Source organism: Myotis daubentonii, chromosome 5 (assembly GCF_963259705.1).
Source record: "Myotis daubentonii chromosome 5, mMyoDau2.1, whole genome shotgun sequence".
NCBI classification, from domain to species: domain Eukaryota; kingdom Metazoa; phylum Chordata; class Mammalia; order Chiroptera; family Vespertilionidae; genus Myotis; species Myotis daubentonii.
Window position 1 is genome coordinate 29,395,107 of NC_081844.1, and position 70,442 is coordinate 29,465,548.

A 70,442-nucleotide genomic window follows, 5' to 3' on the forward strand; every position below is an offset into this window, starting at 1 on the left:
AGCTTGGTGTTGATGAACTCCTCTGGCTGTGTTTTTGACTGGGAAGCTCTTTATTTCACCATCTATTTTCAATGATAGCCTTGCTGGCTATAGTAATCTTGGTTTCAGATCCTTGCTCCCCATTACCTTGAGTACTTCATGTCATTCTTTTCTAGCCTGCACAGTTTCTGAGAATCAGGTGTTAGCCTTCTGGAGATCTTTTGTAGGTAACAGTTTGCTTTTCTCTTGCTTCCTTTAAGATTCTCTCTTTGACTTTAATTTTTTTGGCATTTTAATTATGTTGTGTCTGGGCGTGGGCCTGTTTGGGTTCTTCTTGCTTTGGACTGTCTGTGCCTCCTGAATTGTGTGACTTTTTTCTTTACCAGGTAGGGAAGTTTTCTGCCATTATTTCTTCAAACACGTTCTCTATCCCTTCCTTCCTTTCTGCCTCTTCTGGCACACCTACTATTCAAATATCGTTATGTTTCACATTGCCCCACAGCTCTCTTATGCTGTCCTCCTCTTTTATCATTATTTTTTCTGTTAGGTTCTCTGATTGAGTGATTTTTTTTCAACCCTGTCTTCTAATTCAGTAATTTGATTGTCATCTTCCCCTAATTTGCTGTGTATGACTTCCAATGTGTCCTTTATTTGTGCTATGTCATTCTTTATTTCTGATTTCATAGTTACTATGTCTTCTCTCATGCTGTTGAGCACCTGTACCATTGATATTTGGAACTATCCAGTTCTGTATCAGATAAATTTCTTATGTCCATTTCATTTATCTCTTATTCTAGAGAATTCTCTTGTTCTTTCAATTGGGTTTTGTTCCTTTGTGTCCTCATTTTGGCTGCCTGTTTGGGTTTGTGACTATATATTAGGTAGATTTGCTATGCCTCTCAATCTTTAGTGCAGGACAGTGTCAAAAGCTGTTTCTGGCTAATTAGGCCAAGCAAAGACTCAAAGCCTCCAGACCTATGCCTATAGACTGATTGGATTTAGTCTTGACTAGCCCTCAAGCAATTGTCCACAGGTTTAGTGAGAGTTTTTTCCAGCAGGGTGGGGCAATTGCTTCTTCCAGGAGGATACTTGTTATTATCGTTCTTTTTTTTAAATTAAATCTTTATTGTTCAGATTATTACAGTTGTTCCTCTTTCCCCCCCCCATAGCTCCCCTCCACAAAGTTCCCACTCCACCTTCTTCCCTTACCCTTGCCATTGTCCTCATCCATAGATGTATGATTTTTGTCCAGTCTCTTCCTGCACCCCCCACATCCTTCCCCCCTGAGAATTGTCAGTCCACTCCCTTTCTATGTCCCGGATTCTATTATATTCACCAGTTTATTCTGTTAATCAAATTATTTATCTTCTTAAAGGATACCTTTCAGTATTTCATATAATGCTGGTTTGGTGGTGGTAAACTCCTTTAGCTTTTTCTTATCTGTGAAGCTCTTTATCCGACCTTCAATTCTGAATGATAGCTTTGCTGGATAAAGTAATCTTGGCTGTAGGTTCTTGCTATTCATCATTTTGAATATTTCTTGCCACTCCCTTCTGGCCTGCATAGTTTCTGTTGAGAAATCAGCTGACAGTCATATGGGTACTCCCTTGTAGGTAACTAACTGTATTTCTCTTGCTGCTTTTAAGATTCTCTCTTTGTCTTCTGCTCTTGGCATTTTAATTATGATGTGTCTTGGTGTGGTCCTCTTTGGATTCCTTTTGTTTGGGGTTCTCTGTGCATTCAGGACTTGTAAGTCTATTTCTTTCACCAGGTAGGGGAAGTTTTCTGTCATTATTTCTTCAAATAGGTTTTCAATATCTTGCTCTCTCTCTTGTTCTGGCACCCCTATAATTCAGGTGTTGGTATGCTTGAAATTGTCCCAGAGGCTCCTTACACTATATTCATATTTTTGGATTCTTTTTTCATTTTGCTTTTCTGGTTGGGTGTTTTTTGCTTCTTCGTATTTCAAATCTTTGACTTGATTCTTGCAATCCTCTAGTCTGCTGTTGGATCTGTGTATAATATTCTTTATTTCAGTCAGTGTATGCTTAATTTCTAGTTGGTCCTTTTTCCTATCCTCGAGGGTCTCACTAAATTTATCGGTGGTTTCTAGAAAATTCTTGAAAAACCTTATAAGTGTGGTTTTGAACTCTATATCCATTAGTTTGCTTTCCTCCATTTCTGTCATTTGTGACCTGTTTCTTTGTCTCGGCATTTTTTATGCTTCCCTGAATTGGTAGAGTAGCTTTGTGTGCTAGGTGTCCTATAGGGCCCAGTGGCTCAGCTCCCCCAATTACCTGAGGTGGACACTCTTGGTGCACCCTTTTGTGGGCTTTGTGCACAGTCTTGTTGTAGTTAAGCCTTGATTGTTGTAGGTATCACTGGGAGTAATTGACCTCCAGGCCAATCGGCTGTGAGAATCAGCTGTGGTTATGGTGGGAGATCTTCTGTGCTTGAGACACTCTTATGGGGCAAGACTTGCTTCAGTGGGGCTTTTATGCTCACTGAGTCTGACCCCTGAGTGTGTCCTTATGGATCTGAGGAGTTGTAATCTGGATGGTCCACTCTAATCACTGGGTATACTGGCTCTTGGATCTTTAAGGAGGTGCTAATTTAGCCTCTGCCTGAGGCTACCCAGTAGGAGCTATGGAGAGATCTGCAGATTCCTTTTCTTTGTTTGGAGTTTGGAGGTGTGTAGATGAGGCCCAGCTGTGAAGCAATGCAAGCTGCTGTGGGGCCTTGGGCCTTCTTTTTGGATGTTCTGGGTCTCTCTGACTGAGCTTCAGTTAGTTAGGTAATTTTAGATTGCAAATGGCCAGGGCATTCATATGCAAAAAGCCTCTATGCACAGCTTGGGTGGGGCGGGGTCTCAGGGAATCAACAGAACAGAGCAAACAGCTATAGCTGATCCTCAGCCCTGCCCTAAGAGGCCCCAGGTCTCAGTGTCCCGTGGTAATCACTGCAGGCGCCTCTGAGAAAAAACCGCCCTTGAGTTCTGCCCGATGACAGACAGTCCAGTTTCTCCCCGTATGAGTCTCGGTCCCCAGAGACTTGCCCAGAACTGGCAATCAGAGCAGTCTGGAGCTTGGTCTCCTTCCAGATTGCAAAAGACTGCCGCATCCTCAGTTGCCAGCCCTTTCCGCATGCGCCTCCATACCTCTGCACTTTACTTCCACACTGCACCTCCTCTGAGTCTCAGTGTGCTTTTCTCTTTCCTTCTAGTTGTAGATTTTCCATTCAGCCAGCTTTCCTGTGGTTCTGGATGATGTCCATTTTGTCTTTTAGTTGTTGTTTTTTAGTGGTTGTGTGAGGCAGCAATTTCCGGTTTACCTATGCTGCCATCTTGGTTTTCTCTCTATTATCATTCTTTTAATGAGCCTCAGAAACACCATATTGTGGGGCTAAGTGTTTTCCAATAGTTTTCCCCATGCCAAACCACTGAGATAGCAGTTGTCTGCATGAGAAAGATGACCTCCCTAGCACAAGGTAATTACTCAGCAAAGAAAACTGGGGTATCTGCATTCTGACCTCTAAACCCAGAACTCCCAACCCTGGCTTGTGCTCTTCCAGAGCACAAGGTGAGTAGCTGTACAGGGAATTTGGGGCATTGGCCCTTTAAGAGGGTGCCTGAATTTCTAGCCTTCTCTCCCTGTCAGACAGAAACCCCACTGCTTTTCACAGCCAGATGTTCTGTAGGTACCCTTCTCAGTTGTGGTGCTCTCTGTTGGGTGGCCCAGCTTGGGGATGTAATCCAATCCCCCCCCCCAACAGCCCCCCACCCTCAGCTGAGATATTTCTGCGGAACTTCAGTTGCTGTCTGTGGGAGCCTGGCCAGCCCTTTTGCACCTCTGCCTCCTACCAGTCCCTATGTGGTGTCTACTTTCCATCCTCGGTTATCAGGGTTCTCTCCAGTGAGTCTTTTGTTGATTATTCAGTAAGTTTTCCATATTTTAGTTGCAATTCCAGTTTGATCCTGGGAGCGTGTCAGTGCAGCATCCACTTACTCCACCTCCATTTTTAATCAAAGTGGCAAGAGTAAGGTTTGCAATCTGAGAAAGTCTGTCCATCAGTTGGAGGCCGGTGACATTTACACAGTGTACTGTGAGGCAGTCCTTTTAAGAATAAGTTCTCTGTGCACTACTAATCCACAGTCTCTAGCTGTTTATAAAGAAACAAGGTATGACTCAGGGACACTAGGAAGGACTGTATGTAGAGCATGCCAATATTAGTTCCGACAACATGTAGACATTAGTAAATGCAAATGATATCTGTGGAAAGAAATCATGATCCTTTATTACATGGTCATGTCTGGGACCTGGGTAGGTGGTAACAAGCCCAGGAGAAGATTATGTATCATATATATATATATATTTCAACCTTTTAGGTGTTAAATCATATGAATATATTACCTATTAAAACAAAAAAATAAATATACTTTTTAATAATAATACCTAAGAGGATGCTGATATAAGACAACTACAAAAGTTGCAATGGTCCACAAAAATTGCTTTTTAAATCAGCATAGCTATTCAGGCATCCTGACAAGAGTAGGTGAAGAGAGCTCCAGGCTCCCATTGCCCTATAAAACGTGCTCACCTGGACGGTTAACTCCTATGCACACTTCAAAGCCATGCTGAAATGTCCCCTCCCCCAAGAATCCTTCTCTGACCCTCCAAGAAGCAGAGTTCTTCTTCTCCACTTGAGATCACACTCCAGAGGACTAGGAGTGTCTGTGTTGGATTCCATCCCCCACCCTACCCCAGCATGGAAGACTCTGGAAGTAGGACTTTAACTACCAGTGTGGAGATGGATTGCTAGGAAGCGTTTGGTTAATAAGTGCATGGACAAAACTGGACTGGACCAGGCCCAGATATCTGAGGTGGTGAAGGAAGGTCTCTGGCCCACAGTGTAACTCCACTACCATGTGGGTGTAACAGGGAAAGGTCCCTGTTCACTCACTGGCCTTGCCCCCGAGGAAGCCCAGGGCAGGAGGCACTTATGCCCCTGTTGGAGGAGGACATGCCCTCATGTTATTTACCCAGGACTTGCTGGCCCAGGGAATGAAAAAACTTAGAAAATGTTATTGAGAAATCTGGGGCAGCCCCAGGGAGGGGAGAGGCCATGGGAGCAGAGGGCTGGGTGAGTGGGGGAAAGGGGGGAGCCAGATAAAAGGAGGCCTCCAGCAGCCTCTGCTCAGTCCTCCCTGTCCTCTCCCTCCGACCCTCAGTCCCTCTGTCCCTCTGTCCCTCCACTGTCCCTGTACCATGGGGCCTGCTTCAGGTCCCAGCCTCCTGCTGCTGCTGTGCAGTCTCCCCCTGGCCCTGGGGGACCCCATGTGAGTAGTCATGACCCTGCCCCAAGCAAGGCAACTTCTGAGGTGGAGTTGTCATTTGTGGGTTCAGGTCCTTGTAGAATTCAGGGTGCATTATGCCTGCGGAGGAGGAGTTAGTGGGGTGGAATGCGAATAGATGGGGCTGCCTGTGACTTTGAGAATCTGTGGGTTGGGTGTTTGTGAAATCCAGGCATTGTGTAGAGGGGTGTGTGGATGTTTATGAGGCTGGGGGTCTGTAGGTTCAGAGTGCAGGTGGTGTCTGGGGATTCTGTGGGTGTGGTGGTTTGACTGTACATGATTTGGGAGTTTGCAGTTTCTGGATTTATGGGTTTCAATGTGTGTAGAGCTGTGGCATGGGGTTATGTTGGCTGGGGGTGGGGGTGGATTTAGTTGTGTTTATAGGGCTGGGTGATAAAGGTTTAGGTAGAGGCTTCGGGTTTTCAAGGATTTGGGGTTCAAAGATTTGGTATATGTGAGTTTGGGTATGTATAGTTGGGGTGCCTAAGGGTCTGGGTGTTTAGAGACTTAAGGTGTTTAAAGATTTAGGGATCAGGGTTTCAGGAGTTTGTATGTGGGTTCCCCAACTGTGGGTTTGGAAGTCTAGATAATTGGGGGACTTGTTGGTTCTGGTTTTGAGGTTCAGGGGTTGATGGGACCTGCAGGACCAGGGACTGGGAAGACCCCCATGTGGGCTGGAATGTCGGGTCCCTGGGATGACCCTTCGGACTCCTCCCACAGGTTCTCCATAATCACCCCCAACATCCTGCGGCTGGAGAATGAGGAGACGGTGGTGCTGGAGGCCCACGGTGGGACAGGCAACATTCCTGTCAAGGTTACGGTACACGACTTCCCAGCCAAGAAGCAGGTGCTGTCCAGCAAGGACACCATTCTGAACAGCGCCAATGGCTACCTGAGTACCGTCACCATCAAGGTGGGTGCACACTGGAGCCACCCCGCGGGTGCCCGGCCCCCTATGGGTCTTCTCCCCATTAGATGCCTCACCTATGGGCCCTGCCCCTTCCTCTGCCCTCCAGTAGACACATTGGCTGGGGAATCAAACCCAAAACCCGGGTATGTGCTCGGATCAGGAGCTAAACCTGGGGAACTCTTGGTGCACAGGGCCAAGCTCCAACCAACTGAGCAACACCAGCCCAGCCAGGGCAGCCCTTCCCCTCTTTCATTCTCCTCCCCATTTGGGCCCCTCCTTCTATTGGCCCTGCCCCCTTCTGAGCCCCTCCCTCACTCTGAGCCCCTTCCCTTCCAAACCAGACAATCTCTGTGCCCCTCCTTTCAGAACCCTTTCCCCTCCAAGCCCTCTCTTCCATCAAGCCCCTCTCCTCTCTGAGTCCCCTCCCCTTTCTGGACTCCCTTCCACTACTGAGCCCTCCATCCTCTGAGCCCCCTCTCTGATCCCCTTTCCATTCCTCTCTCTGACCCCTAGCCCGTCTCTTGCCCTTGCCCCTCTCTGAGTACCCTCCTCCCCCCAAACCCGGGCAAACCAGAGAGACCAGGCAGCAGTGAGGGGCAGGCTCTGCTGTGAGGAGGGGCAGATGTGGGCCCAGCCGAAGGCCCAGAGGTTGGACGGTGGGCAAGGGGCCCTGGAGCAGACCCTCCTCACGCCCTCCCCCCTCCATGCCTAGATCCCGGCCAGCAAGGAGTTAAAATCACAGAAGGGGAACAAGTTTGTGAGTGTCCAGGCGGTCTTTGGGAATGCCCCGCCAGTGGAGAAGGTGGTGCTAGTCAGCTTTCAGAGCGGGTATCTCTTCATCCAGACGGACAAGACCATCTACACCCCAGGCTCCACAGGTAAGGGGCTGGTGGGTGGCTCAGAGAGCTGGGGCTGAGTCATTGGGATGGCCAGGGACTCACTGAGCTGTCTCTTTCTCTTCTGCCACCTCCCAGTCCTGTATCGGATCTTCACTGTGGACCACAAGCTGTTGCCTGCGAACCAGAAGGTTATCGTCAGCATTGAGGTACCAGGCAGCCGGGGCCCCAGACACACTTGGGGCAGAGACTCAAGGAGAGACTGCGAGTTTGAGACAGAGAAAGAGATACTAGGAAAGACCTTAAAGCAAAGAACTATATAGAGAGGCACAAACACGGAGGCCTAGAGATGGGTAGGGACCCAGGGAGCCAGCATGGGGCAATGGTTGCACCTGTGAATTCCATCTCCAGATAAACCCCTGGTCCCTGCGACTCTGGCCAGGTCACTCACCTTCCTGAGCCTAAGTTTTCTCATCTGAAGATTGGAGTAGTTACATAATGCTGGTAGTAGTCTGTTCCCCCTACTGAGCCAGGAGGCGCCTGTGAGCACCTGAGTCAGGTCCAGCCTCTCCTCTGCTCACAGCCCTCCAAGACTCCTCCCTCCCTCCAGATAAAAGCTCAAGTCCTTCCCGTGACCTACAAGGCCCTGAGTGGCCTCCCCTGTCCCCTTCCTGCCTTCACCTCCTCCGTCTCTTTCCCTCACTCACTCTGCTCCAGCCACCAGGCCTCCTCTCTGTCCCTCGGACACACGAAGCAGCGTTCTGTCCAGAGCCTTTGCACTGGTTGTTCTTTCTGCCCAGAAAACAATCTTTCTCCAAATATGCACTCTACTGGCCCCTTATCTCCTTCAAGACTTTGCTCAGATGTCACCAATGCCCCAATTTTACAGTGAGGCCTTTCTGAGCTCCTGTAAATTTGCAAGCCTCTCCCATTCACACATGCACTCCACTCTCCCTTCCTGCCATCCTTTTGGCATCCTGTAAATTGGATTTATTCATTTAACTAGAGGCCTAGTTAAATTTGTGCACGGGTAGGGTCCCTAGGCCTGCCTGGTGATCAGGGCCAATCAGGGTCTGTCTACCTTCCCCGGCTGCCAGCCAGGGCCTTCCTTCATTTCATGCTGCCTCCTGGTGGTCAGTGCACGTCATAGCGAGCAGTCAAACTCCCAAGGGGACAATTTGCATATTAGCCTTTATTATATAGGCTAATTGCCCCCTCCACCTACCTCTGTCCAACCTCAATTCCCTACAGGAAGGAGTTTTCATCTGTTTGTTCAGGGCCTTATTCCTGAATTCAAAAAAGTGTTTGGCATATTGTGGGGCCTAATATAAGGTGATGGAAGAAAGGAGTCAGGGAGGGAGAGGGGAAGAAGCCAAATGTCAACTGTGCCAACAGGGGGGCACTCTCCAGCTACCCTGGTTTCCAAGAGAAGCCAGAGAACCAGATTTCTATGTGGTGTCTCCCTATGTTTAACTGTTGAAAAGAAATGAAATGATAAGTGTACACCAGATTGCTATTCTTATAGGATAAAAGGTTCAACAGAGCAATTATGTATGGCTTAGCACAAATCAAAGGCTCAGCCCAAAAGTAAGTAATACATTCTAGTGATTCTTAACATTCAGGGGGACACGCATAATAATGAGCTCCTGCTTACATGAACGATGTCCCAAACTAGAGGGGCTGTATTTATCTCCTGTTTTTAGATGTGCACATTGAGCACAGAGAAGTTAAGTAACTTGCCCAAGGTCACACAGCTTGTAGGTGGCACAGTGGGATTTGAACCCAGGCTGACCAACTCAGGTCCACGTTCTTAGCCGCTGCTGCTGTAGACATGACAGAGACAGTGTCCAGACACAGAGCGGGAGAGAAGGGCCAAGGGGCTAAGCCTGCTCTGAAGAACCACATCCCTCCCTGTCTATCTACAGACGCCCGAAGGCATTCCCATCAAGCGGGACTTCCTCTCTTCTCAAAACAATATTGGCATCTTGCCCTTGTCTTGGAACATCCCAGAGCTGGTCAAGTACGTCAGGCCCTCCAGGAGTGGGTTTGGGGCTCCCCTATCCCAAGAGAAGGAGTGGGGGGCTGCCAGGTCTGACCAGATCACTCACCTGCCTTCCCCACAGCATGGGGCAGTGGAAGATAAAAGCCCACTATGAAGATTTGCCACAGCAGGTCTTCTCGGCTGAGTTTGAGGTGAAGGAATATGGTAAGAGAAGGAGGGAGCCAGGGTGTGGGCCCCATAATGCTGGACTCAGTGCTGGCCCCTCACAGTGCTGTCTCTCTCCCCCAACCCCCCGCCCCCAGTGCTGCCTAGTTTTGAGGTCCAAGTGGAGCCTGCAGAGAAATTCTACTACATTGATGACCCTAAGGGTCTGGAGGTCACCATCACAGCCAGGTGAGGGGCCAGGAGAGGGGTCAGGTGATGGTCAGGTGAGGGGTCAGGTGAAAGACCATATGAGTGGCCGGGTGAGGGCCTGTTGAGGGTGAGGTGAGGGGTTGGTGATTCTGGGTCCTCTCCATGCCAGTGTGACTTTACCCTACATTACTACTCAGCTTTTCAGGAGGGGAGAATCTGAGACTCTCTTCTCTACACAGGTTCTTGTATGGGAAGAATGTGGATGGAACAGCCTTCGTCATCTTTGGGGTTCAGGATGGTGACCAGAGGATTTCACTGTCCCAGTCACTAACTCGTGTTGTGGTACCTACTAGGGGCCCCCAGAGCTTCCTCCACTCTGAACCCTTCCCTCTCACACTTTGAATCCCCTCTCCCCTTCTGAGCCCTCATTTCCTATCCCAGATCGAGGATGGCACTGGAGAGGCTGTGCTGAGCCGAGAGGTCCTGCTGAGTGCGGCTCCGCAGCCCCCGCGAGAAGCTGCCCTCGTGGGAAAGTCTTTGTATGTGTCTGTCACCGTCATTCTACACTCAGGTGAGGCCTGGGCGGAAGGTGGAGGCTCAGTTCCACCATGCAGTCCAGTATGAGAGGGGAGGCCCAACTGAGGGAGGAGGCCCAGAATGAAGGTGGGGTCAGTCTTATGATAGAGGCCCCGTCTGAGGACGGAGGTCCCATCTGAGGAGGGGTTCCAATCTGAAGGGGAAGGTTTGGTCCAGAGGCGTAGCCCAGTAGCCCACACTCACAGCCAGCCTCCTCAGGCAGCGACATGGTGGAGGCAGAGCGCAGCGGGATCCCCATCGTGACCTCCCCCTACCAGATCCACTTCACCAAGACGCCCAGGTTCTTCAAACCTACCATGCCCTTTGACCTCATGGTGAGACCCAGGGCAAGGTTGCACCCCACTCCTGAACACTGGCCTCCTCTCTGGGTCTGCTGAACCCCTTCCACCCTTCCCTGCATCCACAGGTGTATGTGACAAACCCTGATGGCTCCCCAGCCCCCCGCATCCCTGTGGCAATACTGGGCTCCAACCAAGAGATTTCTGTGACCCGGGATGATGGCCTGGCTAAGCTCACCATCAACACACACAAGAGCCTGAAGCCCCTGTTGATCACTGTGAGTCTGCACCAGCAGGTCCCCACCCCAGGGAAACAGAGGACTTTATTTGTACAGCAGCTTCTAATGATTCTACAAAGGGATCTTGTCATGTGCATAGTAGGGGTCCTTTCATTTGCATAAATTGGTCTTGCCATTCACATAGAGATGTTTCATTTGCATAGAGGAGTCTTGTCTGCACATGCGGGTCCTGCCATCTGGATAGAGGGTCCTCCTGCCATTTACACAGGGCCTCCTGTCATCTGCATGGATGTCTTATAAGGACCCTTGTCATGACATTAGCACACCTGGGTAACCTAAAATAGTCTGCCCATGTCCAGATCTTTAATTCCATCTCATCTGCAAAATCCCTCCTGTCACACCAGGTGCCATATTGCCAGGTGCCAGGGGTTAGGACATGGACATCTCAGGTCGGCAGCATGCATCCTTGTCTCCCTGCTCAGGTACGCACAATGAAGGAGGGCCTCCCGGAGGGGCGACAGGCTACCAATCAGATGCAGGCCCTACCCTACAGTACGATGTATAATTCCAACAACTACCTGCACCTGTCAGTGCCCGCTACGGAGCTCAAGCCAGGGGACAAGCTCAATGTCAACTTTGTCCTGCAAATGGACCCCGGCCAGGATGCCAATATCCGATACTTTACCTACCTGGTGCGTGGCTTCCTGCAACCCCCAGGTCTCCCCTCTTCCTCACTTTTCCAGCCCTCAGAGCCCTACCCCATTCCAGATTCCCCCTTCCTCCCTCCGGCCTTCCTGATCCTTCTGCCAACCTGTCTCCCAAGGTCATGAACAAGGGGAAGCTGTTGAAGGTGGGACGCCAGGTGCGAGAGCCCGGCCAGGTCCTGGTGGTGCTGCCTCTGACCATCACGACAGAGTTTATTCCTTCCTTCCGCCTGGTGGCCTATTACACGCTGAACAAAGGAAGCCAGAGGGAGGTGGTGGCTGATTCCGTGTGGGTGGATGTCATGGATTCATGTGTGGGCACGGTAAGCGTTGCTGAGTCTCTGTGCCCATCTTGTGACTCTCAGCCCGGCCATGGCTTCTCTGTCTGCCTCTCTCTGTCCTTCTGAACCCATTTCTCTCTTCTGCTTGTAGACTTCCTGCCTCTCTCTTCTCCTTTTCCATCTTGTTTTCTTCCCTGTTTCAGTCTCAGTATCTCGCTTGCTCCCAATTTTCTCTTTCCTTGACTTTCTACCTGATGCTGGTTTTGTGCGTCTTCCTTCTTCTCTCTTTGTCTCTTTCTCTCCTTTCAGACCAGACCAGGTCCCCTTCTGTCCTCTCCCGACCAAGGCTGGGGCCCTGCTGGGCTGACTTCTCCCTCCTGCCCCTCCCACCTCCTCACAGCTGGTGGTGAAAAGTGCCATGAAGGAGGAAAAGCATCAGCATCTACCTGGACAACAGATATCGCTCAAGATCGAGGGTAACCAGGGGGCTCGAGTGGGGCTGGTGGCCGTGGATAAGGGCGTGTTTGTGCTGAATAAGAAGAACAGGTTGACTCAGAAAAAGGTATGTCCCCATGTCACTGAGTTTGGGTAAACATGGCAGAGGCAAAGAGATGGCGTTGGGTTGAGGTGGGAATGGCGCTGGGCAACCAGTGACGTCAGGTTGAGTGTGAGTTGAGTGCAGAGGTCAAAATGGACAGAGACATGGGGATGGGTTGAAGTTCAAGTTGCAGATGGAAATGTGGATGGACAGGGTCTAAGTTGGGGACAGTCATGGTAAAGGGGACAGCTCTGAGTCCCACAGCAGCACATTCCGATCATCCACTGTGGAGTGTCTGGGCCCGGGATGAGGATGGTAGTGAGGTTGGGTGGATGTGTTGGTGCTGGCCTGGCCTCATCCTTCCCTTGACCCCCTCCCCACCCTGCAGATCTGGGACACAGTGGAGAAGGCAGACATTGGCTGCACACCGGGCAGTGGAAAGAACTATGCAGGTGTCTTTACGGATGCCGGGCTGGCCTTCCAGACCAGCAAAGGCCTGCAGACCGAGCAGCGGTCAGGTGAGGAGTCAACCAGTGGACACCCAGGGAAGGGCAGCACTTCCACCTCCCAGATGGGATCCCCGACCCTGGTGTCAGTCTTGCCTCTACCACCTACTAGTAAATTGCTCTCCTCTCTTAGCCTCAGTGTCTACATCTGTTAAATGGGAGCAGTAACACTCCCACCTCGCAGCTACTGTGAGGAGTAAACCAAGGACAGGCAGTCAGTACTTAACCCATCTTGTTCCTTCCACCTGCCCCTCAGATTTGGCATGCCCGAAACCAGCCACCCGGCGCCGCCGCTCAGTGCAGCTCATGGAGAAGAGGAAGGGCAAAGGTGGGAGCCCTCATCCATCTCCCCTACCCTTACACCCTGTCCATTGAGATCCCAGCAAAGCGGGAGGAGGGGATGGCCTGGACCTGGGCAAGTCCTCCCTGGGATGCCCTGTGGGGACTTGACTGGGAGCTGTTCCCACAGCGGGTGAGTACCCCAGCAAGGAGCTGCGCAAGTGCTGTGAGGACGGTATGCGGGAGAACCCCATGCAGTACCCGTGCCAGCGCAGGGCACAGTTCATCCTCCAGGGCAAGGCCTGTGTGGACGCCTTCCTGGACTGCTGCAACTACATCACCCAGCAGCGGCTGGAGCACAGCCGGGACAGCGACCTGGGCCTGGCCAGGAGTGAGTCCTGTGGCCTGGGGGGCCTGCCTGAAGGCTGGTGGTGGTGGAAGGGGGAGGCGCCCATCACTGGGGACTGGAAATTGTGTGGATCAAATTTGCTTCCAAGAGCAAAGGCAAGTGTGAGCGGCTTGTGAAACTGAGGGAAATTACGTTATCAATTACAGGATGGAAAATAACAGAAAAGAATGCTTCTGCTTAAAACCTAAGGAAGATTGGGCAACTTGCCCAGTGTCTGGCTGGCCAACTAACACAAAAATAATGATCTTTTTTTCTTTAAACAGCCTTTAACTTACAAACTTGTGGGGTTTAACACCTTTCCCCGCTTGAGCTGTTTGATGCCCCCAGAGTTAAGAGTAGTTTAGTGAGGATTTTTTGTCAGCAAAGGTATTCTCCTAAACACCCCAGCACACTGCTCAGCATCAGGACGTTAACGTGGATTCCTTTCCACCATGTAATTCACAGACTCCACTCCAATGTTGCCATTTTTTAAAAAAAATATATAGATATCTTTATTGATTTCAGAGAGGAAGGGAGAGGGAAAGAGAGATAGAAACATTAATGATGAGAGAACATCATTGATTGGCTGCCTCCTGGGGATCAATCCCAAAACCCAGGCATGTGCCCTTCACCAGAATCAAACCTAGGACGCTTCAGTCTACAGGCTGATGCTCTATCCACTGAGCCAAACCAGCTAGGGCAAATGATGCCACTTTTTAAATTCTTTTAGTTCTCTCTAGGAAAAGGACCCAGTTCAGAATCACACCTTGCATTGGTGTGTCTGGTTGTGTCTCTTTAGCCTCCTCCCATCTGCCCAACCCCCAGCGGCTCTTCGGTCTTTCTGTACTCTCATATTCTTCACAAACATGAGGTACACAGGCCAGATCATTTGAAAGTTGTTCAGCAACCTGAGTCTGCCTGGTGTTTCTCCTGCTCACATTCAGGTTTTGCATTTTGGGCGGGGCTGTCCCAGAGGAGATACTGTGCCCTCCCTTGGTGCCTCGCCTGGGATCAGGTGGCAGGTAGCATTTGTTATGGCAAAATTTCCAGGCAGCGGGAAGGCGTAGAACCAGGCACTCAGAAGATTCAGAAAATGCACTTTATTGCAGGAGCACGGGTGCTTTGGCTCAGGGGAATTGGTTCCCAACACTGCGCGCTGATTATAGTGGGCTTTCTCTTTATAAAAGGCATTAAGTTCTTTGTTTCTAGTTCCCCGGCTTTTCACGGGCTTTTTCAGCCCCACTCCCCCTATGACGGTGGTAAGGGGGAGCTGAGAGGCCGTGGCTGGTGTCTGCAGTCAGCCACCCTTGTGGGGGTTGTGTTGGTTTATGGCCCTGCAAGGGAAACAGGCTTTTCAAGGGCATAGCAGGAAGGGGGTTGGGGTACAGGATGCAGCTATGAGCAGGCCTGGGGGTCTGTAGACGTCAGCTATTGTAATCAGTCATCAGGCAATGAGATGATGTTGATGAGATGATGTTTTGACTCCTGATGAGTCTGCCTGACCATACCTATCAGTTCTGCTTGCTGGATTCAGAGCTGGGTCACATCCTCAGTCTCTTAGCAGGCCTTGAAAAGAAAACTTTTAAGAAAAACTTAGCCCCTTATCCATATCTATAAAAGCTTAATATGCTAAGTGTCCCACAATTCAACCATTCAACCAGTCACTATGATGTACAGTGACCACCAGGGGGCAGACGCTCCAACCAGTAGGTTAGCTTGCTATTGGGGTTCAACCGATCAGGACTGGGCGAGATGGGCTGAACACAGTTTGGAACCAACCTCTCACAGTCCCTCCCTGGCCTCTAAAACATTTCTTGTAATTAATTTCCTTTCAATGTGCACAAATCCATGCACTGGTCCTCTAGTTTTCATATAAGAAACTTAACCCCATATGCACATAAGTATATGTGTTCTAAGATTTAAAATAATATAATTACTTTTCAGATTAATTCAGGTACTGGATCTATCAGGTTGTAGGTCTCCTCTATCACATTGACTTGTAACATCATGGATGATGTGAACCTTGATCCTTGATTAAGGTGGTGTCTGCCCTGTTTCTCCATGTAAAGTTCCTCTTTACTCATTTTATGGGTTTTTTTTAACGTCTTTTTAAAATTTAAGTCAAGAGAGATGTTCCCAAAGATCAATATCACTTAGCCTTTAAGATAACAGATATGGATGGACGCCTTATGTGGTAACACGTGATTTTTGTGTACATGTGTACCTTGGGGGGCAGGGCTTAGCAGTCACCTCTCAAAGGCAGCTGTTGTCAAAGTGGAGAAATATTTCTAAATTCTTTTAGCTGGAAAGCTCCCATCCCCTTCACCCCTCCACCCACAAAAGACACAAAGGTTCCCAACACACGTAGGCAAAAGAAAGAGAAAGTGGGTCTGCTCTAAACCCAGATTGCCCCCCACCTGCACAGGTGACCTGGATGAGGAGATCATTCCAGAAGAAGACATCGTTTCCAGAAGCCAGTTCCCTGAGAGCTGGCTGTGGACCATCGAGGAGTTAAAGGACCCAGAGAAAGATGGGTAAGGCTGGGGCACCCCTCATTCCAACCCACCCCAGGCACTTCCTACCAACACTCAGGACCAGAACATTTAGTTTGCATGCACACCTACCTCCTCTGTTTTCTGGAATCTAGTGGAACTCCACAACCCAACATAGAAAAACCTCCACGTGCCCACACCCACACCTCCAACCTGCCCTTGGGGCCTCTCATTACCCACTCTCCCCTCCACCACATCTTCTCCTAAGGCCCCCATTTCTCCTCCATCTAGAGTCTCCTCCAAGACCATAAAGGTGTTTCTGAAAGACTCCATCACCACCTGGGAGATCATGGCTGTGAGCTTGTCTGACAGGAAAGGTGAGGTGGTGGGTTCACAGGCCCCAGGGCCCCAAGCATTTTCTGTTTCTCATTCATCCCAAAGCTCCCCTGCTTCTTGGTGGCTGACACTCTACCCCCTGGTTACTGGGTGGGGCGGGTGTATCAGAGTCCAGATTGTGGGTGTCAGTGCTTTTTATTTTATTTTTTAAAATATGTTCTTATTGACTTTTTAGAGAGAGAGGAAAGGAGTGGGAGAAAGACAGACAGAAACATTGATGAGAAAGAAACAACAGCATCAATTGGCTGCCTCCTGCATGACCTTTGTTGGGCATGGAGCTCAAACCCAGGCATGTGCCCTCACAGGGAATCAAACCAGTGACCTCTCGGTGTATGGGTTGATGCTCAATCACTAAGCCACACTGGCTGGGAAGTTCTTTTTATTTTTTAAATTGATTTTATTTTTAGAGAAGTTTTAGTTTCACAGCAAAATTGAGCATAAAGGGCCTGGCCAGTTTGGCTCAGTTGGTTGGAGTGTCGTCCTGTACACCAAAAGGTGGGGGGTTCAACTCCTGGCCAGGGCACATACCCAGGTTTCAGGCGATTGGGGCCTGTGCTGGAGGCAACCAATCAGTGTGTCTCTCTCACAACAATGTTTCTCTCTCTGTCTCTCCCCCTCCCTTCCATTCTCTCTAAAAATCAATGGGAGAAAAAATATCCTCCAGTGAAGATGAATAAACACAAAAATATTCCTTTAAAAAATTAAGCAAAAAGTACAGAGATTTCCAATATACCCTCTGCCATCCCCCCTCACATGCACAGCCGCCCCCACTGTCAACATCCCCCACCAGAGTGGTGGATTTGTTACAATCAATTGTGAAGACACCAAGTTCATAGATGACAGGAATTCACACTTGATGTTGTACATTCTATGGGTTTGGTCTAATATTTTATGACATGAGTCCACCATTGCAGTATCGTACAGAATAATTTGCAACCACAAAAACTTTTAAGGAGGTGCTGTTGACATGATAGTGGGTAAAGTGATTAAGAAAGAGAAGGAAGCAGGATGAAATGGGGATTGAAACATCGGTGGTCAGATTCTGAAGCGTGACAAAAAAGGTTACCTGTCCCCGGTCACCCACAGCTGGAGTGAGACCTGAGGAGCTCTAGCCAAATGGGGATGGTTTGCAGCAGGGCCGGGAGAGGTGAGGGAAGGAAGGCCCTGACTTTTAGTGCCAAATGTAAGTGGGTGCCAAAAAGTCAGTCATCAAGGTAAGTACTATCCCACTGCAATAGTTTTCAAAATAAAAGTGAGTACAAGGAGAACCAAGATGGCGGCATAGGTTAACGCCGGAGTTTGCTGCTTTGAACAACTACTTCAAAAGTGAACCCAAAAAACGGAAGGGACATCACCCAGAACCACAGGAACGCTGGCTGAGTGGAAGTCCTACAACTAGGAGGAAAGAGAAACGCACACGGACACTCAGAGGAGGCGCAGTGCTGAAGTCAAATTCTGAGGTGCGGAGTGCGCCGAGCGGGCTGGCGGCGGAGGGCGCCATTGGCGTTTTCAATCGGGAGGGAGTCGCAGACTCTGAGCACCAGATCCGGGCGAGTCTTTAGGGACCCAGACTCAAACGGGAGAAGCGGGACTGTCTGGCTTCGGTCAGAGCGAGTGCAGCTTTCTCTCCCAGCTTTGCAGCGGGTGCTGGGACTCAGAGAGGCAGAGCCCCTGGGGACAGGACTGAGAGCCGCCATAACTGCTCTCTCCGGCCCACCCTGTTGATCCTGTGCAACCCGCCCTGCCCAAGCCCTGCACAGAGGCATTTGCCGGATAGCCTCAGGCAAAGGCTAGATTAGCACCTCCCTAGAGGACAGAAGTTCTCTCACTGCTGACACAGCTGATTCTCATAGCCACTTGGCCTGGAGGTCAAACCCTCCCTGGAATTAGCTACAACAATCAAGGTTTAACTATATGACTGCAAACAAAGACCACTAGGGAGTGCACCAAGGAAGCATAACAAAATGCGGAGACAAAGAAACAGGACAAAATTGTCAATGGAAGATATAGAGTTCAGAACCACACTTTTAAGGTCTCTCAAGAACTGTTTAGAAGCTGCCGATAAACTTAATGAGATCTACACGAAAACTAATAAGACCCTCGATCTTATATTGGGGAACCAACTAGAAATTAAGCATACACTGACTGAAATAACGAATATTATACAGACGCCCGACAGCAGACCAGAGGAGCGCAAGAATCAAGTCAATGATTTGAAATGCGAGGAAGCAAAAAACACCCAACCGGAAAAGCAAAATGAAAAAAGAATCCAAAAATGCAAGGATAGTGTAAGGAGCCTCTGGGACAGCTTCAAGCGTACCAACATCAGAATTATAGGGGTGCCAGAAGATGAGAGAGAGCAAGATATTGAAAACCTATTTGAAGAAATAATGACAGAAAACTTCCCCCACCTGGTGAAAGAAATAGACTTACAGGTCCAAGAAGCGCGGAGAACCCCAAACAAAAGGAATCCAAAGAGGACCACACCAAGACACATCATAATTAAAATGCCAAGAGCAAAAGACAAAGAGAGAATCTTAAAAGCAGCAAGAGAAAGAAACTCAGTTACCTACAGGGGAATACCCATACGACTGTCAGCTGATTTCTCAACAGAAACTTTGCAGGCCAGAAGGGAGTGGCAAGAAATATTCAAAGTGATGAATACCAAGAACCTACAACCAAGATTACTTTATCCAGCAAAGCTATCATTCAGAATTGAAGGTCAGATAAAGAGCTTCACAGATAAGGAAAAGCTAAAGGAGTTCATCACCACCAAACCAGGATTATATGAAATGCTGAAAGGTATCCTTTAAGAAGAGGAAGAGGAAGAAAAAGGTAAAGATACAAATTATGAACAACAAATATGCATCTATCAACAAGTGAATCTAAGAATCAAGTGAATAAATAATCTGATGAACAGAATGAACTGTTGATTATAATAGAATCAGGGACATAGAAAGGGAATGGACTGAGTATTCTTGGGGGGGAAAGGGGTGTGGGAGATGTGGGAAGAGACTGGACAAAAATCGTGCACCTATGGATGAGGACAGTGGGTGGGGAGTGAGGGCGGAGGGTGGGGCGGGAACTGGGAGGTGGGGAGTTATGGGGGGGGGAAGAGGAACAAATGTAATAATCTGAACAATAAAGATTTAATTTTAAAAAAAAATAAAAATAAATAAAAATAAAAGTGAGTACAAAAAATCTATGATGAACAAAATATCCCAATTTTAAACAGAGATCAGAGCCATGACAAACTACAAAGGAGTTTGAGGCAAGAGAAAAAAGTGTGTAACCCATATGCATATTTTATGTATACTTTAAAGGTAAAATTTGTCAAACAATATTAAAACCTTAAAAGACAGTGGTATTAAAACTCACAATATTAAGTGTAAATATTTTATTTATACCAGAGCCAGACTTTCTTACGCTGTATTTTCATGTTGTTTATTACACTTTAGTATCATTTTACTTTCCTGACTTCAAGATTTTAAAAATCTGCTTCTTTGCTTATCTCGTTTTAATTGAAGGAATTGAAATTTTCTGCCAATTTCTCTTATTTAAGAAAAATATGTTTTTATTGCTTTTAGAAAGAGGGGGGAGAGAGAGAGATTGAGATTCATAAAAGAAAAACATCTATGGGGATGGAGCTCATAATCTGGGCATGTGCCCTGACCTGGAATGGAATTGCCCTGCTTCGGACAATGCTCCACCATCTGAGCCACACAGGCCAGGGCCATGGCAATTTCTCTTAAACAAGTGATGATCTCAAATGAAATAATTTACACGGGGGCACATACTTTCCTTTTGCCTGGGACTCCATATGACTCAGCAGGAGCCACTGTGTGGCCTTAATCAAGCTACTCAACCTCTCCGTGCTCCTCCATAAAATGGACAGAATAGAATAGCATGTACTCTAAGCACTGTTGGGAGGTTGTTATGAGTTAATACATGTAAAGCCCTTATAATAGTGCCTTTAAAAAAGGAAGGAAGGAAGGAAGGAAGGAAGGAAGGAAGGAAGGAAGGAAGGAAGGAAGGAAGGGAAAAAGGAAGGACGGAACGAATGAACGAACGAAAAGATGTAATGAGGGCTGGTGTGTTATTTTATATTTCTGGTAGTCCCATGAAAAAGGAGTATGATGAAACCGATTTCAGGAATACATTTTATTTCACCCAAATATAGCCAAAATATTATCGTTCCCACATTTTATAAAAGTTTGCAAAACCACTATCACACTAATAATAATTTTAAAACAATAAATTCATTACTATTTAAGTAAAGATGATTTTTAAAAAAAAAATGTTTTTATTGATTTCGGAGAGAGGAAGGAAGAGGGAGGAAGAGTTAGAAACATCCATGAGAGAGAATCATCAATTGGCTGCCTCCTGCACGCCCCATACTGGGGATTGAGCCCGCAACCTGGGCATGTGCCCTGACCTGGAATGAAACCATGATTTCCTAGTTCATGTGTTGATGCTCAACCACTGATCAACATTGGCCGGGAAAGAAATCAAAATTTTTAATGACTTATTTTACTTCTATTTGTAAGCCTTTGAATCTGGTATGCCTTTATACTTAGAGTGCATCTCAATTAGGATGTGAGCTTTTCCTTTCTTTCTTTCTTTTATTTTTAACCTTTATTGTTCAGATTATTACAGATTTTCCTCTTTTCCCCCCCATAGCTTCCCTCCACCTGATTCCCACTCCACCCCTTGCCTTCACACCCCCATTGTCCTCATCCATAGGTGTAAGATTTTGGTCTAATCCAGTGATGGCGAACTTATGACACACGTGTCAGAGGTGACACACGAACTCATTTTTTTGGTTGATTTTTCTTTGCTAAATGGCATTTAAATATATAAAATAAATATAAAAAATATAAGTCTTGCCGAAACCGGTTTGGCTCAGTGGATGGAGCGTCGGCCTGCGGACTGAGGGGTCCCAGGTTCGATCCCAGTCAAGGGCATGTACCTTGGTTGCAGGCATATCCCCAGTAGGAGATGTGCAGGAGGCAGCTGATCGATGTTTCTCTCTCATCGATGTTTCTAACTCTCTATCCCTCTCCCTTCCTCTCTGTAAAAAATCAATAAAATATATTACAAAAATATATATAAGTCTTTGTTTTACTATGGTTGCAAATATCAAAAATTTCTATATGTGACACAGCACAAGAGTTAAATTAGGGTTTTTCAAAATGCTGACACGCAGAGCTCAAAAGGTTCACCATCAATGGTCTAATTTCTTCCCTCACCCCCCACACCACCTTCCCCCCAAGAATTGTCAGTCCGCTCCCTTTTCATGCCCCTGATTCTATTACATTCACCAGATCATTCTGTTCATCAGATTTTTTATTCACTTGATTTTTAGATTCACTTGTATTTGTTGTTCATAATTTTTATCTTTACCTTTTTCTTCTTCCTCCTCTTCTTAAAGAATACCCTTCAGCATTTCATATAATACTGGTTTGGTGGTGGTGAAATCCTTTAGCTTTTTCTTGTCTTGGAAGCTCTTTACCTGTCCTATAAGTCTAAATGATAGCTTTGCTGGGTAGAGTAATCTTGGTTGTAGGTTCTTGCTATTCATCACTTTGAATATTTCTTGCCACTCCCTTCTGGCCTGCATAGTTTCTGTTGAGAAATCAGCTGTAGTCGTGTGGGTACTCCCTTGTAGGTAACTGACTTTTTTTCTCTTGCTGCTTTTAAGATTCTCTCTTGTCTTTTGCCTTTAGCATTTTAAGTATGATGTGTCTTGGTGTGGTCCTCTTTGGATTCCTCTTGTTTAGGATTCTCTGCACTTTCTAGACTTGTAAGTCTATTTATTTTACCAGGTAGGGGAAGTTTTCTGTCATTATTTCTTCAAATAGGTTTTCAATATCTTGCTCTCTCTCTTCTTCTGGCACCCCCATAATTTGGATGTTGGTATGCTTGAAGTTGTCTCAGAGGCTTTTTACACTACCTTCATAATTTTGGATTCTTTTTTCTTCTTTCTCTTCCAGTTGGGTGTTTTTGCTTTCTCATACTTCAAATCTTTGACTAGACTTCTGCTGAATCTCTGTATATTATTCTTTATTTCAGTCAGTATACGCTTAATTTCTGACTGGTCCTTTTCCTTTTTTTTTTTTTTTTTTTTTTTTTTTTTTTTTTTTTTTTTGGCATTCTCACTAAGATCATTGAAGGTTTCACTAAGTTCCTCAGAGGTTTTTAGAAGATTCTTGAGTAACCTTATAACTGTGGTTTTGAACTCTATATCCAGTATTTTGCTTTCTTCCACTTCTTTCATTTGTGACATGTTTCTTTGTCTTCACATTTTGGCTGCTTCCCTGTGTTGATAGAGTGGCTTTCTGTGCTAGGTGTCCTATAGGGCCCAGTGGCTCAGCCTTCCCAATAGCCCAAGGTGGACACTCTTGGTGCACCCCTTGGTGAACTGTGTGCACAGTCTTGTTGTAGTTAAGCCTTGATTGCTGTTGGTATCACTGGGAGGAACTGACCTCCGGCCAATTGGCTATGAGGACCAGCTGTGTCTACAATGGAAGAGCTGCTGTGCAGGAGACACCCTTATAGGGCAGGACTTGCTTCAGTGGGGCTTTGGTGTTCACTGAATCTGCCCCTTGAGTATGTTGCTTATCAATGTGAAGAGTTGTAATCTGGTATGGTCTCACACTGACCACCGGGTACACTGACTCTTGGATCTCCAAGGAGGTGCAAAGTCAGCCACTGCCTGGGGCTGCCCAGCAGGAGCTACAGAAAGATCTGCAGATTCCTCCTCTTTTTATCAGGTTTGGAAGTGCCCAGATGAGGCCTAGCTGTGAAGCAAGGCAGGCTGCTGCTGCCAGGCCTTGGGCTTTCTTTTGGTAGCTTTGGGGCTCCCTGACCCAGCTGCTGCCTGTTTGACAGGTTTTAGGCTGAGAAAGGACAGGCCATTCATATGCAAAAACCGTTGTGCACAGCTTGGATGGGGTTGTAAATTGGGTGAAGCAGGGTCTCAGGGACTCACCAGGGTAGAGCAAACAGCAATGGCTGCCAGTCAGCCCTGCACCAGAGAGGTTCCGGTGCAGGAACAATGGCCGCTGCAAGCACCTTCCTTCTGAAAGATAGCCACCCTCGAGTTCCTGCCCAATGCTAGATATCCCAGTTTCTCCCCATATGTGTCTGGGTCCCCAGAGTCTCACCCGAAACTGGAGTTCAAAGCAATCAGGATCTTGTATCTCTCTCCCAATTAAAAAAAGCAGCACACCCAGTTGCCAGCTCATTCTGTGCGTGCAACTGCACCTCCTACGAGTCTCAATGCTCTTTCTTCTTTACTTCTAGTCATAGAACTTCCACTCAGCCAGCTTTCCCGCAGTTCTGGGTGATAGTTTTTCTGTCTTTTAGTTGTAATTTTGATGTGGTTGTGAGAGGCAGCAAGTACAGGTATTTACCTATGCTGCCATCTTGGTTCTCAGGATGTGAGCTTTTCATTGGAAACACTTTGATCTCTATTTTAGGATTCAGAAAATTTGCAACTGAAAAAGCAGATTGACATATTCAAGTTGTCCCAAACATACTTTTAAAAGTTTTCCAATCACTAAATCAAGCATTATTTTTATTTTTTTTTAAGATTTTTAAAATCAATTTTTAGAGAGAGAGGAAAGGAGAGGGAGAGAAAAGAGTGGGATGTGAGAGTGAAACATCAATTGGCGGTCTCCACATGCCCCCCACCCGGATGGAGGTCCTCAAATGGGCTTGTGTGCTGACCAGAACGGAACCGGCAGCCTTTTGGTGCACAGGACGACGCCCAACCAACTGAGTCACACTGGCCGGTGCCACCCACCATTTTTTCAAAAATGTATCTTCATTGTTGAAAGTATTACAAATGTCCCCTTTGTTTGTTTGTTTGTCTTTTCCACATTGATCTCCTCTATCCCTCACCCTCCCTTCCAGGCCTTTATTGTCAGTGTCCATGGGCATTTTTAAATTGAGATATAATTTACATACCATAAAAGTCACCCTTGGACAGTATATGATTCCAGTATATTCACAAGCACTAGTTTGGAAGTTTAAATCTGAGTTAACTAAACTGAAATAAAAGTATAAATCTAGCTCTTTTGAGCTAGCCACCTTCCAGTCCCCAGTGACCACACGGGGCTGGGGGCTAGCATTTTGGGGAGCACAGATGGACCCTTCAGTGAGGCTGACTCGCTTTCCTCTTCCACCTCTATCTCTGAGTAAAATTCAAAAGACATCGCTAAATCGTGGCAACTCCCCGCTACCACTATCATTTGTAATTCATCACCATTAACATTCTCTAGTCTATGGGCTTATACAAAAACAAGCTGAGCTCCAGACAGCTTCTGTGGTCAGGGATAAGCCTTGAGAGGCAGGAACTTGGAACTGAACTTGAACCCTGTCCACCCTGCCCATCCCCTACCCCTGACACTCATGTTCTGTTCCTCTGAGCAGGGATCTGTGTGGCTGACCCCTATGAGGTGACGGTGGTGCAAGATTTCTTCATCGACCTGCGGCTGCCCTACTCTGTGGTTCGTAACGAACAGGTGGAGATCCGAGCCGTCCTCTACAACTACCGGGAAGCAGATACACTTACGGTGGGTCCTTGGTGCAGGAGAGGCACGAGGGGAGACCTGGAGAGGGGCCCATGGCGCATGCCCCTGACCTGATACTCTCTCCCTGGCAGGTGAGAGTAGAAATGCTCTACAATCCAGCCTTCTGCAGCTTGGCCACTGCCAAGAAGCGTCACCTGCAGACTGTATCCATTCCTCCCAAGTCCTCGCTGGCCGTGCCTTATGTCATTGTGCCTCTGACGGTCGGCTTGCAGGAGGTAGAGGTCAAGGCCACTGTCTATCGGTTCTTCATCACCGACGGTGTAAGGAAGACCCTGAAGGTCGTGGTGAGTCCTTGGGGCCCCTGCTGCCTCTTGTCCTTCAGGAGGGACTCTTGCTCTCCTTGTGCTGTCAACTCAGTTTGGAGCCCCAGGCTCTGAGACACTAATGCTGTTTGTGTTCAGCGTAGGAAAGTCAGGAGTCCCAGCAGTGTGACAGCAGGGCCATGTGAGGCAGGAGAGACATGCTTCTGTGCATAAAATTCTAAGAGGGGTGCCCAAACCTCAGCAGTAAAGATAAAAACAATTTTCCTTAAAATATATTTTAATATCAAATATGATATTTTATAACACATTTCAGTATGAGTTTTGTCTTGACTTTTAAAATTATTTTTATTTTATTTTTTTTATTGCTTAAAGTATTACAAAGGGTATTACATATGTGTCCATTTTATCCCCCCGCCCTAGACAGTCCCCTAGCCTCCCCTATCCCCCAGTGTCTTATGTCCATTGGTTATGCTTATATGCATGCATACAAGTCCTTTAGTTGATCTCTTACCCCCCTACCTCCTGCCCCCGATCCCTCCCTGGCCTTCCCGCTGCAGTTTGACAATCTGTTTGAGGCAGCTCTGCCTCTGTATCTATTATTGTTCAAAAGTTTATAATGGTCTCTATTGTCCATGAATGAGTGAGATCATGTGGTATTTTTCCTTTATTGACTGGTTTATTTCACTTAGCATAATGCTCTCCAGTTCCATCCATGACGTTGCAAATGGTAAGAGTTCCTTCCTTTTTAGAGCAGCATAGTATTCCATCGTGTAGATGTACCACAGTTTTCTAATCCATTCATCTACTGATGGGCACTTAGGCTGTTTCCAGATCTTAGCTATGGTGAATTGTGCTGCTATGAACATAGGGGTGCATATATCCTTTCTGATTGGTGTTTCTGGTTTCTTGGGATATATTCTTAGAAGTGGGATCACAGGGTCAAATGGGAGTTCCATTTTCAGTTTTTTAAGGAAACTCCATACTGTCTTCCATAGTGGCTGCACCAGTCTGCATTCCTACCAGCAGTGCACAAGTGTTCCTTTTTCTCCACATCCTCTCCATTTTTATTTTATTTTTTAAAAATATTTATTGTTGCCGAAACCGGTTTGGCTCAGTGGATAGAGCGTCGGCCTGCGGACTGAAGGGTCCCGGGTTCGATTCCGGTCAAGGGCATGTGCCTGGGTTGCGGGCACATCCCCAGTGGGAGGTGTGCAGGAGGCAGCTGATCGATGTTTCTCTCTCATCGATGTTTCTGACTCTCTATCTCTCTCCCTTCCTCTCTGTGGAAAATCAATAAAATATATTTTTTAAAAAAAATCTTTATTGTTGCCCTGACTGGTTTGGCTCAGTAGATAGAGCATCAGCCTGCGGACTCAAGGGTCCCGGGTTCGATTCCAGTCAAGGGCATGTACCTTGGTTGCGGGCACATCCCCAGTAGGGGGTGTGCAGGAGGCAGCTGATTGATGTTTCTCTCACTGATATTTCTGACTCGCTACCCCTCTCCCTTCCTCTCTGTAAAAAAATCAATAAAATATATTTTTTTAAAAATCTTTATTATTGAAAGTATTACATATGTCCCGTTTTTCCCCCATCGACCCATTCAAGACCTTCCCAACCCCTCCCACTGTCTGAGTCCATGGGTTATGCATATATGCATACAAGGTCTTTGATTACCTCCCAACCTCCCACCCTCCCCTCTTTCCTTCAAAGATTCTGCACTTTTTCCATGCTTCTTTGTCTCTGAATCCACTCCTTTCATCAGTTTATTTTGTTAATTAGATTCCAAATATGAGTGAGATCATATGATACTTGTCTTTCTCTGATTGCTGAATTCACTTAGCATCACGCTCTCCAAGTCCCTCCATGCTGTCTCAAAGGATAAGAGACTCTTCTTTTTTACTGTTGCATAGTATTCCATGGTATAAATCTACCCCAGCTTTTATTTATTTTTATTTTTTAAATATATTTTATTGATTTTTTTACAGAGAGGAAGGGAGAGGGATAGAGAGTTAGAAACATTGATGAGAGAGAAACATCGATCAGCTGCCTCCTGCACACTCCCCAGTGGGTATGTGCCTGCAACCAAGGTACATGCCCTTGACCAGAATCAAATCTGGGACCCTTCAGTCCGTAGGCTGATGCTCAATCCACTGAGCCAAACTGGTTAGGGCACCCCAGCTTTTTAAAAAATAATTCCTTATTGTTGAAAATATTACATATGTCTTCTTTTTTCACCCATTGACTACATCCAGCCCGCCCCCATCCCCTGCCCCAGGACCTCACTGCCCCACTGTCTGTGTCCATGGGCCACGCATATATGCATACAAGGTCTTTGATAGGTTACCTCCCACCCACCCACCCTCCCACAACTTTTCTCCAAGATTCCACATTCTCTTCCATGCTTCCAGTCTTTGGATCCCCTCTGTTCATCAGTTTATTTTGTTACTTAGATTCCACATATGAGTGAGATCATGTGATACTTGTCTTTCTCTGACTGGTTTATTTCACTTAGCATGATACTCTGCAGGTCCCTCCATGCTGTCTCAAAGGGTAAAAGATTCTTCTTTTTAATTTCTGCCTAGTATTCCATGGAATAAATGCACCACCCCTCTACTGAGGGGCACTTGGGCTGTTTCCAGATCTTAGCTATTGTAAATTGTGCTGCTATGAACATAGGGGTGCATACATTCTTTCTGATTTTGGTTTTCTTAGGATATATTCCTACAAGTGGGATCATTGGGTCAAATGGCAGTCCATATTTAATTTTTTGAGGAGAATCCACAGTTTTCCATAATAGGTGCACCAGTCTGCATTCCCACCAGCAGTGCACTAGGGTTCCCTTTCCTCCTCATCCTCGCCAGCACCTGATATTGGTTGATTTGTTGATGGTAGCCATTCTGACAGGTGTGAGGATAAACCTCATAGTTGTTTTAATTTGCATCTCTCTGATCAGTGACTTTGAGCAGGTTTTCATATGTCTCTGGCCGTCTGTATGTCCACTTTGGAAAAGTGTCTATTTAGATAAGTTGCCCATTTTTTAATTGGATTGTTTTTCTTCCTTTTTTTAAGTACTATGAGTTCCTTATATATTTTGAATATTAACCCTTTACCAGATGTATCATTGCCAAATATGTTCTCCCATGCAATGGGCTCCTTTTACATTTTGTTGATGGTCTCTTTTGCTATACAGAAGTTTTTTATTTTGATGTAGTCCCATTTGTCTATTTTCTCCTTAGTTTCCTTTGCCCTAACAGATGTATCCATAGACATATTGTTCTAAGAGATCTCTGAGATTTTGCTGCCTATGGTTTCTCCTAGGATATTTATGGTTTTCCAACTTACACTTAAGTCCTTTATCCATTTTGAGTTTATTCTTGTGTATGGTATAAGTTGGTGGTCTAGTTTCATTTTATTGCATGTATCTGTCCAATTTCCCCAGCACCATTTATTAAAGAGACTGTCTTGACTCCATTGTATGCTCTTGCCTCCTTTGTCAAATATTAATTGAGCGTAATGGTTTGGGTCCATTTTGGGGGTCTCTGTTCGGTACCATTCTTCTGTACGCCTGTTCTTGTGCCAGTACAGGCTGTTTTGATTAAGTTGACTTTGTAGTATAACTTGAAATCTGGTATTGTGATTCCTCCAACTTTGTTCTTCTTTGTCAAGATTGTTGCAGCTTTTCGGTGTCTTTTTTGGTTCTATATAAATTTCTGTAGTATTTGCTCTAGATCTGTGAATTATACCGTTGGTATTTTAATGGGGAGTGCATTGAATCTGTAGATTCCTTTGGATAGTGTGGACATTTTAATGATGTTGATTCTACCAATCCACGAACACTGAATATTCTTCCATTTGTTTATAACTTCTTCTATCTCTTTTTTTTTTAATGTGCTATAGTTTTCTGAGTACATGTCTTTTACCTCCTTGATTAAGTGTATTCCTAAGTATCTTAAATTTCTTTGTTGCAATGGTAAATGGGATTATTTGCTTAGTTTCTCTCTGAGAATTCATTATTGGTATATAAAAAAGCCACTGATTTTTGAGCTTGTAACCTGTTACATTGCCAAATTTATTCATTAAATCTAGTTGTTTTTTGGTGGAGTCTTTAAGGTTTCCTATGTACAATATCATGTCATCTGCGAATAATGAGTTTTACTTCCTCCTTTTCCTGTTTGGATGCCTTTTATTTCTTCTTCTTGTCTGATCACTGTGGCTAGGACTTTCAGTACTATGTTGAATAAGAGTGGTGAAAACAGACATCCCTGTCTTATTCCTGTTCTTAGGGGAAATGATTTTAGCTTTTGCCCATTGAGTATGATGTAGATTTGTCATACATGGCCTTTTTCATGTTGAGATATGCTCCCTCTGTTCCCACTTTGTTGAGAGTTTTTATCAAAAATGGGTGCTGAATTTTGTCAAGTGCTTTTTCTGCGTCTATTGATAGATCGTGTGATTTTGTCTCTCAATTTGTTTATGTGATGCACCACATTTATTGATTTGCTACTATTGTAACAACATTGCATCCCTGGAATAAATCCCACTTGGTCATGGTGTATGATCTTTTTAATATACTGCTGGATTTGATTTGCTAATATTTTGTTGAGGATTTTGTCATCTATGTTCATTAGAGATATTGGCCTCTAATTCTCTTTTTTTGTAGTGTCTTTATCTGGTTTTGGAATTAGGATAATTCTGGCCTCATAAAAGGAGCTTGGATGTGCTCCTTCCTCTTGGATTTTTTTAATAGTTTGAGGAGTGTAGGTGCTAGTTCTTCTTTGAATGTTTGGTAAAACTCCCCTGTGAAGACATCTGGACACAGGTTTTTGTTTGCTGGGAGTTTTTAAATTAATGCGTCTATTTCTTCAGTAGTTATTGGCCTACTCAGGTTTTCTGATTCATCCTGATTCAGTTTTGGGAGATTGTATTTTTCTAGGTATTTGTCCATTTCATCCACCTTGTCCAGCTTGTTGGCATATAGTTGTTCATAGTATTTTCTTACAATCCTTTGTATTACTGTGGTGTCAGTGGTTACTTCTCTGCATTCATTTCATTTTGTTTGGGTCCTCTATTTTTGTTTCTTGATGAGTCTGGCTAACAATTCATCAATCCTGTTTATCTTTTCAAAGAATCAGCTCTTGGTTTCATTGGGTTTTTTGTATGTTTATTTTTTTAGTCTCTATGTCATTTATTTTTGCTCTAATCTTTATTATTTCCTTCCTTCTACTTACTCTGGGTTTTTCTTGTTATTCTCCTTCTAGTTCTTTAAGTGATAGGGTTAAATGATTTATTATTAACAATATAACAATGCACAAAATCCGTGCACTGGATGAACAGAGTAAACTGGTGAATATAATAGAACCAGGGGCATAGAAAGGGAGTGGACTGACAATTCCTGGGGGGAAAGGGGTGTGGGGGTTCAGGAAGAGACTGGACAAAAATCATACACCTATGGATGAGGACAGTGGGAGGGGTAAGGGCAGAGGGTGGGGTGGGAACTGGGTGGAGGAGAGCTATGGGGGAAAAAAAGAGGAACAACTGTAATAATCTGAACAATAAAGATTTAATTTTAAAAAAATACATTAAAGTATATATTTAGGGGCACACATTTTTTCTTTTGCCTTGGATCCCAATATGGCCCAGCATAGGCACTGGTGGGAAAGAAAAACCAAATAGTGCCGAAACCTGCGTGGCCAGCTCTTCCCAATTCTGTATTCACTAACTCTGGTAGCTTGAAATCCATCACGGTGGGGATATTTACACCAAGGAAATTGGTAGTGCTGCAAGTCTGGATTTGTTCTTCTGTGACAGCTGGATTTAAATATTTATCAGCACACTTTGAGAAGAAACTCAGTCTGCAAAGGAAAATCTGGGATTTATTACCAGGTGAAAGGAGAATGGGTTCTGGAAGGCAAAAAAGGTGTATCCACAGTAAAGACTTACCTGAAGGCATATGAGGACTTGTGTTGGGTCTTTGATGCTAATTCAGATAGCTCCATACACTGCTAAGTACTTAAGTACAGTCTTTTATTTTATTATTTACTTAAATAATTTGTTTAAAAAGTTAATTTTAGCCTTGGCCCATGTAGTTAGAGAGTCATCTCATACACGGAAAGGTTGTGGGTTTGATTCCCGGTCAAGGCAGATACCCAGATTGCAAGTTCTATCCCCAGTCAGGGTATATACTGGAGGCAACCAAAGTTTCTCTCTTGACTCAATATCTCTCTTCCTCTCCTTTCCTATATCTCTAAAAAATCAATAAAAACATCCTCAGGTAAGGATTAAAACAAGTACTAATTAATTAATTAAAATTTTAATTTAACATGTTTACTTTTTTTCACTTATTTTAAATTAATTATTGCAATTTATTTTTTAATTTAATTTAATTTTTAAAATTCCATTTTATTTTTATGTTATTTAACCCATTGAGAGGCATTGGGTTGAAAACAGACTCTAGAGCCAGACTGCCAGGCTCATATTCCAGTTCTGTCCTACTAGCTGAGTGGCTCTGGGCAAGTTACTTCAGCTCTCTATTCTCCAATTTTACCATCATTATAAGTTTATGTGTTTTGTTTTGTTTTAAGAACTTTTATTGAGAGAAAGAGAGAGAACGCAAAGAAGAGGGAGAGAGAGAGAAAAACATTAATGTGAGAGTGATACATCCATCAGCGGCTTCCTGCATGCCCGAAACCTGGGATCAAGCCCGAAACCTAGGCATGTGCCCTGACCTGGAATCAAACCGGCAACCTTTCTGTGTATGGGACAATGGCCAACCAGATGAACCATACTGACCAGGGCCTGATTCCCCATCTTTGAAATGGGAATGATAATAGCAGTACCTTATTATAAAGATTAAATGAGTTAACCAGAATAAAGGAAGCTTCTAGGCACATAGGAAGATTTTAAAGGCTTGGCTATTTTATTGTTATTAATTTATAATGTTGTTATTATATCATACAAGAGTATGAGGTAGATGTTTGTATTGCCTCCCTATAAGGAAGGAAGCTGAGACACAGAGAGGTTAAGAAACTGGCTCCCAGTCACACAGCTAAGACTGGCAGATGCCATCTAGGCTACAGTAATCCCCAGAACAGTGCCCTACTGACCAGCTGTGGCTCTGTCTGTCATTTTATTCACCCAACTCCCCCTTCCCTCAACACTGTCCAGCCTGAAGGAATCAGAATGAACAAGACTGTGGCCGTTAAGACACTGGATCCACAACATCTGGGCCAAAGTGAGTCAGCGCAGGAGTGGGGGTGAGGCCTGGGTGGTGTGCAGGGTCTGGTGAAAGGAGGCTGGTGCCAAGGGTGTCTCCCATTCCACCGACAGACGGTGTGCAGCGAGTGGAGGTCGAGGCTGCAGACCTCAGTGACCAAGTCCCTGACACAGAGTCGGAAACCAGGATCCTCCTGCAGGGTGAGATGGCCTTGGTCCAACCCCATGGGGCCCAGGAAGGTGTGGGAGCCATGACCCCTGGAGAGGGCTCCCAGTTCCATCATTTCCAGGAATATCGAACCATGGCACCTCTCTCCTTCTCCTGTGCTAGAACAGCCTCCTTGATGTGCTCACAGAAGCCTCCAGGCAGTACTTAGCTTCTGCTGATAAAGAAGCTTCAATGAGAACAGAAATTCTGGAATGAATTGCCCAGGATGGAGGACTGGGAGGAGAAGGCACAGGAAGGAGCTAGCAAAGCCCCTTGCAACCTCTGAGCTCTTAGGTTTGGGATAGAGACTCTTGGTTTCCTGATCTGTGATGAAGTCAAATAGTGGTACCTGTTTCGAGGGTTGTTGGGAAAATTAAATGAGATGCTATATTGTGTTCTCTTAGAAGGGAGCTTGGCAAATGGCAAATGGCATTAAGCATGATAGACGTATTCATGACCATTGTTCCTGGAATTATTTTACTACTGGTGGCGCATGAGGACTCAGGGACAACCCCCCTTGCCTCGTTCAGTCACATGCCTCCAGCTGCCAGCTGTCCCTGACTCCCTGACTCTTTGGCACTGGCTGGTTAGAGCCAGGGAAGGCTAGGGGCAGCCCCAACCCTCTTCAGCCCACAGTAGGTCTTACTGCCTGAACGCCATCCTTCCTCCTGGCTGCAGGGACCCCAGTGGCCCAGATGGCAGAGGACGCCATCGATGGGCAGCGTTTGAAACACCTCATTGTGACCCCTGGGGGCTGTGGAGAGCAGAACATGATCCGCATGACGCCCACTGTCATCGCGGTGCACTATCTGGACAACTCTGATCAGTGGGAGAAACTTGGCATTGACAAGCGGCAGAAGTCTGTGGAACTCATCAAGAAGGGTATGTCCCCTTCCCCTATTGGAGGCCCCCACTCTGAGGCCCCTCTCTGAGCTCCTTCCTCCTCTGAGACCCCACCCCCTCTTGAGGCCCCACCCCTTCTCTGAGACATCCTGCTCTCCCCTCTGTGAGACCCTGGTTACTCTGAGTTCCCTCTCCCAATGAACTCCCTTAAGAGCCCTTCTCTCGACCAACTTCTGGGACTGAGAACCAAGATGGCGGCATAGGTTAATGCCGGAGTTTGCTGCTTTGAACAACTACTTCAAAAGTGAAACTAAAAGACGGAAGGGACATCACCCAGAACCACAGGAACGCTGGCTGAGTGGAAGTCCTACAACTAGGAGGAAAGAGAAACGCATACGGACACTCAGAGGAGGCGCAGTGCTGAAGTCAAATTCTGAGGTGCAGAGTGCGCCGAGCGGGCTGGCGGCGGAGGGCGCCGTTGGCGTTTTCAATCGGGAGGGAGTCGCAGACTCTGAGCTTCAGATACAGGCGAGTCTTTAGGGACCCAGACTCAAACGGGAGAAGCGGGACTGTCTGGCTTCGGTCAGAGCGAGTGCAGCTTTCTCTCCCAGCTTTGCAGCGGGTGCTGGGACTCAGAGAGGCAGAGCCCCTGGGGACAGGACTGAGAGCCGCCATAACTGCTCTCTCCGGCCCACCCTGTTGATCCTGTGCGACCCGCCCTGCCCAAGCCCTGCACAGAGGCATTTGCCGGATAGCCTCAGGCAAAGGCTAGATTAGCACCTCCCTAGAGGACAGAAGTTCTCTCACTGCTGACACAGCTGATTCTCATAGCCACTTGGCCTGGAGGTCAAACCCTCCCTGGTATTAGCTACAACAATCAAGGTTTAACTATATGACTGCAAACAAAGACCACTAGGGAGTGCACCAAGGAAGCATAACAAAATGCGGAGACAAAGAAACAGGACAAAATTGTCAATGGAAGATATAGAGTTCAGAACCACACTTTTAAGGTCTCTCAAGAACTGTTTAGAAGCTGCCGATAAACTTAATGAGATCTACAAGAAAACTAATGAGACCCTCGATGTTATGTTGGGGAACCAACTAGAAATTAAGCATACATGGACTGAAATAAAGAATATTATACAGACTCCCGACAGCAGACCAGAGGAGCGCAAGAATCAAGTCAATGATTTGAAATGCGAGGAAGCAAAAAACACCCAACCGGAAAAGCAAAATGAAAAAAGAATCCAAAAATGCGAGGATAGTGTAAGGAGTCTCTGGGACAGCTTCAAGCGTACCAACATCAGAATTATAGGGGTGCCAGAAGATGAGAGAGAGCAAGATATTGGAAACCTATTTGAAGAAATAATGACAGAAAACTTCCCCTACCTGGTGAAAGAAATGGACTTACAGGTCCAAGAAGCGCGGAGAACCCCAAACAAAAGGAATCCAAAGAGGACCACACCAAGACACATCATAATTAAAATGCCAAGAGCAAAAGACAAAGAGAGAATCTTAAAAGCAGCAAGAGAAAGAAACCCAGTTACCTACAAGGGAATACCCATACGACTATCAGCTGATTTCTCAACAGAAACTTTGCAGGCCAGAAGGGAGTGGCAAGAAATATTCAAAGTGATGAATACCAAGAACCTACAACCAAGATTACTTTATCCAGCAAAGCTATCATTCAGAATTGAAGGTCAGATAAAGAGCTTCACAGATAAGGAAAAGCTAAAGGAGTTCATCACCACCAAACCAGGATTATATGAAATGCTGAAAGGTATCCTTTAAGAAGAGGAAGAGGAAGAAAAAGGTAAAGATACAAATTATGAACAATAAATATGCATCTATCAACAAGTGAATCTAAGAATCAAGTGAATAAATAATCTGATGAACAGAATGAACTGGTGATTATAATAGAATCAGGGACATAGAAAGGGAATGGACTGACTATTCTTGGGGGGGAAAGGGGTGTGGGAAATTCAGGAAGAGACTGGACAAAAATCGTGCACCTATGGATGAGGACAGTGGGTGGGGAGTGAGGGCGGAGGGTGGGGTGGGAACTGGGAGGAGGGGAGTTATGGGGGGGAAAAAAGAGGAACAAATGTAATAATCTGAACAATAAAGATTTAATAAAAAAATAAAAATTAAAAAAAATATAAAAAAATATAAAAAATAAATAAATAAATAAATAAATAAATAAATAAAAGAGCCCTTCTCTCTCTGAACCTCCTCTCCTCTGAGAAGCTTTTACTCCTCCTCACTCTGATCCCTGCACCCTTGCAGAGTCCCTCCACCCTATTAGCTCGCCTCCCCTCCAGACATTCCTCCTTTTCCTGAGCCCCCTCTTTCCTCTCTGAACCTCACCTTTCCATTTCACAGAATCCTTGTTCCCTCTCTAAGCCTCCCTCCTTCCTGGCATACCCACACCAGCCACTGCCTCCACTCAGCCCTCGCTCCTCCAGTGACACTTCTCTCTTCCTTGCAGGGTACACAACACAACTGACCTACAGACATCCCAACAAGGCCTTTGCAGCCTACCAGAGTCGGAAGTCCAGCACCTGGTGAGCCTGCCCATCCTTGACCCTGCACGGGCCTGAGCCCTGGCCTGGGGTAATCTAGACTGGCCTCCCACACAGCCCTGTGCCTCTGGACCCCTCCACCTTCAGAGTTAAGGTGCCCAGTAGCTGAGTGAGCTACCATCACTAAGTACTGCCTATAAGCAGCATTGGGTCCTAAGACCTAGCCTGGGAAACTGGGCGCACCTGAGCAGGCCCTGCCCCACTCTGCTCCTTGCTTGGCTGGGATGGCAGTCTCTGGATCCCAGAGCCAATTGGCTCATGCTCTGTGCCCACCCCAGGCTGACAGCTTACGTGGTCAAGGTCTTCTCTCTGGCCACCAACCTCATCGCCATCGACTCCGAAGTCATCTGTGGGGCTGTCAAGTGGCTGATCCTGGAGAAGCAGAGGCCTGATGGAGTCTTCCAGGAGGATTCACCCGTGGGACAACTACAAATGACTGTAAGAGGCCGGGATTCAGGCTAGGGGAGAGGAGTGCCTGAGTGCCCCCGCATGGACAGGAGACAGGCTCTGTCTGCCATTTGCCCAATTCCCAGCGTGGGATGGACAGAGAAATAAAGGAGCCATGAATGTCACTTCTCCTTTGCAAAAACCAGAGACCTCAGGGTCCCGTGAAAAATGAAAGTTCCCTAGCCCCCCATTGCTTTCATTAAATCTGAGAAGTCCTTAAAATTGTGGTTCTCAAACTCTAGTCTCCAGGCCAACAGCATCAGCATCAGCTACAAGTTTGTTAGAAATGGACATTCTTGTGCTGGATCCCAGATGCATGAATGAGAAACTTTGCGGGTGGGGCATAGGAATTGGGGTTTTAATAAGCCCCTGACTCCAGGTAATGCTGACGTGTGCTCAAGTGAGCAAACCACGGCTTCAGCCTGACCTTTGGGCTTCCAGCCTCGCAGCCTTCCCTTTCCACACTCCATCTGTACTGCCTGGAGCCTTGCTCCCGGGCACAGGGCCTTTGCACATGCTGTTCCCACTACCTGGCATGTTACCACTGCCCTCTTTGACAGTTGAGTCCTACTCACTCTTCAGATTGTGGCTCCACTTGTCATCCCTTGGGGACACCTTTCTAATGGCCCTGACCAAGACACACCCCCGCTATCCATTCTCACTGCCACATCCACTTCTGCGCAGCTCTGGTCAGTTTGTAACGATATATCTGTGATGAGCTGGTTGGCTCATGCCTGTCCCTCCTACAAGATGGGGAGCTCCATGAGGGCTGGAGCCATCTTACCCACAACACCAGCAACATTTACAGAATGAGTGAGTGAATGAATGGATACTAGAGTATGGCCCTCCTGTGAGACACTGGGGAGAGACCCACCCTTGCCCTGCCCCACCGATCCTACAGGGGGGTGATTGGCATGAGGGGCACATGGTTGACCCCATCCTTACTCCCTCCTCCACACCCTAGGGTGGCTTGAATGATGCTGAGGAGAAAGATGTGTCCCTCACAGCCTTCGTTCTCATCGCACTGCAGGAGGCTAAAGATATTTGCGAGGGACAGATCAACGTAAGTGTGCCCTGCCCTCCCTTCTCTTACCCAGGCACAGGTAGTGTGGAGGTTCTGTAATCTCGGCATCTGCTTTGTCCTTGGGCAGTGGTTCTCAGCCTTCTGGCCCTTTAAATACAGTTCCTCATGTTGTGACCCAACCATAAAATTATTTTCGTTGCTACTTCATAACTGTAATATTGCTACTGTTATGAATCATAATGTAAATATCTGATATGCAGGATGGTCTTAGGTGACCCCTGTGAAAGGGTTGTTCGACCGCCAAAGGGGTCGACCCACAGGTTGAGAACCGCTGTGCTAGGGTTTTGAGAGTGGGTTGTTTGACCTTCAGCTTTCTAAGAGGGAAACTCCAGGATCCCAACTTCAACAGTTGCTTCTCCCTCCTCAGGACCCCAGAAAAGAGAGGGAGGAGAGAAAGGCTATTACGTTTAAGGCCAGAGGAACCTTGTTTTAATCCTTGCAGATTTGAAATAAAGTATGATAGAAAAGAGACAGCTCTAGGGCAGTGGAGTCAGACAGACCTACATTCAGATCATTACTCTCAGGGGCGGCCCATTACTGGGCCTCAGTGTGTGCATCTGTAAGATGGGTATAATAATTTTTGTATTTTTAGGACTCTCTGAGTTCTAGATGTAACACATGTGTAAGCTACATTATGTAAAAAACAGGGTAAGGCAAATCACTTAAGAAAAAACAACAACAACAAAGGTAGTAAACATTAAAAACTCATCACTTCTTAATTATTTTACTACCTTTTATCATTATCCATGATCTTGAGGTTATTTACGTCTGTTGTACCTATACAGTGGAAATACTTTATAATCTCTTCCCAATTCTACAGTCAGTGACTCCATGCTGGTAGGTTGAAATCAGCCATGGTTGTATTTACACTATAAAAATCAGCAAACACTACAAAGCATATCTGCCTCTGCACCTCATCTCAAGGGTTTCAGTGTTCTCTGTGCAGTAGGGATGGTGATGGAAATAAAACCTACCTCATAGGATTTTGAGATTAAATGAGTGGATATGTGACTAGCACATAGTGAGTGTTAGCTACAATGACGATGATGATTAGACAATAGGTGGACCCAGTGGTGTGCTAACCCTGGGTGCCTATTTGGGGCATCTCTTTCCCACTCTGTTAAGGTATGTCACACTGGTAGCTTGAAATTAGCATGGTGGGAGTATTTACACCACAGTCACTGGCAATCAGTAAACTAGCTCCCCGAACCCTCACCCCCTGCACTGACTAGACAACTGGTTATTAAATATTTACTAGCACACCACTGGTATACAGACTGCACCAGGAACATGATAGGTACTCAGCAACAGAGCAGTGCACAGTGGCTAAACTGCCTGGGGAACCCTTAAAAATAGACACATCCAAGAAAAATATGTACCAAGGCCAGAAACATTATGCCCAGGAAGTGGTGATTGTGTGATCCTTGTCAGCTCTTTGGGGCAGCAGTGCCACCTGAGCAGAGTACCCAATCGTTTTCTCATAGAGCCTTGGGGGCAGCATCAATAAGGCTGGAGACTTCATTCAAGCACACTACATGAACTTGAAGAGACCGTATGCTGTGGCCATTGCTGGCTATGCCCTGGCCCAGTTGGGCAAGCTGGAGGGCCCTCTCCTCAACACATTTCTGAAAGCAGCCACAGGTGAGAGGCAGCCTGGCGGGGTAAGGAGAGATATGTGGCTGGGGGTTGAGGGTGGCCATCTTAAACCGGGCTGCATGGTTCTAAGCTGAGCTGGGAAGAGTGAGTCTGGGTGTGAAAAGTCCTCATTGCAAGCATGACACAAAAGGTCCATTGCATGATTCAACAAGTATTTGTTGAGTACTTGCTATGACACAGGAGCAAGGACATGGGCTCTGACATCAGACAGATTCAAGTTCAAAATCAAATCGCCCTCAGCCACATTCTCACGGTGTGATCTTGGACAATCCACTTAACCTCTATGGACATTGTGTATAAAACGATACCGACATCACAAGAATGATGCGAAGATTAAATGAGTGATGTGGTTAGGAGAATGTCTAGCACATAGTAAGAGATCTATCACTGATGTTGTTATTGCCTTTACTATCTATATAATAAAGAGCAGGATTGTAACAACATTACCACGGAAGGCTCTACCAGACCGGAAGTCAGTGCTGGGTTGCCATGGCGACCCAGCACTGACTGGGGCCACTGCAGGTGCCCTGATCCAGCACTGACTGACTAGGGGGCTGCGGATCAGGCCAGGAGAGAGGCATGCAGAGAGAGAGGCAGGTTCTGATCCATAGCCTCAGTGGCAACCCTTGATCGGAACTTGCCTTTCTTTCTCTCCCCCCCTGGCCAACGGCTGTGCCTCCATTTCACTCCAGGCCTCCACTGGGGCTGCTGATCAGCCCTGCCTTTCTGATCAGGCCCTATTGGTAGGCCCAGATACGCTGGCTGGCATAGAAACTGACCAATCAGAACCAAATCTGGGTCAACTGTGAGGAGCCAATGGCTGCCTAGGCGACGGAGCTTTTGACACTGCCTGACATAGAAACTACCAATCAGAACCAAAATGGACAGCAGAGGAGGGCAGTTGGGGGCAAGATCAGACTGGCAGGGGAGGGCAGTTAGGGGTGATCAGTCAGGCAGAGACAGTTAGGGGTGAACAGGCCAGCAGGAGAGAGCAGTTAGGGCCAAGATCAGGCTGGCAGGGGAGGGCAGTTGGAGGCAATCAGGCAGGCAGGCAGATGAGTGGTTAGGAGCCAGCAGTCCCAGATTGTGACAGGGGTGTTGAACCACCGGTTTAGGCCTGATCCCACGGGCGGTCAGACATCCCCCGAGGGGTCCCCGATTGGAGTGGGTTCAGGCTGAGCTGAGGGAACCCCCTCCCTCCATGCATGAATTTCATGCACCGGACCTCCAGTTATTAATAGCATTCCCATTATTTCAAGGGTTATTAGGATTAGATAAGAGAATGACATCGGAATTTTAGGCCAATAAGTAGCACATTGTGAGCACTTAATCACTGGTTCAAGTGATGACACCTTATCAGGTTTATGCTCACTTCTGTAACATATCTGAATGTATACTAAAGTAGTTTAACACAGAGAAGTTGGTTTCTTGCTGTGTAAGAAACAGCACAGTATGGCTGTCCCAAGTTGGTGGACACCTCTCATCTATACAGTGATGCAGGGACCCAGGCTCTATCTTCTCATGGCTCTGCCACCTTGGGGCCTCAGAATCCCTTCTATTAAAGCAGAAGGAAACAGTCAGGAAGACTGTGCAAGGGAGGTAGACCAGCCATGGAAAGGGCCCAACAATTGCCTTGCACATTCCATTAGCCAGAGCTCAGTTATGTGTCCGTACCTACCTGCAAAGGCCTCTGGCAGATGTAGTCCAACTCTGTGCCCAGGAAGAGGAGGGAATGGTTCTTGGTGACAGTCTCTGTCATGAGTACTTTCTTAGGCACTTGGGACATAACAGTGAATATGGCATAGCCCCTGTCATCATGGCCTCATGTTCCAGTTGAGGAAAGAAATTGAATTAATAGGTTTCTGTAGAGCATCATTGTGCTGGGACAGGAGAAGCACAGGATGTTTCAAGAGACAGAAGGAAAGGTCTCACTCTGTCTTGGGTGCCATTGAAGCCGAATTGTGCGGGGTGGATAAGAATTAACCTGGGGTAGGTGGAGAAAAGGTGCTCCAAGATGGGAGAACAGAACACGCAAAGGCTCAGAGGCGAGAATGAGCATGGCAACCTTAGGGAATCTGCTCCCATAGATCAGAGGGGCTGCGGTTCAGAATTTAAACAGAAGAGTAAAGGTTGATGAGGGAAGAGAGTAAGGCAGGGGCCAGCAGACTGAAAGCCACAAATGTGGGCCAGGACACCTGAACACCGAGGTCTAGTACAAGTCTGTTTCTGAGCTTTCTCTGAACTACCTCCAGGCTGGACAGAGCAGTGAGCTTGGGGGCTGGTGTTCTCTCTTGTAGATAAGAACCGCTGGGAGGAGCCTGGCCAAAGGCTCCACACTATAGAGGCCACATCCTATGCCCTGTTGGCTCTGCTGCTGCTCAAAGACTTTGACTCTGTACCTCCTGTTGTGCGCTGGCTCAACGAACAGAGATACTACGGAGGTGGCTATGGCTCCACCCAGGCAAGTGGTCCCACATCCCCCAGGCAAATGCATCCTTACCTCCTCTGGCCTGACTGGCCACCCAGATAAGATGCTGAGACCAAGAGAGGCAGTTGATTGAAATGAAGTTGAGAAATCAGGTTTTTGTTTTGGTTTGGTTTAGTTGCAAATCTATATATAGATTCTAGACTAAATTCTGGATGCCCAAAGTTGTGTTTTGAGCTCCCTTTCCCTCCTGGTGTCCAGATCACATTCTCAAGGCCCAGGTTCAATGGTGAGCCTCTCTCTGATGGGTTCTAGACCATGTTTCCAGTTCCACCAGGCCTCCCATCTTATTCTGTTTCACTGGTGGGTTCTAGACCAATTCTCAATTATTATAGGGAATCATCAAGTCCATCTCTCCCTCTGGCGGGTTCTAGACCATGTACTCACTTCCACGAGGCTCCCAGTGTTACCTTGTCTTACTATGGGTTCTACATCATGTTCTCAGTTTTCTAGAGTATTGTCAAAGCCTGCTCTCTTCCAGCTGGGTTCTAGACCATGGTTTCAGCAACCTCAAGTCTAGCAAGCTCAGGCTTCAGTTTGATTCCCTTTCTCTCTGGTGGTATTCTCAGATTTTTTTAAAACATCCTCATCCAGTGATGTTTATGGGTTTAGAGAGAGAGGAAGGGAAAGAAAGAAAGAGGAAGAGAGAGACAGAAAACAACATATTGATGTGAGAGAGAACCATCAATGGATAGCTTCCCATATGTGTCCTGACCAGGGATGGAATCTGCAACCTTTTGATGCATGAGACAGTGATCCAACCAACTGAGCCACCTGGCCAGGGCTCAGTGTCACTTTTGGATTCTAGATTATATGCTCAGTTGTCCTCGGGTTCCAATTTTATTATTTATGCACAAATAGGCTCTAGATACATTCTCGGTGTCTGCAAACCCTGTGTTAGACTCTCTTCTCTGGATGGGTCTAGACCACATTCTCAGTGTTACTAGACCTTACATGTTGTTGTTGTGTTGTTGTTGTTGTTTTGGTAGCAGCTGTTGGCATGTTTTTATTTTATTTTTTAAATATATTTTTATTGTTGAAGATATTACAGCTGTCTCTCATCCCCACCCCACCTCACTCCTTCCAGCCCCTCCTCACCCCTCAGGTCTTCACGACCTTATTGCCAGTGTCCATTCGCTAGGCATATTAGACCCTCAGTCTTATGCCGGCACTTTCTCATGTATCTACACATGCTCAGTGTCTCCACACTCTGGTGTAAGCCTCTGTCCCTTGGAGAATTCTAGGAGATGTCCTCAGTGTCTAATGACCCCCAGCCTTACCCTTGTGCCCTCTGGTCCCGTCTAGGTCACAATCTTAGTGTCACCAAGCACTAGACTGAGCCTCTCTCACTGAGAGAGTTCTAGAACATGTCCTCAGAATATCACAACCCCCATTCTTATTCTCACCCCCTCTGGTGCATTGTAGGCCACAGTCTTAGTGGCCCAGCTCTAAGCTGAAACTTTTCATCCCCCAGCAGGTTCTGACTTCTTTCTCAGTCTCTCACATCACCCTCTTTTTCCCTCATGGGTTCTAGGCCACTTTCATGGTGTTCCAAGCCTTGGCCCAATACCAGAGGGATGTCCCTGACCATGAGGATCTGAATCTGGATGTGTCCATTAACCTGCCCAGCCGCAGCTCTGCGGTCACTCACCGCATCCTCTGGGAATCCGCTAGCCTCCTGCGATCAGAAACGGTACAGCTGCTTGGCCAATCCCTCCTCGCTCTCATCCTCCAGCCAGTCAGAGTCTGCAGGAGGCAGGAGGGAGGGCAGGTGACCATTGCAGCCAGGGAAGGCTTGGCTCCTAACACCTTCTTTTCTCTCCCCACTCCCTGCAGACAAAGGAAAATGAGAAGTTCACATTAACAGCTAAAGGGAAAGGACAAGGCACCTTGTCGGTAAGGACCGGAGCCCACACCTGCTTTGCTCACCACCTTCTCTCAGCCCCTCTGCCCCAGAGGGACCATCTCCTTCCCAAGTCAAGTTTGCTGACACCTCATCTCCGCCCCCCCCCCAACTCTCCAGGTGGTGACAATGTACCAGGCCAAGATCAAAGGCAGAGCCTCTTGCAATAAGTTCAGTCTCAAGGTTAACCTGCGACCAGCCCCTGAAGGTAGAAGGAATAAAGACCCTATCTGTCTCCCTTACCCCACTGCCATTCTAGTGTCTGCCCTGCTCCTGAATCAGGACCCAGCCTTGATTCAGCCCTTCTGTCTTCTATGTTTCTAGTGAAGAAGCCTCTGGAAGCCACACGCAGCATGTACCTCGACATCTGTACCAGGTAAGAGATGGGTCACTGGGGTTCATCTCGCTCATCCCTCTGTCTCTAGCAAGACTTCCTGTAAATAATATCCAAGGTACCTACTACTCTCTGGGAATGTATTGTGTGCTTAGTACTGTGCTGAGCACCCTCCAGGAGGTAGACAGCACGGCATGGCCATGACCACATAAGATGAGACTGTGAAAAGTGATGTTGATAATCAACAAAAAGGATTACAACTGTTAAAGGAATTTTACATTATTGTTATTTTTAACTTTTTATTTCTTTCAGAGAGGAAGGGAGAGGGGGAGAGAGGTAGAAGCATCAATGATGAGAATCATTGATTGGCTGTCTCCTGCACACCCCCTACTGGGGATAGAGCCCTCACTGGGGCATGTGCCCTGACCAGGACTAGACCTTTGACCTCCTGGTTCATAGAGGGAAGCTCCACCACTGAGTAAAACCGGCAGGGCTTACATTATTTTTTTATCACAACATCAAATACTCTTGTACTGACAGTTTAAAAAATATAGAGTAAGGAAAAGTGTAGTGATATGAGTATTTGTTTAGTGCACGGTAATTTAAAATGTCAGAACATTGAGATTGAAGTTGGTTTTGGTTTTTTGTGAAGCACTTATCCAAAGCCAGTGATGGCCAACCTTTTGAGCTCGGCGTGTCAGCCTTTTGAAAAACCCTAACTTAACTCTGGTGCCGTGTCACATATAGAAATTTTTTGATATTTTCAACCATAGTAAAACAAAGATTTATACTTTTGATATTTATTTTATACTAGAGGCCCGGTGCACAAAAATTTGTGCACTCAGGGGGGAAGGGGGTGGTCCCTCAGCCCAGCCTGTGCCCTCTCGCAGTCTGGGACCCCTCGGGAGATAATGACCTGCTGGCTTAGTCCTGCTCCCGGGTGGCAGAGGGCAGGCCCAATCCCTAGGTGCAGCCCCTGGTAGGGCTCAGAGCAGGGCTGATAGGGGAGTTGGGGCGCCGCCCCCTGTCATGCACAGAGCAGGGTGATCGGGAGGTTGTGATGCCACCCTCAGTCATGCTCAGGGTAGGGCCGATTGGGGGGTTGGGGCACCGTCCCCTGTCACAGTCAAGGCAGGATCAATGGGGAGGTTGCGGCGACACCCCGTCACCCACAGAGCAGGGCCAATCAGGGGGTTGGGGAGCTCCCCCCTGTCACGCACAGAGCAGGGCCCATCAGGGGGTTGGGGAGCTCCCCCCTATCAGGCACAGAGCAGGGCTGATCAGGGGGTTGGGGTGCCTTCCCCTGTCACAAACAGAGCAGGGTGGATAGGGAGGTTGTGGCCCCGCCCCCTGTCACACACAGAGCCGCAGGGCGATCAGGGGGTTTGGGCGCTGCCCCCTGTCACGCTGATCCCAGTGCTGGGAGGCATATTACCCTTTTACTATATAGGATAGAGGCCTGGTGCACAGGTGGGGGCCGGCTGGTTTGCCCTGAAGGGTGTCCTGGATCAGGGTTGGGGTCCCCACTGGGGTGCCTGGCCAGTCTGGGTGAGGGGATGATGGCTGTTTGCAGCTGGTCACACACCCTTCAGGGTGGGGGTCCCCACTGGGGTGCCTGGCCAGTCTGGGCGAGGGGCTGAGGGCTGTTTTCAGGCTGGGGTGACTGAAGCTCCCAACCGCTCCTTTTCTTCTTTTTTCTTTTTTTATTCTGGGCCAGCTTTAGCTTTGAGGCTTGGCTCCAGCTCTTAGGCCTCTGCTGCTGAAAGTAGGTTTCTGGCCTTTGCTTACAATGTTGCGATCCTGCTGGCTGAAGTCCGGTGGACTAAAGGAGGTTTCTGGGGTTTTGTTTAGCTTCTATATTTGTTACATAGTTGCTTAGAGTTGCAGCTCAGAAGCCTGCAGCAGCAGGTGGGGAACGTTGGAGTCCTCCATCACTGAAGCTAGCAAGCCTCATGTTAGTTTCAAGCTGCCTGGCTGCCAGCCACCATCTTGGCTGGCAGTTAATTTGCATATCTCACTGATTAGCCAATGGGAAAGGTAGCGGTCGTATGCCAATTACCATGTTTCTCTTTTATTAGATAGGATATTTAAATGCCATTTAACAAAGAAAAATCAACCAAAAAAATGAGTTCGCGTGTCACCTCTGACACACATGTCATAAGTTCGCCATCACTGTCCAAAGCCCTGTAGTTTGAACAGAGCCTCCTTTCTTCTCTGTAGCACTTATGATATGGAGCAAGCATCTGTTCTATGACGCTGTGAAGTGTCATGTTCCTTCTAAGTTTAGGTCAACTTCCCACATGTAATCCTCTGAGCTTTCGATGTCACGAGGTATTTAAGAGTTCCTTCACCGGGAAGTGTTCTGCCAGTGTCACCTCCTCTGGGACATCATTTTTGGCCACAACCACTTTCTTCCTTCATGTTGACGCCCTGCCTTCACTAAGTGCCTCTGGCCCCATGCTGGTCTCTCCAAGGGCAGCAGGCCCACATTCCACCACCTGCTGTTTCTTCTCTGACTCCGTTTAGGTGCTGCTGAAATTTCACTCCCAGTGTTACCACTCTCATTTCTGTGCTGCACTTTCATCTTTGCCGGCGATTCCCTTCCAATGATCCATTTTGGTAAAATCTCACATGGTTATTTTTTTACTGAGAGAGAAGGAAGTAGCACAACCACACAACACGTGGCTTGAATGACGGGTGCTCAGTGACCCATCACTGACAGACTTTGAAATAAGTGATGTGATTGGTCATTGATTGTAATGCTCACTTATTTATGTAGTGATGGGTGGACTGAAGAGCTGGCAACTAGATTTGTCCTTTGGGCGTTTGCTCATTAATATATTGTGGTACTGGAATTAGACCGTGTTGCTGAGGGGCTGGTGTTATTGAACTAGACCTTGATAATGGAATCATGCAAAGTGAGACCTGCCTGTACTCTTGTCTTCATTTTCTAGAAGAACTGGGGCCCGAAGAGGTGAAGTGACTCATCCAATGTCACATAGAGCTGGGATGTGAACCCATGTAGTTGGGCTTCAGAGGCTGAGCAGTTAGTTGCCTTAACCATTACACCTTCCCTTTATTCCCCTTGGGGGAGTGTTTCCTAAGATCTGACATCCTCTATGCTGCTGTGTGGCAACCAGAAGCCTCACTCACTGATCAGACCCCCTTGTCCAGGCACTGACCCCTAGGGCTAACCCTATCTCTCTGCCCCATCAAGGTACCTGGGAGACCACGATGCCACTATGTCCATCCTGGATATATCCATGATGACTGGCTTTGCTCCTGACACTGCTGACCTCAAGCAGGTGTGAAAATCCTGGGCTCAGGGGTTAGGATTGGTGGGAAGGAGCCTGGGGCCTGGCAGAGGCTGAGGGAAGGAAGGGATTTTCACAAGCTCTTCCCTTCTCCAGCTGGCCAGTGGCACTGACACGTACATCTCGAAGTTTGAGTTGGAAAACAAGCCCTCCTCCAACAAGAACACCCTCATCATCTACCTGGATGACGTAAGGCTTCCATTGGGACCTTGACCCATATGTCGCTGGCCTTTTCCTTCTCTATTGGTCTTAGAGTCTTCTGCTTGATCCATCCCTTCTAGAAGAAAAGAAGATTGATTGTACATGAGATGGATTTTTTAAAAAATCTTTTCATTTTAATTTTTGTACTTTTAATTTTTTATGTAATTCCAACCTTACAGAGAAATTGTAGAACAGTATAAAAAGTTCCATATACTCTTTACCCAGGTTCATTAATTGTTAGCAATTTCCTCCAAATACACTAGTGCATGTCTATCACATATACATACATGTCTGTCTTTCTTCCTTTCTTTTTTTCTTTCTCATTTACTTTCCCAGATTTATTGAGATATAATTGGCATATAACACTGTGTAAGTTTAAGGTATACAATGCAATGGTTGGATATATGTATATTGGAAAATGATGACCACAGTAAGGTTAGTTAGCACGTGTACCACCTCATAGTGTTAACGTGTGTGTGTGTGTGTGTGTGTGTGTGTGTGTGTGTGTGTATGTGGTGATAACTTTTAAGATTTACTATATTAGCAGCTTTCAAATATGCAGTGCAGTATTGATAACCATGGGATGTTTTTAGGGCACAGATAGCAATCCATTGGCCAGAATTCAATTTCATGGTCAAACCAAATGGAAAGGGAGGCCGAGAAGTGTAATCTAGCCATAAGCCTTGGAGAAAAAGAAAATAGATTTGTGGGCCTGCTCATTAATCTTTGCCACTTCTCACTTCCCCTCCCTCACCACGGACATCCTCTCCACGCAGATCCCTCCTTGGTCCACCATTTCTCCTTATGCTGGACTCCCTCCCACTGACTCACCTCCTGCTTTTCCCAGATCTCACATGATCAAGAGGACTGTATATCCTTCAAAGTTCACCAGTTCTTTAAAGTGGGACTCATCCAGCCAGGGGCAGTCAAGGTGTACTCTTATTACAACCTGGGTGAGCAGCCAACCTCGGGCCTGAGGCCTGAGGGTCCCAAGGTACTATAAGATGGGGGATCCAGAGCTTGGTGATTGGGGACCTGGGAGTCCCAGGGTTCAGGACCTAGCATCCCCAGGTCTGAGGGACTGGAGTTGGGAACCTGAGCCCCACAGGCATGGTGTTGGGTGGAGGCCTTAGCTCTCTGAAGCCTCCCACTCCCTCTACCCACAGATGAGACTTGTACGCAGTTCTACCACCCGGAGAAGGAAGATGGATTGCTGAGCAAACTCTGCCACAATGAAATATGCCGCTGTGCTGAGGGTGGGTGCACAGGAGCCAGGAAGTAGAAGGCCATGCCCACTTAATAAACCACCCCCCTCACACACACACCTTCCATGGTGGTGATGCAAGGGGCCCCAAAAGCCCACACCCAGGGGATACCAAGAGGGATGGGCCTAGGGCCGACCACACCCATGGGTGGCGGGCCCTGGATGGGAAGTGGAGCTTAGGTCATGTCCCCTGTCCACCCACCCTACAGAGAACTGTTTCATGCACCATTCAGAGGACCAGGTCACCCCAGATGACCGGGTGGACAAGGCCTGTGAGCCGGGAGTGGACTATGGTGAGGAGCGGGTGGGGAGACAAACGTGCAAGTGTGATTGTGTGTGAGTGATGGTGTGTGTGGCTGTGGTTGTGTGGGTGAGACTATGTGATGGCAGGTGTGGTCATGGTTGTGTGTGTGTGACTGACTGTGAGTGGCCACAGGTTCATGTGTTTCAGGCTATGGTTGTGGGTGACTAGTGTGTGTGTTATTAGAGGCCATGATTGCTGGGGAACCATGGTTATGACTGGGCTGGGTATGTGCAAGAGTGTGAACAAAGGTGTTTGTGAGTAGATGTGGTTGTGTATGTCTGAGAGTGTGGTTGTAAATAGCCATGATTGTGTGAGATGGTGACAGTGGATAGGCATAGCTGTCCCTGTGTATACCATGAGTTGTGAGTGGCTACAATTGTGTGCATGGCTGTAGGTGACTATGTGTGAGATGGTGTTGTGAGTGACTGTGTGTAAGAGATGGTGGTTGTGGGTGACAGTGGACAGGAGTAACTGTCCTTGTGTACAGGATGAGTTATAGGCGGCTGTAACTGTGCACATGGCTGTGGGTGACTATGTGAGATGGTGGTTGTGTGATTCTATGTGGCTGTATGTGGCTGCTTGGGAAGCCATGTGCCCAGGTGCCCTTACAGGTAGGCTCCCCTGCTGTCAAGCCTGCCCATGACCCATGCCCTCCTTTGCCCCCCTCTCCTCCCCACCCCCTGCAGTGTACAAGACCCTTCTGCTCAGGAAGGAGCTGTCCGATGATTATGACGAGTACATAATGGTCATCAAGCAGATCATCAAATCAGGTCAGCCCTGGGCTGCCTTCTGTCTTTCTGCCTTCCCCTCCCTCCTCCTGCCTCCTCCACCCCAGCTCAGCGTCATTCTCTCCCCTCCAGGCACTGACGAGGTGCAGCCTGAACAGGAGCGCAGATTCATCAGCCCCGTCAAGTGCAGAGCAGCCCTGAAGGTGCAGGAGGGGAAACACTACCTCATATGGGGCCTCTCCTCAGACCTGTGGGGAGAGAAATCCAAGTGAGTGCCCACCCTGCACATGTGTGTGCTCGCCCCACCCACCCTTCCAGGACCCCTCCTGACCTGCCGTGTGTCCCTCCTCCCCAGCATCAAGTACATCATCGGGAAGGACACCTGGGTAGAGCTGTGGCCCGAAGCGGATGAATGCCAAGATGATGAGAACAAGAAGCTGTGCAGGGACCTGGCCAGCTTCAGAGAGAGCATGGTTGTCTTTGGTTGTCCCAACTGAGCCCTCATCAGGCTGCTCCCCCCAAAAAAGCTTCTGTTTGTTAACATAAAAACATTCAAACCTGCCAAAACTGGTTTGGCTCAGAGGATAGAGCGTTGGTCTGCGGACTGAGAGGTCCCAGGTTCGATTCCGGTCAAGGGGCATGTACCTTGGTTGCAGGCATATCCCCAGTGGGAGATGTGCAGGAGGCAGCTGATCGATGTTTCTCTCTCTTCAATGTTTCTAACTCTCTATCTCTCTCCCTTCCTCTCCGTAAAAAATCAATAAAATATATTTTTTAAAAAAATTCAAACCTGCAAAGAATTTTTGTGAGTTTATTTGAACCAAACTGTTAACAATTGCGGGAAAGCAGAATCTTGACAATTGCCAGGAAGCAGAATCTCGTCGTATTGGGTATTGGGATAATGCTCCAGCGAATGGCAGTTTTTCAGCTTGTTTTATACTTTACAGCCAAAGGAGGAGACATAAGTGGGTTACATGACATCCATCGGTAATAGATTAGGGAGGTGGGAGAAAGCAAAGCCGGGAAACCTCTGGGATTGGATAAAAAGTAAAATGATAGACAAACACTTCTTTTACTTAAGTCGGTGCAAGATAGTTAACAATTTTATGTCAACAATGAACTCAATAACAATGTGGGAATTTCTGGACTCTGCAGAGTGGTGCCTGTGCTTTCAGGGGGCCGGGAAAAAGGGAAATTATTTTGACATTCCAACGTTATGTTATCGTAGATGCAAAAAGACAATAAGCTCACTTAAGGTAAAAATTGACCTTTGTCAGGGAAGATACTGACCTAGAACATGACTATTCACTATCAACTGCTTTTAGTTAAAGGCTTAACTTCAGACCATTCTTTGTGGCTACTTTAGGTCTTTGAGTTTGCAAAACTGCCACACAGGTCTTCCCTGAACTAGTCAGGTGAGCATGTGACTTTTTTTTCATCCATAAGTTGTATTCTATGTGATCTCCCAAAGTCTGGAGGTCTGTGCCAGAAGGAAAGTGACAGTTATGGTCCCTAGCTACCTCACCTGCATCTCAGCTCCGTCCTTACTTGAAATCTCCAAGAATTTTGCATTCTTTCCTGTGTACTGATGCCCTCATCATCATCACCTGCAGCTCACTGCCCCCTCACCTGAGTTCTCACCTACTTGTTCTACTTGTTTACTTGCCTTCTTACTGCATCCTGAGTTTTTACCATTCTCAGTGGAATCTGTACCTCTCTTACCTGCATCCTTGACTATATCCACCTGCATTTTTGCATCCTCACCTGGCCCCCCACCTACATATCTGTCCATAAACTTACCTGTATCTCTACTTATACTTTCACCATCTTTCCACCCGCATTCTCATCGGGGACCTCACCTGCATCTCTAAATCCTAATCTGGATCTCTTCCTGACTTCTTATCAGCATCCTTACCTACACTCTACCTACTCAGTTACGTGCCTTCTCACCTGCACCTTCCGCTGCATCTTTAGCTATGTCGTCATCAGCATCATAACCTTACAGTCTCCTCTCCTTTCTCACCTGCATCCTCACCTGCATCCGCACCTGTTCTCATACTTCTCATTCACAGCTCACTATCTCCAAGGCATTCTCACCTGCATTCCCTTTTGTGCTCTAGGCTCATTCTCCCAGTCACCTCTTTCTAGATGGGCCTGAGCAGGCTCCTCCATGCTTCTGTAGGACCCAGTGGGGAGGCTGTGCCCAGGAGGGGGCGGTAAGGAGCAGGCAGGGTGATATTTCCTGTGGGGGAGCCTGATTGAGTGAGGAGAAGGCATGAGTCAGCAGTTGAGGAGAGAGTACCGGGGCTGTTGCGGTCACAGCATCACCAGGGCGGGGGTGGAATGACAGCCACCAGGTTGAGTGGAACTACTGGTTGCAAAGTGAAACTGGAACTCCAAAGGCCTCATCTAGCCTCTAGATCCTCGAAGACTGTTGAGGGTGGGAAACAAGCACAGGGTTCTGGATCCCGTCATCATGGGGGAAAAAAACCTACAGCCTGGAAATCACCCCAGCACATCCCCCTGGCCCTAGAGCCCCTGGTCCTAGAAACCCCCACCTCCCACTTCCAGGATGGTGTGGGAACACATTCACAGCCCACCCCTGCTTCCTCCAGCCCCCACTTGCCAGAGATTTCCGTGGACGGGAGACTCAAAGACCCTCATCACTCACTAGGTGTCCCAGCTGACATCAGTCTGCTGTTCCCTCCCCTGATGTCCGTCTTCTCATTTCTTTTCTTGCCTGTTTCCCCTTTCTCCTGCCCTGGGTCCGTTGTCCTCATTTCTTTAACAACTGGGGTTTGGTGTTGCTTGAGCACCTAAGGTTCTGTGAATATTTTGAAGACAGCAGAGAGTTGATTTCAGACAGCGAGGAAAGGAGAGCAGGGCAACGTGAGAAGGCCTGGCTGTGATGGGGCCACCAGTAAAGGTCCTTTACATGAGGGTGGTTCATGTCCTGTGTGAACTTAGCCAGGCCATGGAGACCAGCCGTTTGGTGAAATACCAGCTAAATGTAGCTAGGAAGGTATTTTAAAAATGGGATTCACATCTATTGTCAGTTGACTTTAAAAGCAGTTTACCTTAGCCCAGCCAGTGTGGCTCAGTGCTTGGGCATTGATCTAAAAAACCAGGAAGTCACAGCTTGGTTCCAGTCAGGGCACATGCAGCTCCATTCCCAGTAGGGGGCATGCAGGAGGCAGCTGATCAGTGATTCTCATCATTGATGTTTCTATTTCTCCTTCTCCTTTCCTCTCTGAAATATATATATACTAGGGGCCCGGTGCACGAAATTCGTGCACTGGGTGTGTGTGGGGAGGGGAGTGTCCCTCAGCCCAGCCTGCCCCCTCTCACATACTGGGAGCCCTCAGGCGTTGACCCCCATCACCCTCCAATCGCAGGATCGGCCCCTTGCCCAGGCCTGATGCCTCGGCCAGAGGCGTAGACCCCCATCACCCTCCGATCGCCTGATCGGCCCCTTGCCCAGGCCTGACGCCTCCGCCAGAGGTGTCAGGCTTGGACAGGGGACCCCCACCTCCCCCTGATCACTGGCTCTGGCCCCCACCCAGGCCTGAGGCCTCTGGCCCAGGAATCATGCCTGGGCAGGGGACCCCCATCTCCCTCTGATCGCTTGCTCCACCCCCCGCCCAAGCCTGACGCCTCTGACCCATGCTTCAGGCCTGGGCAAGGGGACCATCATATCCCCCCAATGCCCGGCTCCGCCCCCCACCCAGGCCTGATGCCTCGGCCAGAGAAGTTGACCCTCATCACCCTCCGATCACCAATCACTGGATCGGCCCCTTGACCAGGCCTGAGGCCACTGGCAGAGGTGTCAGGCCTGGGCAGGGGACCCCCAGCTCCCCGCAGTTGCAGGCTCCGCCCCTGCCCAGGCCTAACGCCTCTGGCCTAGGCGTCCGGCCCAGGCAGCGGGGACCCGCAGCTGCAGCGGCCCCGCGGTCATGGGCTCCACTTTAGGCCCAGGCAAGGGACCCCTAGCTCCCGGGACTGCCAGCTTCGACCGTGCCCAGCTCCCATCGCTGGCTCCACCCCTACTTCCTGCTATCACTGGCCAGGGCGGCAAAGGCGCCTGATTCTCCGATCATGGCTGGGGGGCAGGGCAAAGGCGGCCCCAGGGCCGCCTTTGCCCTGCCCCCCAGCTCTTAGCTCCCCCCTGGGTTTCCGATCACTGTCAGTGGCAGGGGGCTTCTTCCTGCTTTCCTTTTTGCCTCCCTGCATTGTGCCTACATATGCAAATTAGCCGCCATCTTGTTGGCAGTTAACTGCCAATCTTAGTTGGCAGTTAACTGCCAATCATAGTTGGCAGTTAATTTGCATATAGCCCTGATTAGCCAATGAAAAGGGTATCGTCGTACGCCAATTACCATTTTTCTCTTTTATTAGATAGGATATGAAAAAGGAGTTTACCTTTGATAATTTGGGTGTGTCTCATCCAATCAATTGAAGGGATGAAGAGGAAAAAAAAAAAAACAGGTTTCCTGAAGAAAAAGGGATTCAAGACAGCAGTGTAGAAATTCTAGCCTTCAGACTAAAGGCTGCATCAACTCAACTGAATCTCTAGCCCACTGGAGATTTCGAACTTGCTGAGCCACACAATTGTCTGAGCCAACTCCTTAAAGTAAACCTCTGTTTCTCTGTCTTCCCATATACAAATAGATAGATGATCCAGATTAAATATAGATATAATTAGATACAGAAACCCCTGCCTAATGCAGATGGTCAGGGAAATCTCCTATGAAGGTTGCGGTTCTTGAGTCAAGACATAGATGACAAGGAGGAGGTAGAAAAGACTGTTTCGGGCAGAGGGAACAGCACATGCAAAGGCCCTGAGATACCTGTTGCAGGGTGAGCGAGGGTACAAGGGCTTCAAGATAGTGACACCCACTTAGTGTCTAAGCTCAGGGGATGGCAAGCTTTTTCTCTAAAGGGCGAGATAGTCAGTATCTCAGGCTTTGAGGGGTGAGAGATAAAATGGAAGCTATTATTAAGGTACTTCCACCCTGCCACGCCATTTGCTTGGAATGGGCCACTGGAGTGACTTGCGGCCCACTGCTGGAGACATTCTCTAGATGAAGAGTGATCAATCTGAGGCTTGGCAATCTAAGCAGGGGCAGGAGTGGGGGTGACCCCCAAGGCCAGTTTCTCTCTCTGCTCCACTTCTCAGCCAGCCTGTCCCTTCAAGATCCAGTTCTCTCATCTGGATAGCTGGCCAGAGGGCAAGGTGCATGTTGAGTCACCCACGCCCAGAATGAGATTCATCCACTCAGTGCCTTCCAGTCACCAACAGAGGACATTCCAACATGTTGGAGTAGTCAGTGTGACCTCACATAGTGTGGACAGTGGTCAGGTTTGGGCTGCGGGTCAAGGGGGCAGAGTGGGGTTTAGGGGCAGAGGAGAACCCCCAGCTGTGTCTCTACAGCTCACTGAAATCCCATCCCTGAGAACTGCTCCAGTATCTGTACAGAAGCAGGAGGTCCACTGGATTGGCCTGCTTATTTTTGCTAATAAGCTCAATGGGAGGCCATTGAAAGATTTTATATATTTTTTTAATTTTATAAACATATTTTTATAGATTTCAGAGAGGAAGAGAGAGGGATAGAGGGATTAAAATACCAATAATGAGAGAGAATCATTGACCGACTGCCACCAGTATGCCCCCACTGGGGATTGAGCCTGCAACCCAGGCATGTGACCTTGACCGGGAATTGAACCATAACCTCCTGGTTCATAGGTCAATGCTCAATCACTGAGTCACGCCAGAAGGGCCACTGAAAATTTTAAACAGGGGGGAGATGAGAGCTCCCTGAAATGTTAAAAAATCTAATGCAGGCCATTTCAATTCTAGTTATGTACCCCAAAGAATTGAAAACTGGTGCCCTGACAAATATACGTGCATGCGGGCTCACCACAGCAGCATGATGCACAGTAGCCAAGAGGTAGAAACAACTTAATGCACATCAACAGATGAATGGATACACTAATGTGGTCCTTCCACACAATGGAATACTATTCAGCCATAACAGAGGATCAAAGCATTGACGCTCACTATGATGTGGATGAACCTTGAAAACATTATACTCAGTGAACAAAGACCACACATCATATATTTCCATTTTTATGAAATATTCAGAACAGGTAGTGGTTGCCCAGGACTGGAAAGATTGGGGAATGGGAAGTAACTGCTTAATGGCTATGGGGCTTCCTTTGGGGGCATTGAAAATGTCTTGGAACTAGATAGAGTTGCACAACATTGTCAATGTATTAAATGCCACTGAGCAACCTGCTTTGAAATGGCTAGTTTTAGGATATATGAATTCACCTCAATAAAATCTACACTAATAAAAGAGAAAAATGGTAATTGGTGTACGACGATACCCTTTTCATTGGCTAATCAGGGCTATATGCAAATTAACTGCCAACTAAGATTGGCAGTTAACTGCCAACAAGATGGTGGTTAATTTGCATATGTAGGCACAATGCAGGGAGGCAAAAGGGAAAGCAGGAAGAAGCCCCCTGCCACTGACAGTGATCGGAAACCCAGGGGGGAGCTAAGAGCTGGGGGGCAGGGCAAAGGCGGCCCTGGGGCCGCCTTTGCCCTGCCCCCCAGCCATGATCGGAGAATCAGGTGCCTTTTCTGCCCTGGCCAGTGATAGCAGGAAGTAGGGGTGGAGCCAGTGATGGGAGCTGGGCACGGTCGAAGCTGGCAGTCCCAGGAGCTAGGGGCCCCTGGCTTGGGCCTAAAGCGAAGCCCACGATCGCGGGCCGCTGCAGCTGCGGGTCCCCGCTGCCTGGGCCGGACACCTAGGCCAGAGGCGTCAGGCCTGGGCAAGGGGCTGATCCTGTGATTGGAGGGTGATGGGGGTCAACGCCTGAGGGCTCCCAGTATGTGAGAGGGGGCAGGCTGGGCTGAGGGACACTCCCCTCTGCCCCACACCCAGTGCACGAATTTCGTGCACCGGGCCCCTAGTAAAATATAAATAACTAAGCAAGGTCACACTAACTAGAGGATAGAGAATGAATTGTAAGGTGACAAGAGGTAAAGCAGGACATGCAGCCGGAAAGCCACTGCAACCGTCCACACAAGAAATGACGGGAGCCTTAATGTGTCAGTCCATTCGGGCTACTAGAAGATATCCTAGAGTCTACGGCAGTGATCGCGAACCTATGACACGCGTGTCAAAGGTGACACGCGAACTCGTTTTTTGGGTTGATTTTTCTTTGTTAAATGGCATTTAAATATATAAAATAAATATCAAAAATATAAATCTTTGTTTTACTATGGTTGCAAATATCAAAAAATTTCTATATGTGACACGGCACCAGAGTTAAGTTAGGGTTTTTCAAAATGCTGACACGCCAAGTTCAAAAGGTTCGCCATCACTGGTCTAGGGCCTAGACTGAATGGTTTAAACCACAGACCTTTATCTCACACAGTCTGGGAGCTGGAAGCCAAGATGAGGGTGCCTGCTTGGTGGGTCTCTGGAGAGAGCTCTCTTCCTGGCTTGCAGATGACCACCTGCTCACTGTGTGTTCACATGGGAGAGAGAATCTCTCTCGCGTGTCATAAGGGCACTAATCCCATCACTAGGACTTTACCCTCATGACCTAATAATCTCCCACAAGTTCCACGCCCAGATACCATCACATTGGGGGGTTAGGACTCCACATATGAATTTTGAGGGGCACAACATTCAATCCAGAGCACTTACTAGTAGCTCAGGTGGTCGTGCTATCAAGGAGGTGACAAGACCTCGGTTCTTATCTTCTTGAAGCAAAGATTTCAGCTAAGAGACAAAGGCAGCAAAGCAAGCAAGAATTTATTGACTTCATCAAAAGCATGCTCAGTGAAACAAGGAAGGGCCTCACATAGAAGAAGCAACAGGAGAGCCTAGGCTGGGTTTCTTTAGCTCACTGGGAAGTCAGACAAAAGGCGACTTTGGAGTCAGGGTCCGGGGCTTAGCCTGGGATGAGCTGCTGCTGCCCATTGCCCCACTGGTTGCAAGTTTCATGGGGTCCCTTAGAGTTTAAGGCAGCCGTGGGCAAACTACGGCCCGCGGGCCGGATCCTGCCCGTTTGAAATGAATAAAACTAAAAAAAAAAAAAAAGACCGTACCCTTTTATGTAATGATGTTTACTTTGAATTTATATTAGTTCACACAAACACTCCATCCATGCTTTTGTTCCGGCCCTCCGGTCCAGTTTAAGAACCCATTATGGCCCTCAAGTCAAAAAGTTTGCCCACCCCTGGTTTAAGGGATGTGTGCCTATGGGGCAAGGAAAGGAGGAGGGGCCAGGGCAGGAAGTCATTAGTCATTGCAGCTGGTCTTGAGGCAGCCACAACATCACCTGTCTGCTTTTGCTGCTTTTCTGGACCTGGAATACAACTGAGGCCTAGATGTTACCTTTAGGGAGGAAAAGTCAGGAGGTCCAAACTGTATGACCAGTAATATGCTATGGAGGAAAGGTTACCCTGGGGTCAAGGTCCTTGTTTTCCCAGTGTTCCCCCTTGCTAGGCACCTGGAGCTTTCTGCCCTGGTGACCTTCTGAATGGCCCATCATCCTTGCTCTACTCATGTCTGTCTGACTGCCTATTACATTCCCCCCTCAAGGATCTTGGCCCTGAATCCTTCCAGAGAAATGGGGCACAGGGTCACTTCTGTAGCTACTTCTGCTGGAGAGAGCTGAGGCTTTCCTTCAAAGCCCAGAGATCCTTGATCTCTGTCAGAGAGGTGCGGAGACCTGGGCAGAGAAAGAGGTTGTTTGCGATGGTGTCTAGGGGCGTACTCCCTGAGTAGAGTAGTGCTTGTAACCTAGTGGAAACAAACTGTGTTACAAATCTCAGTATTATTGGGGCAAGAATTGTAATGAATCGTCCGATAGAAGAAAAAGGTTTTAGTTACCAATAATTCCAAGTCAAAAAAATGGGAGAAAAATAACACATGAGTTTGGAGACTTGTAGTCAAATATTTGGGAACACTAGAAAAATCCAGGATCCAGTTTAGTTCACAGGTGAAAAATAAAGCTTTTAACTGAACCAAAGTCTAATACCCACAACTGTGTATTATGGAGGCCATTGAAATATGATTTTCCCTCTAAAATCATCCTTATTTTTATCAAGGAGCCAAATTAAGACCAACTTATTTACCATATTAAGTCCGGTTTCCATCTGGCCTGATTATTTGTATGAACACAAGAATAGCAATAGATCATATATCCTCTTTCAAATCTGCTTTGCTGGCAACTCATAAGGAACGGGAAAGACGAGAGATGCACTGGTGAGCTCAGTTGTTCAAGACTAGTGTGTTGAACCCCAGCAACAAAGGGTAAGAGAAGAAAAAGATTCCATCCGTGACTTTAGGGATGGATGGGCTCTAGCACGAGACAGGTGGGTGGGGATGGGGGTGGGGGTGGGGCAGGTTACATGGTAAAGCTAGCTGAGTCCTCAAACCTGGGCACAATGGGGGGAGGGATGCTCTATTTCAAGCCCACTATGGAGGTGGGGGAGGAATGGGGGTGCTTGTTTCTCCTATTTGCCCCCTCTATTCTATTCCATTCCTCAGGACTCACCCCAGAATGGATCCTGAATAACTGGTCAAAATTTGATCCCCAAGCCCTATAGAAAAAGAGGTTAACCCTCTTTTGCAATACAGCATGGCCCCAATACAAACTGGGAACCAGGAGGCCTGGCCAAAGAATGGAAGCCTTCATTATAAATACCATTCTCCAGCTAGATTTTTTCTGCCATCACCAGAGCCAATGGACTGAAGTCCCACATGTCCAAGCCTCTATGGCAGCGGTTCTCAACCTGTGGGTCGCCAACCTGTGGGTCACAATCCCTTTGGGGGTCAAACGACCCTTTCACAGGGGTCGCCTAAGACCATCGGAAAACACATATATAATTACATATTGTTTTTGTGATTAATCACTATGCTTTAATTATGTTCAATTTGTAACAATGAAAATACATCCTGCATATCAGATATTTACATTATGATTCATAACAGTAGCAAAATTACAGTTATGAAGTAGCAATGAAAATAATTTTATGGTTGGGGGTCACCACAACATGAGGAATTGTATTAAAGAGTCGCGGCATTAGGAAGGTTGAGAACCACTGCTCTGTGGCCTTAAGAAGCAACCAAGACCTTTATAAGACTTGCAGCTAGACCTGCATTGCCGGTCCCTGGGAAATGGACAAAGGTCCCGTATACCCAAGTCTATGTATCTCAGGGATGATCCTAAGTTATATACTACCTGTAAACTAGATCTCTCTGTAATTGCTACGGGGCCTGAAGAAAACTACCCAACTACCCAGATGAAAAGGAAGCATTCTAAAAATGGGGAAATGCTTTTTAAAAAATATTTTTATTGATATTAGAGAGCAGGAGGAGGAGGGGGGGTGAAGGAGAAGGAGAAGAAGGAGAAGAAAGAGGAGAAGGAGAAGGAAAAGGAGAAGAAGAAGAAGAAGAAGAAGAAGAAGAAGAAGAAGAAGAAGAAGAAGAAGAAGAAGAAGAAGGAGAAGGAGAAGGAGAAGGAGAAGGAGAAGGAGAAGGAGAAGGAGAAGGAGAAGGAGAAGGAGAAGGAGAAGGAGAAGGAGAAGGAGAAGGAGAAGGAGAAGGAGAAGGAGAAGGAGAAGGAGAAGGAGAAGGAGAAGGAGAAGGAGAAGGAGAAGGAGAAGGAGAAGGAGAAGGAGAAGGAGAAGAAGAAGAAGAAGCTATAAATCAGGAGGTCACAATTCAATTTCCAGTTAGAGCACATGCCCGGGGTGCAGGCTCGATCCCCAGTGAGGGTGTGCGTGAGGCAGCCAACTGGTGATTCTCTCTCATCATTGATGTTTCTGTCTCTCTCTCCCTCTCCCTTCCTCTCTGAAATCAATAAAAAAATATTTTTTATAAAAGAAAAAAATCACTCTCCTTGATTTACAAAAGAAATCTTTACAGGGCCAGCAGTGTGGTTCCAGAAACAATTCAAAGCCCACCAAATCTTAGTTGGGCCATCTTTTAAAATGCAAGTTTCTGGGAGGTAATCCTGATTGAAAGGAAAAAAAAACACCTTAGCCATTTGAGTGGATCTAATTAATGTATTTCAGATGTTAAACATTAATTGCTAGACAAGTCTTAATTTAACCTACTTTTGGTGTTTTATTACCAAAAAAGGCTAGAAAATAGATTTGAAGTTTTTAATAAATATCTTACATTTGATGAGAAATATGTCTCTTAAAAGTTTGAGTGTGGCCCTAGCTGGTTTGGCTCAGTGGATAGAGTGTCGTCCTGCATACCAAAAGGTCCCAGGTTCTATTCTGGTCAGGGGCACATGTCTGGGTTATGGGCTTGGCCCCCAGTTGGGGGTGTGCAGAGGCAGCTAATCAATGGTTCTCTCTCATCATTCTCTCTCTCCCTCTCCCTTTCTCTCTGAATTCAATAAAAATATACTTTAAAAAAAATTTTGAGTGTGTTTGCCAATGAAGGAGTCCAATATGAAATACATTTGCTAATCTAAAGAATGCCAATTGCTTGCTTTTTAGTAATTACTAAAAATTAAGTTTCCTAAGAGTTAAAAATTCAAATTAAATTAGAAAGAAATTGTATGGTTTAATGATAGAAGGTATAAAGTATGGAGATATTTTTTGAAGGAAAATGAAGAAAGTTAGTTGTTCTAAAGTTGGTTATTTCTGAATGGGTAAGAAGGTTTGTGAAAGTTGTAGAAGGTTTGTGAAGAGAAATCTTGAACACAAATTATATAAGTAAGCTGAATGATGAACTTAATTATATAAATGAATTTAAAGATCAAAAGAAAACTAATACAGATTTAAAGTTTTATTCTTTTCTACTTTGTTAAAAGTACAAGGATGTTCCTCTTGCTTTCTAGATATAAGAAAACTTAATTTTTAAAGCAATTTGGCAAATTATATATTTTTCTCCCTACCTAATCCCTCCAGAATTTGACAATTCTTATTGAGTGAGCCATGGTAATACATTTCTTTGCATGAATTCAATAAGACCAGTTTCCAATTGTAGTTTTATTAACCAAAACTTTGACTGGAATGTCATGTCTGAGAGAGATTGTTAGTCATGCAGTTCAGACCCCCTGACTTTCCTCCCTAAAGATAACATCTAGGCCTCAGTTGTGTTTCAGCTCCAGGCCCAGAAAAGCAGCAAAACCAGACAAGTGACGCTGTGGCTGCCTCAGGACCAGCTGCCATGACTAATGACCCCTGCACCACCAGTGGAGAGCACACCCCTGGAAGAGCACACCTGGAAAACTGATGGCTATTCTGCTAACCCTCCCCCTAGGGCCCTCCTGCCCTAAATGTCCCACAGGAGAAAGAGAAATGCCCTCAACACAAAGGACCCAGGGTGCACTCTCCTTCTGGGCAACAGGTCCGGGCCTTCGCCTCCTCCTCTCCGTCCCTCACAGGCATGCACCCTAGGGCGCGCTAAGCTCATCCCCGTTTCACTGTCCTGAGTGTGCTTTTGCTGCAGTCAATAAATTCTTGCTTGCTTTGCCGTATTTGCCTCTTGGCTAAAATCTTCCCTTCAAGAAGACAAGAACCGAGGTCTCATCGTTGTCTAGCCAGTAACAGGAGCAGTGGCGATGGAAACAGGTGGCTGAATCTGAGACCTGGTTGGAGGTTGCATTGTCAGGGCTCGCTGAAAGGCGGGATGTGGGGGACAAGATAAAGGGAGGGTCCAGAATGACTCTGAGCTTATTTAACTGCATGGACAGTGGTTCCACCCCATGACTTTGAGTTCCAATTAAAACTTAAAATGCACACATAAATACACACATGCAGACACCATGTGTGCACACACACATGTAAACACATGCAAACACCCATATGTGTGGACATGCACATGCATGTGTGCTTCCACCTGCTTCGTGCGCACTCATACATGTACATATACATACAGCATACGCATGCACACACTCGCACACAATATGCATGTACACTCAAGCATATGCACACCCATCTACATGTGCACACACAAAAACCACTCATGTATTTTCCATGACTCTTATCACAGTCTAAAATACTATATATTATTTTCTTATTTATTGGGCTCATTGTCTTTCTCACGGGACTATAATAAGAGCTCTGTAGGACCAGGGACTTTTGTCTGTCTTGTTCATGGCGGTGCCCCCACACCTGGAACAGTGACACATAGGAGATGCTCAATTAATATTTGGCAACCAAGTGAGTGAAGCAGCCAGAAGGGAAAGCTGGAACCTCTGTTCTCTGATCCCCACCTGAGTCACATCTTCAGCTGCCTCTTGGAAAGTATGAGTGACTGTATGAGTGAGAGTGAGATGGGGCCAGCGGGGGTGGGGCGACAGGAAGGAGAGGAGGGCAAGGGGGAAAGAGGAGGGGCCGAACCACAGCTCTAAAGGCAGCCCCAGGACCCACGAGTGCCTGTGTGCAGCGTGCGAAGCCCAGGAGCGTTGGGCAATTGTGGTTTTCCTCTCAGCCCGCAGGACCCAGCCGTGCGAGCCTAGCCCAGGCATCCGGGGCCTCATCCACACAGGCATGGAGGAGACAGTGGTGCAGCCCTCGGTGTTCGTGGTGGACGGACAGACGGACATCCCGTTCAGGAGGCTGGAGCGCAAGCCCCGGAGACAGGCCTGCAGTGCTGCCAGGCTGAGTCTGGCCCTCCTCCTGCTGCTGCTCATCACCGGGCTGGCCCTGCAGGGCTGGTTCCTGCTGCACCTGCACTGGCGCCTGGGACAAATGGTCACCTCATTGCCGGTGAGTGGGGACTGGGGGCCAGAGGTAGGCAGATCTCCTATGTCCCTGTGTGTCTCTCTGCGCATGGGTATGCAGGGCAGGGGACAGACTCAGAGCAGCCCAAGGCAAGTTCATTCATCTCCCTGAACCTCAATTTCTTTATCTGTGAAATGGGCATGAAAATAAGAGTGTCTACCTGAGATGGAATAAAATAGGTGCCCGTGGTGGCTGGCATAAAGCAAGTGTTCAACCCATGGAAACCATTCTTCCTTTTTTTAAAAAAAGTAAAATATAGCTGCCCTGGTCAGTGTGGCTCAGTTGGTTGAACATTGTCCCATGCACCGAAAGGTTGCTGGTCCAATTCCCAGTGAGGGGCACATGCCCAGGTTTCAGGTTCGATCTCCATGTTGTGGTGGATCGATGTTTCTCTCTCTCTCCCTCTCCCTTCCTCTCTCTCTACAATCAATAAATACATATTTTAAAAAATAAAATTAAGATATAACTGATATACAACATTGTGGAAGTTTAAAGTGTACAACATATTGATTTGATACATTTAGATTACAATAGGATTGCTAGTGTCGCGTTAGCTAGCATCTGTATGGTGTCACTTCATTATCATTTCTTTTAGTTTGGGAATAAGTCAGATCTAGTCTCTTAGCAAGTTTAATGTTTACAAAACAGTTTTGTTGTCTGTCGCCCCTGGAATCGACCTTCTGACTGGCATATTCTGTATTAGCCATTCCTGGTCACTATTATTGGGATTGCCACTAATCCACTTTGTCCACATCTCTGAGAATCTCTCTGCATCCATTTCCAGTTGGTCGTGGGTGTGACTGTCTGTCTGCTGGCCATGCCTGTAGGTCTGTGTGTCCTATGTCATGCCCAGGTGGTTAAGACCTTGTGTACTGTGTCTCCAGGTCATTTCTCTTTGTGTCTGGATCTGGTGGCCACATGTGCATGTCCATGTGGACTGTGCTGCTTTCCTGTGTACATATACACACCCACATGTCCACACACTTGCCAGTCCACAGCCCATGGGTTGATGTTGTCTTTGTTTCTGGGTCCCTGTGTGTCACAGACCCACCTGGATCCACAAACCAGGCATCCATGTGTCTGCATCCACATGTGTCTTGTCAGTGACACCTAAGTGTCCAGTGTCATGTGCCCATATCCACATGTTGGCATTTATGTCCCCATGTCTATGTATCTTGAACATTATTTATTGAATAAACACTTGTAGCATGTTTACTGCGTGCCAGGGGCTGTGATACACTGTATACATGCGAATTCACTGAATCCTTGGCAGGCACTCTTCATATGTCCATGTACAGAGAGGAAAACTGAGGCACCATGTAGTTATGAGGTTACTGTGGGGTGTGTGCATGTGGCCCTGGGTGTGTACTAGTATCTGAGGGTGATGCTGGACCCATGATCTGCATGTGAGTCTGAGTGATGCCAGGGCAGGGGCCCCACAGGTCCTCACTATGGGCTCCTCTGCATTTTCAGGAAAGAGATACAGGATCCTGGGAGCAGCTGACACCAGGTGAGTCAGGGTCCTGATCTCCAGGGAGGGGTATCGGACAGTTCCCACGCTGCCCCCAACCCCATTGCCCAATAGGATTTGCACAAGGGACAGAAAGTCCCACAGGTGCCCCTCCCCCAATCCTGAGAAGCAGAAGTTTGTGTCACTCTGGGAAGGGTGGGGTTGACACCAGGAAGTGGACTTGATGACCTGTAGGAGGCTGGCCCTTACCTGCCTTCACCTCTGACCTCTGACTCTCTTTCCAGAGCCAAGGTTCCACAAGGCCAACCCAGCAGCACATCTGACAGGTGAGGGGGACCCCGGGTCCTGGCAAGGGGTGAGGATCGGGGTGTCCTGGGGAGACCAGACAGACACACACATGTCAGAGTGTTCATTCATTCATTCACTCACTCACTCAATATTTATTCACAGAGTTGTCCAGAGCACAGGCGCTGCCTGGGTCCATGTATTTCTAATTTTATTCATTGAATAAACAGGGCTAACTACACGTCATGCACCATAAAACACTTTATACATATTAATTCATTAACTCCTAAGCAGCTGCTCTCCATACCTCCATTTTATTGAGACAGAAACTGAGACACACAGGTTTTAAGGCTGCCAGGCCAGGGTGGGTTCTGCCTCCATTCCTCAATTCTGCCAATACAAGGTGTTTTCTTGTGTGTGTGTGTTTTTTATTGTTGTTTTTAATACTTTTTTTTATTGATTTCAGAGAGGAAGGGAGAGGGAGAGATAGAAACATCAATGATGAGAGAGAATCATTGATCAGCTGCCTCCTGCATGCCCCATACTGGGGATCGAGCCCACAACCCCGGCATGTGCCCTGACTGGGAATCAAACCATGACCTCCTGGTTCATAGGTAGATGCTCAATCACTGAGCGACGTTGGCTAGGCCGCTACAGGGTTTTTGTGTGTGGTGTTTTTATTTTATTTATTTATTTATTTTTGTAATCCTCACCAGAGGATATTTTTTTCCATTGATTTTTAGAGAATGGAAGGAAGGGAGGAAGAGGGAGACAGAGGACAGAAGGGAGAGAGAGAGAGAGATAACAATTGGTTGCCTCCCGCATGAGCCCAGACTGACTGGGTCCAGGGATCCAAACTGCAATCCAGGTACCTGCCCTTGACTGGGAATCGAACCCATGGCCCTTCAGTGCTTGGGGTGGATGCTGTAACCACTGAGAACACTGGCCAGGGCAACCACTACCGTTTTGGTGCTTTTCTCAAGTTACTTAATTGCCCCATACCTCAGCTTTCCTGCCTATAAGAGGGCAACAAGACAAGTTAAGATGTATAAGAAGCAAGTGATTTCACTTCTCTGTGACTCAGTTTCCCAACCTGCCAGAGAGGACGAAGTGAATTCATACATAGAAAGTTCTCCAACAGCCTAGGACAGAGGCGGAGGCTCAGAGAGGGGCGGTGATGGGCCTAAGTCGCACAGCAAGTTTGGGGCATGTGCTGAGCAGTCTCCTTCATCTCCCTCCCCAGGGGCCAACTTCAGCTTGGCCAGCAAAGGGGGCCCGCTGCTATGGGAGTCGAAGCTGGGCCTGGCCTTCTTAAGGAACCTCCGCTACCAAGACGGCGCCCTGGTGATTGTCCAAGCCGGCTACTATTACATCTACTCCAAGGTGCAGCTAGGGGGTGTGGGCTGTCCGCAGGAGCTGGCCAAAGGCCTGCCCATCACCCACGGCCTCTACAAGCGCACGCCTCGCTATCCCGAGGAGCTGGAGCTGTTGGTCAGCAGGCAGTCACCCTGTAAGCAAGGGACCGGCTCCCGCATCTGGTGGGACAGCAGCTTCCTGGGCGGCGTGGTGCACCTGGACGCGGGGGAGGAGGTGGTCGTCCGGGTGCTGGAGGAGCGCCTGATCCGGCTTCGGGATGGCACACGGTCCTACTTCGGGGCCTTCATGGTGTGAAGAACCCAGCAGTGTCCGATTGACTGGGGGTCTGACCAGAGAGGCGCCTCAGGAGACAGAAAATCCAGCAAGCGGAGACCTTGGAGGGCATCCCAGGGACCCCAGAACTCAGCACTTGGGGAATCGGCAGGCACCACAAGGGGCCAAAAACCCAGCCACCCCTAGAGGTTGGAGACATTGCCTGATAACCACGTGTGACACAACACAAGTTATCAACACAACCCCAGACACCCACGCAGGCTGTACAGTCACACACATGATCATCACATCAGACTTCCACATGCCATGTCATAGTCAGACTCATCACACACACACACACACACACACACACACACACACACACAGCCTGAAGTTCCTCTCAGCCAAGACGAACACATCCTTGGGTGAGGACCAGACATTGTCTGTAACCCTGGGCACCTGACTGCTGGTCTTGGAATAAATGGCAAATGTTGCACCTTGGTCAACCTCGTCTTAAGGCAAGAGTGGTTTGTAGAGACAGAGGAGTCGATGAATGACTCACAGACGTCACTTTATGGATAAGAAACCTGAACCCAGCTGGCTCAGCTCCAAGCAGGAAGCTTGGGGGGAAGCAGAGACCGCATGCCTGGGTCTGCCTTGCCCTCAAATCCACGACTCCTGCGGACGTGAGGACTACCTCCCACCCAGCACCTTATTGCAGGCATCGGCACAGAGTGGCATACTCTCGGCATCCTGGAAGCTTGGAGTGACTGGGAGCTCAGGAAGAGGGGGCCGGGGGGGGGGGGGTGATGGCGGGGAGAAGAAGTGACATATGCATACAGATGGTCTGTGCAAATGAATGTATACTTTGTTGTGATTGGAGGGAAGTCTTATTTCCAAGGACCTAGGATGAGGGCTGTGATCAGAGATGAATAAATTATTATTGTTACTGTCATTGTTGCCTGGTTACAGGGGTGAAGAAAACAGGCTTTGCCATCTGATAATCCTGGGGTCCCATTTCACCCCACCACTTCCTGGCTGTGTGTCTTTGAGCAAGTCCTATCACCTCTCAATGCCTCGGTTTTCTCTTCTGCAAAAGGCGATCACAGCAGTCCTTGCCTCCTGGGTCTCTTGTAAAGATGAAACCAGATCAGGCTGGAAGAAGCCATTTGGTGTGGTGCCTGGCACACAGTCAGAGCTCCATAAGTGGGTGAGTGCCTTACGTGAGTTACAAATACGAAGAGCATTTCTCAGGCACTTTCCCTATGCCCAACATCACCTGTCACATACCTGGGCACAAGCAATTGCTGTCTCCATGTTCCTGATGGAGAGTCAGAGGCAGGGATGCTGCCCCCACCGCCACCCCCACCCCTATTAAGGACGCGGGGCTTCATGCCTCTCTGCCCTTGCTGGGCTGGTGGAAGGTGGGACAGCCCCAAAGGCCAGGCCCCAGCCCCCGCTGGAGTTTCCTTTACTCCTCATCACGGTCTTTCTGTTTCCGTGGCTTTGGTGAGGAGACCAAGGTGTGGGGCCAATGTATGTATTTATCTCAGCCACCGACTTCCGCTTGGGGATGGAACTCTCACTAAGTTTAACCTCCAAAGACCATTCCTGGGAGGGGCCTCCCAGCCTTGAGGTGAAGGAGAAGAAGAGAAAGGGTGGGTAAGGAGGATGGGTAAGAGTGGGAGGGATATGGAAAAAGAGGGAGGGGAGGGGAGAATGGAGGGGAAGGAGAAGGGAAAGTCTGAGAGAGCCCTGCGGGTGCACAGACTACTGCAGCAGGACACCTAGACCGGTTTCAGATAATGTGTGGGGGCAGGAAGTCCCTAGCTCAAGCCACTAACCTACTTTTCAGTAGAAGTTGATCTACATGATTTCCGCTTTTACCCCCTGGGCTCTGGTCTTTACGGATTTCACCCTCTCCTCCACCCCCAATAAACTCTTCCTCAAGGCCTCTCAGGCACTGGGCAGGAAACCCTCCCCCCCCCCCCCCCCTTGTCAAGATTTAGAGGTGGTAGAAGTGAAAATAATGATGATAAAATCACTTAATTTCCTAGTATGAGGCTGTGCCCCTCCTGCTCTACGTCACTGCGGTCAAACACTGAGATGCCTCCTCTTTGAGAAACAGAATGGTTCTTAGGCCAGAGCCAGACCGCCTGCGTTCAAAGCCCCACTCTGACCCTTCTGGGCGTGTGATCTTGAAATGCATCTATTCTTGGCTTCTCTGGGCCTCAGTTTCCTCGTTTGTAAAACAGGATGCACAGTGGCCTCTATGTTTGTTACTCTGATTATTGTGAGATGAAATGACTTGAATTTTTTAGCATTTTTCCAGAGCTTGGCCCTCAGGGAGCTCTTTAATCCTTGGTAAATTGAGGATTTTGTAAGCATGCTTGTAATCACACACACATTTACATTTGAATTCTTTTCAGCTGTTATGTCAAGTGACCTTTCATCCATAGGCCACATGTAGCCACTGAGCGTGTTTTTAAAATGGGAATTGGTAGCCAATATTTAAACATTATGAAACTTGGCAAGTGGACAAATACAGATTCCTGGATTTACTTGGAAAGTTGGAACCTGTGACAACAACCCAGGTTGGGGCGGGTGGTGGCTGTCCCCTTTGGAGCAGGCATGAACTCACCAGCTCACCACAGTCTCCACCACTCCCAGTTGTCTCTCACACGGAGGCTGAATGTCAGTTGCCTTTCCTCAGTAGGGTGTGAGGTTGTTTTTTCTTATTATTTTAAAAAAATATTTATTGATTTTTTTTTTTTTTTTTTTAGAGAGAGAGAGAAAGAAACATCAATGTGAGAACAAGTCATGGACTGGCTGCCTCCTGCATGCCCCTTGCTGGGGATCAAGCCTGCAACCTGGGCACATGCCCTGGCCGGGAATCGAACTGGCAACCTTTCCGTGCAGTGAATGATGCCCAACCAACTGAGCAACACTCGCCAGCCAGGGTGCAGTTGTTTTCTTAAAGTAATAATGATCATTAATTACAGGTCATGCTTCTGACGTTCTCAATGGGTGCCAGACACTGTGCTAAGTGCATTAATTCACAGTAACTCATTTCATTCTCACAATCACCCTGTTATGATGCCCATTTTATGGATGGCGAAGTCCAGACACAAAGAGATTAAAAAAGATGAGACTTAGAGGTGAGAAAATAGGTGGCAACCTGAGATGACCATGAGTTTCAAGAAAATATGAGTGTATAGTTGTATTGGTTTCCTATTGCTGTTGTCCCACCAACTTAGTAACTTAAAGCAATACAAATTTATTACCTTACAGTTCTGGAAGTCAGAAGTCAGACGTGAGTATATAGGACTGAAATCGAGATGTTGGCAGGAAAAATTTATCCCCCAAATCCTTTTTCTGGATCTGATTCTGTGGGAGCCCAATGGACATATGTATAGGACACATGAGTCTCAACACACCAGGAATGCAAATAATTTAACTTTCTTTTTGTTCTTAATACAATTTAATTTATGCAAAGATCCCTTTGCACCAGAGTGCTGGGAAGTGGCTAGCAGTCAACTGGGAACTGCCCCTTCCCACATGTTCCTTTTCCAAGACTGTCAAAATTCCAGGGAGCTCAGGAAATGCCAAGGCATTCAGGGTGAAGGAAGGGTCAATCTGATTGCTGACCTATACATCCACACATGTGCCCAGCATCAACCTGCTTCTTTTTTTTTAAATGTATATATATATATATATATATTGATTTCAGAG

At 47.3% G+C, this 70,442-nt stretch overlaps 2 protein-coding genes across 3 annotated transcripts; both read left to right on the top strand.

Annotated features, from left to right (window-relative positions):
- Positions 1–5,160: 5,160 nt before the first annotated feature.
- LOC132235109 (complement C3-like) lies at positions 5,161–50,127 on the top strand. 2 transcript variants are annotated; one of them, XM_059696933.1, is made up of 41 exons: positions 5,161–5,314; positions 6,050–6,242; positions 6,952–7,117; positions 7,214–7,284; positions 9,001–9,095; positions 9,199–9,281; positions 9,380–9,470; positions 9,671–9,773; positions 9,873–10,002; positions 10,227–10,342; positions 10,435–10,584; positions 11,028–11,237; positions 11,369–11,572; positions 11,931–12,092; positions 12,457–12,586; positions 12,831–12,902; positions 13,044–13,244; positions 15,667–15,775; positions 16,025–16,110; positions 24,566–24,708; positions 24,798–25,010; positions 32,154–32,220; positions 32,316–32,402; positions 33,088–33,291; positions 35,741–35,816; positions 36,113–36,272; positions 37,246–37,344; positions 38,850–39,006; positions 41,319–41,482; positions 43,041–43,199; positions 43,343–43,402; positions 43,530–43,617; positions 43,734–43,785; positions 46,961–47,048; positions 47,154–47,246; positions 48,106–48,211; positions 48,425–48,514; positions 48,732–48,815; positions 49,513–49,596; positions 49,687–49,822; positions 49,910–50,127. In XM_059696933.1, exons 1-41 carry the CDS (start codon positions 5,244–5,246, stop codon positions 50,049–50,051), a joined length of 4,995 nt encoding a protein of 1,664 aa, XP_059552916.1. In that variant the 5' UTR covers positions 5,161–5,243; the 3' UTR covers positions 50,052–50,127. The 2 variants fall into 2 exon arrangements, with proteins under 2 accessions (XP_059552916.1, XP_059552917.1); XM_059696934.1 differs by lacking the exon at positions 13,044–13,244.
- A 12,854-nt stretch (positions 50,128–62,981) lies between these two features.
- TNFSF14 (TNF superfamily member 14) lies at positions 62,982–67,501 on the top strand. The gene is made up of 4 exons (XM_059695252.1): positions 62,982–63,310; positions 64,799–64,835; positions 65,081–65,122; positions 66,325–67,501. The coding sequence occupies exons 1-4, from the start codon at positions 63,092–63,094 to the stop codon at positions 66,750–66,752; spliced, it is 726 nt and encodes a 241-aa protein (XP_059551235.1). The 5' UTR covers positions 62,982–63,091; the 3' UTR covers positions 66,753–67,501.
- The last annotated feature ends 2,941 nt before the right edge of the window (positions 67,502–70,442 follow it).

What these genes read in the sequence shown, in the direction of transcription:
- LOC132235109 (XM_059696933.1), top strand. Translation starts at nt 5,244, where the DNA reads ATGGGGCCTGCTTCAGGTCCCAGCCTCCTGCTGCTGCTGTGCAGTCTC. An exon ending in TGAGTACCGTCACCATCAAG is followed by an intron (nt 6,243 to 6,951) that starts GTGGGTGCACAC and finishes CTCCATGCCTAG; the next exon opens with ATCCCGGCCAGCAAGGAGTT. An exon ending in TCCACAACATCTGGGCCAAA is followed by an intron (nt 32,221 to 32,315) that starts GTGAGTCAGCGC and finishes TTCCACCGACAG; the next exon opens with ACGGTGTGCAGCGAGTGGAG.
- TNFSF14 (XM_059695252.1), top strand. Translation starts at nt 63,092, where the DNA reads ATGGAGGAGACAGTGGTGCAGCCCTCGGTGTTCGTGGTGGACGGACAG. An exon ending in AAATGGTCACCTCATTGCCG is followed by an intron (nt 63,311 to 64,798) that starts GTGAGTGGGGAC and finishes CTGCATTTTCAG; the next exon opens with GAAAGAGATACAGGATCCTG. An exon ending in CTGGGAGCAGCTGACACCAG is followed by an intron (nt 64,836 to 65,080) that starts GTGAGTCAGGGT and finishes CTCTCTTTCCAG; the next exon opens with AGCCAAGGTTCCACAAGGCC.